Source organism: Musca vetustissima, unplaced genomic scaffold, assembly GCF_032173495.1.
Source record: "Musca vetustissima isolate MV318-11 ecotype Yass unplaced genomic scaffold, APGP_CSIRO_Mvet_v1 utg30005, whole genome shotgun sequence".
Lineage (NCBI taxonomy): Eukaryota > Metazoa > Arthropoda > Insecta > Diptera > Muscidae > Musca > Musca vetustissima.
In genome coordinates, this window is record NW_026878301.1 from 24307 (window position 1) to 96395 (window position 72089).

Sequence of the window (72089 nt, forward strand, 5' to 3'; positions counted from 1 at the left end):
GAGAGGGACCATAATGGACCCAAGTTCGACTTTTAGGGAGTTTTTCATAAAAATAGGGTGGCTGTGTCTCCAAAACGGTTTGAGATAACCCTATCATAACCCCACTCATTGGAAAGGTATTTTTATAACCTTTAAAATTATACCCATTTTTGTATTAATCGGATCCGTAGAACCGGGTATACCCGGGTACGCGGACCCGAACTTTCGGGTCAAATAACCGGGTAACCGGGTACGTCCCCCAAGAAAAAAAAACATTCCCATAATTAGGGTCAAAATACCTACCTCTGGAAAAAATTTCAAAAAAATCGGGTCGTTTTTACTAAACTAGAGTTGTTCCGAATTTTTTCTATGCAACATTCGAGGGTAGCACCATCCCCTAGGACAGGCTATATTAGATCGATCATCTACTTAGATGGAATAACCAAGAAATGATAACGAAACTCTGGTTTCAATCCCAGAGGAGGGCGGAATTCCTTTACAGTGGTTTTCGAATATTTACAAAAAGATACATACATTCCCCTTCAGATGAAATGCATCCGAATGTCTGGGGCATTCTATTAACCAACCTCGACATCAAGACGTAAGGATAACACAAAAAAATGCCAGAGAATGAGGTCTCCCATAGGAAATTGATAACACTAATAAGTAAGAACACCAACCACTTCACAATATTAAGAAAGGCTTTGTTTCTATGCAACGGTAGATGGCAGTACCATCACCTAGAACAAGCTATAGTAGACCAATTATCTACTTAGCTGGAATAAAAAATAATCAGAACCAAACTAACACAATGGCAAGTAGGATATAATTGTGGTTTTCATGAGCCCAACAGGGAAAAGTAATATGTTTGGGACAGTACCCCACAGTCCTATTACTCAAAAATTTCAATTCGGATGTTTTGTAAAAGAAATGAGAGCATTTTTTATTGAGTATATCGTCAGCAAAAGGAAAATGACAACACCAAGTAAGCAAGAACCCTCAAACTCTGCAGAAAACTAAAACGTCGTTTCTAGACAACGATAGATGGCAGTATCATCATCGGCTATAGCAGACCAATCATCTGCTTAGCTGGAATTAAAACAATGTCTAATAGAATATGATTGTTAAGCCCATGATTCTAACCGGGATGAGTAAAAAGTTTAGGACAGTATACGCAAAAAGTATTTCAATGCGCCACGATCAGAAAACTCAAAATTTTATATTCAGAAGTTTTGTAAAAGAAATTAGAACAATTATTTTTGGGTCAATCGCCACCAAGAGGAAACACCCAGTAAGCGAAGACACTCAATCTCTGAAGAAACCGAAGTTGTTTCTAGGTAGCGATAGATGGCAGCACCATCTTTCTTGGACAGACTATAGTAGACTAATAATCTACTTAGCTGGAATAGAAAAAGACTGTGATAACGAAACTAACACAATGACTAATAGAATATGATTGCGATGTCTATGATCCCAACGGGGAGGAGTAATAAGTTTGGGACAGTATCCACAAAATAATTTTCGATTCCGGCATATCCGAATACTCTAAATTTCCAGCCAGAGGAAAATGGCAACACCAATTAAGCAAAGACACTAGGCCTCTATAGAAAACAAAGACGTTGTTTCTAGGCAACGATAGATGGTATAGCCATTCTTCTTGGAGAGGCTATAACAGGACAATCATCTGCTTAGCTGGAATTAAAGCAATGAGATATTCGTTAGGATTAATCATGAAAGATGGCGATGCTTTGAATGCCCTATTCTCTCCAGAGAAGAACAAAATTCATTGATAAATTGCTACCATATAAAACTAAATACCAATAAAATCCTTAAAAATCCTTAAAATTCCGAAGATTGACTGTATTGATATAAGGGGGCTGCTATACGAAAACGTGTAGCGATATTAATCATTTGAAGGGAGAGATTTAAACACAATTAGAATTAGGTGCCTAAACTACCGATATTTGGGAAACACTGTTATATGAGGGCTACCCTGGAGGTATGGTTAGTTTTAATATAGTTTGCTAGTAGGTCGTTTATACTCTGAGGAAATTAAATACAAAATGACAGACGCTCAGGATGAAATGCTGCAATGGGAAATTCAACGTACCGAAAAGTAAGCCAGACCATTGTGTTTGGGATATTATATTAAAGAATTTGGCCTATATTGAAAATATCCTTGAAAAAATTTGGTATTCATCAGGAATCTGGAATGTCAAATCATAGCCATTTCGGAATGAAATGAGGTGTGTCCTTCTTCATATGAATGATATGCCGAAACATGGACCTACTACATGCAAAAATATTTTTTATACCGCGAGAACCCGGAATGACAAATTACAACCACTTCGGTGGGAAAATTCGGCAAAAACTTCAAAAAGATTGAAAAAAATATATATGAGTAGTGTTGGCGGGTTATTTGGGATACCATTTGTATTTTGTTTTTGCAAAATAGTCAGGCTTAATCCCAGTTTGTTGTTTTTATAAAAAACAACTATTTATTAGTGGGGAATGTATGGCATTGTCCGCCGAGGGGTAAGGCAGGGAAGACTATAGTTTCGGATCTCGCCACTGATCCTCATCAGTTCCCTTAGTTTGTTTTTGGGATATTCTCCCCAGAAGCTATTAATAGCTTCTTTACAAAAAACCTTTCAAACCCAAATGTCTCTTGTGGCAATTCGAAGTTCTTACGTTACCAGCGATACGACCCCAATGAGAAGTTCGTTTCGTTGGCGCCTGAATTCGTGGTCAACAAGGCATTTACAGACAACTACAATACATTTCCCACTGCTATGTGTCGTCACTTTGTGACGAATGCACATAACGTTGTTGTTGGTATTGCTAGTTAAAGCAATAAACCAAACAGTATGACCGTGCCTCGTCTACAACTTCAGTATTTTGTTTTTGCAAAATAGTCAGGCTTAATCCCAGTTTGTTGTTTGTGCATTCGTCACAAAGTGACGACACATAGCAGCGGGAGATGTAATGTAGTTGTCTGTAAATGCCTTGTTGACCACGAAGTCAGGCGCCAACGAAACGAACTTCTCATTGGGGTCGTATCGCTGGTAACGTAAGAACTTCAAATTGTCACAAGAGACATTTGGGTTTGAAAGGTTTTTTGTAAAGAAGCTATTAATAGCTTCTGGGGAGAATATCCCAACAAAAAACTAAGGGAACTGATGAGGATCAGTGGCGAGATCCGAAACTATAGTCTTCCCTGCCTTACCCCGGCGGACAATGCCATACATTCCCCACTAATAAATAGTTGTTTTTTATAAAAACAACAAACTGGGATTAAGCCTGACTATTTTGCAAAAACAAAAAATATATATGTATTGATAAAGTTCTGCAATAATATGTCTCAGAATCCGGAATGCCAAATTACAGTCCCTTGGGTTAGAATATGCGTCTACAATAACGTGTTTCAGTATCCAAGAATTCGGAATGCCAAATCACAGCTACTTTGTTGGGAAAATGTAGCTAAAACCTTCTAAATACCGAAAATGGGCGGGATCTTTGTACGGGACTATGGGACTGTACATTCATATGGGGACTATTTCAATAAATTAAATATTCTTAGCCAACATACAAAATACCGAAAATGAGGCGGGACGTCAATTTGTCAAAACATTGACCAATATTGACAATTTCCGACATAGTTTTATATCAGCCTGCCAAAGCCAGAAATGCCAAATTACAACCTTATTAAATGTTATACGATTAAAAATGTGACCCTTTGATATTCTCTTTTTTGTCCCGATTATGCCACCTAAACTTCGTATAAGTAGGTCTGGAAAATTTCAAAATAAATTGAGTTACAACAAGTGAAAAACCGTTAAGCTCGGCCGGACCGAACTTTGGATACCCTCCACCATAGATATACTGACAGGTACTTGAAATGAAGCTAATTCATTACGCTATGCCAAATTTCGTGCAAATCGATAGATATATAGGGACTTTGGTATTCCATTTACATAAAATCGAACGAAAATATATATGGGAGCTGTATCTAAATCTGGATCGATTTTCAGGAAACTTAACACACGTCATTCTAGAGCTAATTCATTACGCTATGCCAAATTTCGTGCAAATCGAAAGATATATAGGGTGAAAAGTGAAAAAGCGTTAAGTTCGGCCGGGCCGAGCTTTGGATACCCTCCACCATAGATGTACTGACAGGTATTAGAAATGAAAATAGAGGGAACATACCAAAAAGTGGACCTATACCGACATGTCTAAAAACGGATTATGTAAACCATAATACAGATTTCAGAAATTTTTAATTGATAATTCAAATTCGAAGATGGGGAATATCGGTCCACTCCTTCTGAAACCTCCACATAGGGGCTAGGCCTAAATGCGGATATAGTTCATTATCGAACCTTACGTTCTAATTTTGTATCTCGCTATCCTCCGCAGGTGAAATGATTACAATAGAGTCTTAAAGGTCGTTTACATTAAACCGGATTTGGTTAACCCAGTGGGTTTAAATTTTCAATTCCTTTGAATATATGCCAAATAAATCCTCATAAAGTAGGTTAACCCGGTAGAAAGTTCTAATGTAAATGCCGTATTAGAACCAATATAAAACGCGGAACAAATCGGATAACTATTTTAATATAAAAAAGGGTTATATGGGTAGAGCGATTTGTTACCATATACGACTATAAAATACCAAATTGCAGCAATTTCAGTTGAAAAACGTGCTCAAGAACCCTAAAATACAGAATATTGGGGGTACCCTTATATGGGGGCTACCCGAAAAATTGACCTATGTTCATAATTTTTTGTGGAGAAATTTGGTACCTATTAAGAACTCAAAATACTAAATTAGAGCCAATTTGGTGGAAAAATACGATCAAAACCTCCCAAATAGTGAAAATTACGAGGTGCCGTTATATGGGGGCTACCAAAAAAAGTGGACCTATACTTATAATTTTTTGTGGAGACATTTAGTATCCAATAAGAACCCAACGTACCAAATTTCAGAGAATTCGGTTGAAAAACAAGGTCAAGAACCCCAAAATACCGAAAATTTGGGGGTACCCTTATATGGGAGCTATGCCTAAACGTGGACCGATATATCCCATCTTCGAACTTGACTTGCCTGCAGACAAAAGACAACGCTATGCAACATTTCAGCACCCTGTCTCAATTCCTTCAGAAGATAGCGTGATCACAACAGACGGACGGACATGGCTAGATCGTCTTAGAATTTTACCCTGATCAAGAATATATATACTTTATAGGGTCGGAAATGAATATTTCGATGTGTTACAAACGGAATGACAAAATTAAATTACCCTCCATACTATGGTGGAGGGTATTTTTGGTATTTTTTAGTATCAACCTTGCTTTCCAAAATACTCCAGACACAATTGTCCAACGGATTGGCATACGTAGATTTTTGTGGTCATTGTGTGCTGGAAATGAAGCGAGGAACCTCACTTTGTAACCATTCTTGAGTGGCGCGTGCTGAGAGCGATGGCGCTGAGTTCTGTTGGTATGTCCAAGGTCTGCGGTCAAAATGTTCAATATTTATTCTGATGCCATAGTCGATAAATATGAGCGGAGAGCGACCATCGGTTGTTATGGTGGCCCACACCATCACCATGACCGGCGCTTGAGTTCTAGTGGCCAACCGAAGTAGTTGCAGTTTTTTTCATCTCACCCTGTATATATATTGATAAAGTTCAGCAATAACCTATCTGAGAATCGGGAATGCCAAATTACAGTCACTTGGGTTGGAACATGAGTCAATGACCAATACTGAAAAATTTCATCAATGTTTTTAAGCCTAGAATGCCAAATTAGGGTTTATTCAATTTTATATGATTAAAAATGTGACCCATCGAAGTTTCATTTTATGTCCCGATAAATTTTAAAATAAATTGAGTTACAAAAACTATATCAAACTAAACATACACTCCATGCCATTTTAGAGGATGTCTCTATGTTTAAAATCTCATCTTATATTTCAATTTTTGTTGTTTTTTTCTCTCTTTGTTTTTCTAATGAAGTTGAAAATTGTGCAAACAAAAAAATCTGTCTTTTTTACTTTGCAAACTTTATCGGTCGTTTGGTGTCACCTATCCACCCACACACAAACAACAGTTATTGTTTACATTCCAAATTATTTAAATTACAAATCGTTTTTCGAATAACATCGCTCGCCAAATACAAAACAACAGATTTGGAAACAAACAAAACAATTGATTTAAATCGCAACAAACTGTTAATTTGTTGAACATTTATTTCCACCACACTACCACCTCTGTTTGTTGTTTTTCTGGTGTTGAAATTTAAAATGGATAAATAATTATCAGCTGCACAAAAAGAAACGCAAATTAAAGCATATTTTTAGGCGTTCAATTAATATGAATTTAAAAATGTTTTCTGACGCATTTGCATTTAGAGAAATTGAACACAATGAAAACGTTGGTGATTTTTATATCTTCTACAATAGTATGAAAGGTATAATAAGTTCGTTTTCCATTCGTAACTCATCGAAATAATCATTACGGACCCTATATATTCTGGATCTCTGTCGATGTAGACATGTCCGTCTATGACAGTTGAAAACACTCTAGCCTCTATACGATTTTGAGATAGATGGCCAAAATTTTCATAGAATTACTTTTTGTATGCAAGCAAGTCATGTTCTAAATTATGGTAAATCGGTCCATCTTTAGGCATACCCCCCCATATTACAGTACCCTCGTTGGTATTATGTTGGTATGTTGGCCACGTTTTTTTTGCCGAATTGCTTTGATATTTTTGATTCTCAGTGGGTACAAAATCTCTCTACCATAAATTCAGCAGCAGCCGGTTTCTTATGCCGGATTGACTCGGAAAACATTATGATAAAAGGACTGCCTACCCAGGAAATACAGTCTTGTGTATTCTTTCCACGTAGGATCGACATTACCCGAAATGCTTGCTTAAGACGCATCCATCTTAGGCTAATATCGGTCAATAATTGCTTAAGCAATTAGGTGATCCTACAGGGCGATGCCGCTATTGAAGACAGGCAAGGATACGTTCAGACCAATTTCGCTTCAGCCCCCCGTAGAAAACATGCTTGAGTTACTACTCCTGCATCTGAAGTAGTAGGGAAGTATGCCGTGCTATAGAACAGTTTGGGTAGCTTTTGACTTATTGAAAGGCTTCGATACTGTCAATCACGCAAAGCTTTTCCTGGACATAGAGAATACCATCTCCCGGCCTAGCTTGAAATGTTAGATAATCAATTATATGTGTGGTTGTCATTCAGATGTGGAATTCAGAAACAAGAAGTCTTAAAACCCGTAGTGTGAAAAAGGGAAGATCCATTTTCCTTCCATCCCATTTTCGACAAGATGAGAGGTAGGATGAAGGTCTTCAAGTCGCTTGCCGAGAGCTCTTAGGGTGCTGATAAAGAAACCTTGTTAGGCGATCCTGAGGATGAATTCAAACCTGTCAGAAGGCCGTCCTGAGAACTGCGACAGGAACAATTTACATGATGATATGAAGGTCGTATCCCTATATCGACACAACAGGATGATGCCGATGCAGTACAAGGTCCTCAAGTCACTTGCAGCTTTGTTTACCTCCTACAAAGCAATAGGTCGTTCGATGGTAAGATAAGCGGCGCCGGTGTGCTCATGTAAGCAATACGCAGTGGACGAATTTTCAAGCCTGTCAAAATGCCACTTAAATGGTCTACTGGTACCATAAAAGTGGCATTTTGACATCATTATCACCATCATCCATGCCATCACCTCATGGATAGGATTCCCCCACCCCCATTCCCTAGATCAACAGGCTGGATCTACTTTCTACTTTCACTCGAAAGTAGTGACCCTGGACGAATAACACGTGATTGCAGTATTTGACCATTAAGACGAAACGGTGACATAATCCCTCCATGCGGTGTCCCCAGCCCTATGTTGTCTCTGATAGTTAGGTCGTGTAGTATACCATTTATTCCTTAACATATGGCTGAATCAGTCTAGGACTTGTCAACTCAAAAGCTTTCTAAGGACGGGATAAGCGTTTCATTGCCGACATTGGTGAGAGCTCTCTCAAAGTCAATGCATATATATTTTAGCGTACCTATTTCGTGGTGTCGACTGTCCATTGTTCCATTGTTTTGTATGCTGAAGACTTCGAACATGCGTTCTGTCGTGAAATCGCAGCCCCAACCTCTTGTCTTTTTTAATCAAGGAATGCCTATTTTCCTCAGCAGCTTGGGTTTCATTGTCTGATTTTGTCAGTTGTCCAGATCGATAGGGTCCATTTCATGCAGCAGGTATTCAAAGAACCTTCCAATGATCGCACGTATCACCTCCTTATGGGTCTATTTTCTTATTTTGCCGGACGCACCATTTTCATCGATCACTACATAGCAGACCTCCTTTCTGTAGCGCCTCATGGCAACTTTTACGCCGGCTCCCTACCAATTGTTGTAGCCCCTTCCTATGCTATTCGCAATTGTTTCTCCGTTTCATCTTGGTCAGTTTCCGCCATTATGCTTCGGATGGCTGATTTTTCCTTGTCGTGAGCTTAGTACTGTCGTTTGTCGTATTCTCGTGTACAGACTCGGAATTTGAGTCCCCGCCCGCCTCGGAAGGCTAGGCCAAGATTACTCTTCCCCTGTGGTTTGAAACTGGCATTCATTTTTGTTTGTTGGCTGCTTGCTTGTAACAATACCCTCGACTACAGATGCTGAGATACCCACATCAGTAACAGTAACATAAGCTGAATGTTCGCGTTACGCGTTTTTTATACCCTTCACCACACTGTGGTACAGGGTATTATGTCTTTGTGCATATGTTTGTAACAGGCAAAAGGAAACGAGATAGACACATGGTTCCTTTTGAGAATATGCATAGAATCACTTTCTGAGTCGACGACCGTCCGTCTGTCCGTCCATATATTTTTGTGAACAAAGTACAGGTCGCATCTATGGTCCGATTTGGATGAAATTTGGCATAGGTCACTTATTTGGCCCAAGGACAAAACCTATTGAAATTGGAAAAAATTGGTTCAGATTTAGATGTAGCTCCCATATATATTTTCGTCCGATTTTAGGTAAATAGTGCACCAAAGTCCCTATTTATCTTTCGATTTGCACGAAATTTGGCACAGCGTAATGAATTAGGTATAGAATGATGTGTGCTAAGTTTCCTGAGAATCGGTACAGATTTATTTATAGATCCCGTATATATTTGCGTCCGATTTTAGGTAAATAGTGCACCAAAGTCCCTATACATCTTTCAATTTGCACGAAATTTGGCACAGCGTAATGAATTAGGTCTAGAATGACGTGTGTTAAGTTTCCCGGAAATCGACTCAGGTTTCGATATAGCTCCTATATATATTTTCGTCCGATATAATGTAAATTCTTCACCAAAGTCCCTATATATTTTTCGATTTGTTCGAAATTTTGCACAGCGTACTGAATTAGGTCTAGAATGATGTGTGTTAAGTTTCCTGAAAATCGGTTCACATTTAGATATAGCTGCCATATATATTTTCGTCCGATTTAATGTACATGGTGCACCAAAGTCCCTTAATATCTTCGGTTTTCACGAAATTTGGGACAGCGTAATGAAATAGGTCTAGAATGATGTGTGTTAAGTTTCCTGAAATCGTTGAAATCGGTTCAGATTTAGATATAGCTTCTATAGAGAAGCGGGTTTCATTCCGACGCTGTTTGCTCAATAGATCTTATAATAGGAAATAAAACACAGTATCTTCTTAGTTTACATTTAATTGTCTTACAAAAAATCAAGCTCCACATTTTTTTCACATTTTTGCATATTCTATTCTATACATAATTGTTCTCATCATGAATTATTTAATTAATTCATTGCCATGTTCTGCTTATGTTCATCTTATGCGAGATCTTAAATTACATTTTCTTTTAAAGTTATTTTACAATAAAATACAAAAATTATTATTTTTTAACTAATAGAATTATTTGGCTTGTCCTAATTAAATTTGAACTATGCGACCGAAAATATAACCATGTTATTTGATTTCATTTTCTGTGCTATTGGCGGTTGGTGAGAAGTGTTGCCATGTTGAAATTTCATTGAAGAGACGATTGCCGGGACATTCCGTGTCTCGTACCTGGCGATGACCCATTAATTTAAAATCGGGATCTATAAAGCCCTTGGCAACACCAAAATCAATTAAATCCTTGGCAGCCTTTAACATCTGGGGTGGTGGTAGTTCACCTGAAAAATGAAATAAAACAAAATCGTAAATTTCGGAATTTCCCTTTTTAGAGAGAGAGGGAGAGAGATAGTGTGTGTCATTAACTTACTTCTCCAATCTCCAATGAGACAAATGCCCACACTTTTATCATTGTATTTGGGTGCATGGGCACCAATCACATTAAATCCACGGCCAATATAAATCATACCATCACCACCGATGGCAAAACTATAGCCAATGTCATTCCAACCATGGGTCAGCTGATGATAATCCTGCATAGAACGCATCGCTTTGCGACAATCTTCATTGGTGTAGCACGCTGCCGGTTGATACGAATGATGAATGATGACAAATGGTGCTGGACCCTTGAAATGTTCCACCAGTGTTGGGCTGCGTGCACCCCATTCGTCACGTGTTACCATTCCCGATTTCATTTGTTGGCTAAAACCTGCAAAGACGGAGAGTGATATAAATTATTTTTGTTGCTGTTATTTGTGTTATTTATGTCAAAACAAGTCATGATTTAATGTGACAGCATAAAAATACAGCGTCGGTACTTTACTTTGCGGATTTGCGGAATGATGGACATTATCTTTGGTGGTGAGGGATTTTTTTCGTATTTAAATTGAATAGATATGAAGGGATTTTTTTATATATGTATGCAATATTTGTATATTAGGGTGGGTAGGACAAATTATTTTTTCTGTTTTATTTTTAATTCGAAAATACTCTCATTCAAGAATGATCGTCGAAAATATCAAGTGAAAATCTCAAAAACTCTTGATGATATAGCCGATTTATTGTGTCAATATCAAACGAAGTGCTGCTCAAACTTTAAACCCGTTTTTCTCCGAACAATGTTTTTGTTTCATATTTTGCGAAGTCAATAATCCCAGATCATACCAGAGCCAGACATGTACTTATTCAAGCCGTTGCCCACCTTAATGCAACATTAGATTGCCTAGTTATTTTTTCCAAAGTGATTGACATAAAAATTGATGTATTCTGAGACAGCTTGCCATTATCTCCTAAGTATACACGCTAATGAAGAACCCGGAGAAGCAGAAGCAGTCAAGGTGGTAGAAGAAGTGAAAAAAGAAGTAAGAAGGTATCTGGATGAATTGTCCCAAGAATCCATTGACAAACAACTGCTAAACCTGAGAAGAGAAAAATCTTACCATCAACTGGTACGAAGAGCAAGCCGTATCTTACCAGTTGACGTATTCAAAGAACCCTGTCTCGATCAAGATCACTGTCAAGTGTCAAGAAGTCTTTTGTAAAACCCGGAAATCGTAACAAGAATGTCCAGATGGTACAAAGAGTAATATGACAACAGTCAAAAGGTAGCCAAGAACCACTACGAAGATGAATGATTAGTGATAATATTAGAGTTGAGTCGTTTTGATCCGAACACAGCTGGCTCGAGACAGAACATTTGTTCCATAAGCCGAACATAAAAATTTCCAGACACGGCGATCTGGTGCGCAGTTTTTCCAAATTAAAAGACCATGCTTTGATATGTCATCCTCCACTTGATCCTTCCATCGAATTCGTAGGCTCCGAGAGGTCCTTTCTGAATTTAATCGGAGACCTTGTGCCAGTTAAAGTTATCCTGTAGGAATGCCGAACGCAGACATGGCTTTAAATACCTCTAAGCGGATTGGGCTGTCGAATGCGGATTTATAGTCGACGAATATGTGCAATGTGTCGATGAATTTTTTGTGGGTCGTTTCCAGGATTTGGCGCAGAGTAAATATCTGGTATATGATGAATTTGTCAGGTCTGAAGCCGCATTGGTTAGGTCCAATAATGTCATTGACATTGGCTTCAGTCGCGCACACAGTACGCTGGATAGCACTTTATATGCGATGGGATGGAGGCTAATTCCTCTATAGTTGGCACATATCGTCTTGTCTTCTTTTTTGTGTTCGGCACACAGGATGCTGAGGTTCCAGCCATTGGACATGAATTCCTTTAGCCAAATTGTACTAATCGGCTGGTGCATGCTCCTGACCACCGGTCATGAATAGTTCGGCATCGGCACCTGTTGCTTTATTATTCTTCAGCCAATTGATTGGGCATGCATTCCTCTAGCCAGATTGTACTTATCAGCTGGTGTATGCTCCTGACTGCATCTGAAGATCGGTTTTGAAGACTCCAGCATCAGCATATCCAGCTTAATGATTCTTCAGCCGATTGATTGCTTTTCTGACCTCATCTCCAATTGGATCTGAGATATCTTCTTCACCGCCACTATTTGATACCAGAAGCTTTGCAAAATGCTCTTTCCATATCCTCAATACGCTAACTGTATCTGACACAAGGTTTCCATCTTCATCTCGATTTCCCTCCGCTCACATTTTTCTTGTTCTTTCTTCTTTGTGGTCCGAACTAGTTCTATGGAACTATTCCGCAAAAGGAACAATCGGTACTATGCCCGGTTCCTTTGTGCATCTAGTTCCGATTGCTCCAATGGTTCATTTGGTACAATGACCAAAGGATTCATCGACAGAGGGCGCCAAAAGCTTGCTTATAAATCAAGAAGCAGTTATAGACTCTTACGTAAAGCCCGGGGATCCTAAGAGGAATGGCCAGATTGTACGAAAGAGGAAGATTGACGACATCAGTAGAGTTTGGAACATTTTGGAACGAACTAGTTCAAACGAACTATTCTGCAAAAGGAACGACCGGTACTAGCTTAGGGTCTGTTTACATCTCGTTGCAGTTAATTGAACGAACGGAAATATGGAACGAAATGAAGTGTAGTGAACCGAAATGGATCGAAACACTTCAAGTGCAAGCTGAATGAAGAGATCCACAATGATGTCAAAGACGCAGTTAATAATAAAAATGTTGATCTCGCAAAATGGTCTCCCGAACAGGAAACTGTTTGTGAAGAAATGGGAAGTCTTCTAAAGATTAATAATTATGATGGAACTATCCTTGTGATAGAATTAGACCAGTCTTCGATTGTCTGGTAAGTCATTCTGTGTAAACAACGTGTTCTTTTTCAATCGGGACTATCTAGAGGTTCAAGATCGAAGTCTTTAACAAGATGGTAGCAAACATTGTTTTCTCATGGGACCACCTTAAAGTCTACAGTTAAGAAATGTTGTTAATAAAAGGAGTTCCCTTTGTTCCCACGAAAATTAGCGAGAGATAAACTTTCAGCAATAAAAAAATTTACCCAGGGTCGGGACAAGGTTCTGTATTTGATTTTTACCAAACGAAAAACAACTGACCTAATTTCTATCAAAATCTGTGATAAACTGTTTTAGATTTTGTGCAGGAAAACTACTCTATCTTTGGTTATCAGTATCAACTTTCAAATGTATTCATTCATTTTACTATTGGGATTTCCATCGATTACTCACAAAACACCATGCTTAGCAGTGTAACAGTGTGTGTTTAAATTTATTTATCACTTAATGTTGAGTTCACATTTCTATTCCATTTATAGCCCTAGAAATGTTTGGCAAACAAAAACATGTAACTTCACCTAAATAAAATGAGATTTATTTCCTAAGCGCCAAGTTAATAAATCAATGGCTAAATTTAAATACTTCGTTAATCACCGCAATTATTTATCCATAAATAGTCAACACTTTCATAGTTGACATGACAAATGTTGTGTTCAAATTTATTGAAAAATATTTATCACTTAATGATGATCCCACACTTATTTTCTATTTATAGCCCTATAAATGTTTGGCTAACTAAAAATCAATTTAATATGTCAGAGGCTAAAAATAAACGGTGCGTTTGTGACCGACCGGTTAATATCCAACGATTATTTATCCATAAATAGTCAGAAGTTCCAATGTAAACATGTCAAACAAAAAAAAAAAAAAAAAAAAACTAGTTTAACATCTGTGTCAGATTTCAAATGTTATGACTCATATAGGCAATTCCGTCTCCTATATGGGAATTTCATAGATAAGTCAGTCAAAATGAACTATTTATCAGAACTCCTACACACCTTCCCCTATAAGGTCTCTTAATATCGCAAAACATAGTTTCGCACATTTTATTACCGTCTGCCTGACAACATCTTCAGTTGCAAAATGTATTAACTCATATTACTGTTGGGAATTCCATCAATTAGCAGATATTCTCCCACATATCTGCCCATTTCTAGATCAATAAATGTTCCGATACATTTTTATTTTTATTTCGTTCAATATTTTAAAAAATAAGCATTTCCATAAAAACTTTATATGACAAATATTCGTTTATAAAAGCTATTGGCCAAACTACTAACTCACTGGGAATTTCCACACACACACACCTTCCCTTGTAAGGCCTATAATTTTTTTTGGCATATTGCCAATGAATGTAGTTTGATTTTTGTTATCAAAAATTTCAAAAATGTTAATTTAAGTGACAAATTAGTCACATCAAAGTCTAAAAATAAATATCACGTTAATCATCGTCCGATGACTGTTTATACATAAAATGTTATGCGCAATGTTATAAATGGGGCAATAGTATGCAAATCGACTTCAAACAAATATCAATAGGTCATCCGTTGGGCTATGTCTGTACTTCTAGAAAACGCAACTACGTAATTCTATGCTCAATTTTGTAAGCTGTTGCATTTAATTCGGATGGCCAGTACTGATAGATTGTAGTAAACCAAATGCAAATTTTAGGAATTTTTCAATGGAGATTTTTCCTAAAATCGCAATTACCCAAAATGTGGACCGATTCTGATGACGCCTGGTAGGATGGAACATGTGCACAGAATCCCTAAAATACTGCAATTTAGAGGGTAAAGTGATATGAGGTAATCACCAACGTATCCAGGATTATATTTCGGGGTTCAACATGAAAATGGTCACTGAGGGTAACAAGTTTGTAAGCGTACTTCCCTGGAGGTTATACCTAATACGACCATTTGGAGTTATCATTATATGAGGTGCTATGCATAATTGCGGATCGATATAGCTCAATTTTGAATCCAAGATTTTCGTGTTGTATCTCAATAATTTCCTTATCACTACATTTTAAATCGGTAGGTGTTTTATATATAGGGTATGGGATATAAATGCCGGCCGATATAGTTTATTCTCGTTCCTGACGTTCTAGTTTTTTTTTTATCTCGAAGATAGAATGATTAGAACAGATTGATAAATAGACCAAATCGTCTTTAAATGCCATACTTTGTAAGGTATAAACTGACAATTTCGACTACAGAATGCCCTCCATACTATGGTCGAATGCGGCTATACAGAGGCAAACCAAAAACGCGGAACAATTCAGTTAACTATTTTAATATAAACAAGTGAAAAAGCATTAAGTTTGGCCGGGCCGAACTTTGGATACCCTCCACCGTAGATATACCTATGCCGACATTTCTACAAACCGATTTATGTAAACCATTATGTACACCAAATACAAATTTCAGCAATTTTTAATGAATAATTATACCCTCAGCATTATGGCTAATGAGGGTGTAAACACTTTAACACGGTGAAAATGTGCCTCATCGAAATATTGGTTCTAGGCCCCATGTTTCTTTGGACCAAATCCGTTGGAAAAAATTTAAATTTTATCCAAACTTTGCCCATCTTATTATTTCTTCCAAACTTTGTTCAAATTCGAAGATGGGGAATATCGGTCCACTTCTTCTGGTACCTCCACACAGGGGCTAGGTCTAAATGCGGCTATAGTTCATTAACCTTACGTTATAATTTTTTATCTCGCTATCCTCCGCAGGAGAAATTATTACAACAGAGTCTTAGATCCAAACTCAAAACGCGAACAAATCACATATCTATTTTAATATAAAAAATGGGGTTATATGTGGACTACCCTAAAAAGGGGTGCGAATATTAACAATTTTTGGTAGAGAGATTTGTTACCATATACGACTGCAAAATACCAAATTCATTTAAAAACGCGCTCAAGAACCCCAAAATACCGGAATTAGATGGTACCCTTATATGGGGGCTATCCGAAAATATGGACCTATATTAATAACTTTTTGTGGAGACATTTAGTACCCAATAGGAACCCAATGTACCAAATTTCAGCGAATTCGGTTGAAAAAACGCGCTCAAGAACCCCAAAATACTGAAAATTGAGGGGTACCGTTATATGGGGGGTGCCAGAAAAAATTGACCTATATATATAAATTTTAGCAGGTTAATTTGGTACCCAATAAGAACTCAAAGTATCAAATTTCAGCGAATTCTGTTGAAAAACACGCTCAAGAACCCCAAAATACCGAAATTTGGGGGGTACCGTTACATGGGGGCTGTCCGAAAAAATGGACCCATATTTATAATTTTTAGTGGGGATATTTGCTACCCAATAAGAACTCAAAGTACCAAATTTCGGCGAATTCGGTTGAAAAACACGCTCAAGAACCTCAAAATACCGAAAATTGGGGGGTATCCTTATATGGGAGCTATGCCTAACGTGGACCGATATAGCCCATCTTCGAACTTGACCTGCCTGCAGATAAAAGACGACTCTATGCAAAATTTTGGGGCTCTATCTCAATTCGTTTAGACGCTAGAGTGATTACAACAGACAGACGGACATGCTTAGATCGTCATAGAATTTTACGCTGATCAAGAATATATATACTTTATAGGGTCGGAAATGATTATTTCGATGCGTTACAAACGGAAAAACAAAACTAATATACCCTCCATACTATGGTGGAGGGTATAAAAAGGGGTTATATGGGGTTACCCCAAAAAGAGGGTGAATATACGACTACAAAATACAAAATTGCAGCAAATTAGGTTGAAAAACTCACTCAAGAACCCCAAAATACCGAAAATTGGGGGTACCCTTATATGGGGCTATCCAAAAAAATGGACGTATATTCATAATTTTTTGCGGAAAGATTTGATACATATTAAGAACTCAAAATTCTAAATTACAGCCAATTCGGTGAAAAATACGATGAAAATCCTCATAACACTGAAAATTAGGAAGTACCGTTTAGTGTAACCAATAAGAATCCAATGTTGAAAATTTCATCGAATTCGGTTGAAAAACGAGCTCAAGAACCCCAAAATACCGCAAATTGAGGGGTACCCTTATATGGGAGCTATGCCTAAACGTGGACTGATATAGCCCATTTTCGAACTTGACCTGCCTGCAGACAATAGACAAACCAGTGCAAAATTTCAGCACCCTATCTCAATTCCTTTTGAAGATAGCGTTATTACAACATATGGACACACGGACGGACAGGGCTAGATCGTCTTAGAATTTTACCCTGATCAAGAATATATATACCTTATAGGGTCGGAAATGTATATTTCGATGAGTTACAAACGGAAAAACAAAATTAATATATTCTCCATACTATGGTATAGGGACCAGGGTCCCCCTCTGCCTACGTCATTGATGGGGACTACCCCCAAAAGCAGGTAAATAGTAATAATTTTCGTCAGGGAGATTTGTTACCAAATACGACTACAAAATATCAAAATTTAGCGTATTCGGCTGATAAACACGCTTAAAACCCTCAAAGTACCGAAATTTGGGGGTACCTTCAACATGGACCTATGTCTAAACGTGGACCGATATATCCTATATTGGATGAGTTACAATATACAAATGTCTACAGCTGCAAAATGTTTCTACAAAAATATGGTCTTTTTTACTAAACCCTCAAAGGGATTAATCACGTTTATATAGTTATAAATCTGGAAACACTGATTGAATATTTAAGATAAATCTGTTGGAGATGCATGAATATATTGTCGATTCTCTGTATTAAAATTTGGATATATAGGCTCATGTTTTGGCATAGTTTGATACGTTCTAAATCGGCTTCCCGAGCTTAGTCAATCACATCTGCTGATCGACACCACGGACATCTCTTCGCAAGTTCCCTCAGCGAAGAGAGCAGATGTCACGGAGCGGTGGTTGTTGTTGTTTTGCTCTCCTTGCTTGACATGTGCTCCGATTCAAATATGTAGTAAACGACAATCGATCCTCAACGATTATAGCGATCCTCTGTGACTGCAAAAACCGCAGCTTGTAGTGAACAATTTTTGACGCATTATGAGTGGCTGTAGGGTTCTTAGATAACAATAAGAAAGTCCAGCACCATATCTTGTATTTTAATTGTTGTAGACTAATTTTTCAAACGAACAATCAGAAGATTAAATCCACTTTTTTTTGCCAGAGCCCCCAATAAAATAGTCTCGTCCTGTTTAAGGTATTTTGATTATTTTCTAACTGGGCTTTGTTGGGTTTAAAATTCATGATTTCACTGTGCGACACGATGTTGGGGTGGGAAAATTCTTATTGGCGATTAAAAGACCTTGGTGAGCATATGAAAGCTCCAGAAGGAAAATTCACCATAGTTAAAGTTTGGAGATATACTTAGACTTGATTATATTTCAGCAGCAAAATTGAATGAGGAATTGTTTTCAATTACAATTTTTCATTCTCGCAATATTCTACAAATATGTTGCTCTTAAGATTTTTGGTAGTTCACTGCGTGAAATTCAATGCAAAGCACAGATACCTGCGGTGAGTTATCATTTCCGCTTCATCTGGAAAAAATCGCTCGAACTGACTTTACAACTAATATTAAAAGTTCGTATACAGGTATTCGATACTATACTATATTGATGTTATAATTTTTATTTTATTATTATTATTTTTTTTTTATTTTATTGTTTTCATCTCTTTTCGATGAAACTCAATTCAACCTGTTTTAGGAGGATATTGTCGCATATCCTCTTATTTCATATGTCTCGACATGTGCTAAATAAATGCAATAAATTCTATTAACATATGTAGAGTATCACATTTCCGTCTATCTACATATGTTTATTGATCACAAAACATTTTACGCTTGTCACAACAAATCGTAACCGGATGCTATTCCATTATTAATTCAAATTTTATTTTTGTTTTTGTTTTAATTAATCAAAACAGTTATTTTTAAATCTTAAAACAACATGACAGATTAAATGAGTGAATTGAAATTTATATTGTTTATTTATAGGCGAAACTATATTGTGTGGGACGGAACTACAAAGGGGCGTTTATTGATTTCACTAAATTAAGCTATAAATTTTATTGTGTCTGACTGGCGGCGTCTATTCATTTACGATATAACTAATATACGGAATTCCCAATAGTCAAATGACTGGAATCAATTTTAAAGTTGACATTCATTGGCGATTGACCGACCGCTTATTAATGTGACATTAATATTTTATTGTATAAATTAGCGGAGTTTTTTGCCCTTTGGATATTATGAATGAAATTTTTTTAGTTTTTTTTTTTTTGGATTTTTTTTAGACCACATCCATTTGATATAAATGGAAATGTTCTTCAAATACTTTTTGTGGATTTTGATAAATTTTTGTATTTTTACTAAAAAGAGGATAACGGTATCTCCCAAATTTCGAAATTTTTTTAAGCCTGGGCAAGTTTTTGAAGTGGGCTGAAATTTTGGATCTTCATTCGGTAGAAAATCTCTATACAAAAAATTATCAATTTTAATCATTATTCGATATATTAGGGCTTTTTGGGTACGTATTAACCGAAGAGGCTCCAATCTGATATTTTAGTTTCTCATTGGTTTTTCTTCCTTCAAAAAAATTACAATGACATTGGCCACCCTATAAAATTTCCTATCGTTTTAAGGTCTTTTGAATGCCCACCTCATGATGGAAGGTTCGGCCCTACCGAATTTAATGAAATTTTCGCTTGTGGGTATTTTAAAGATTTTGGTCGCAATTTCCCGGTTGTAGGACGGTGAAAATATATTAGGAGAGTCATTTGTCAAAGCCCTGTTCATTTTCGGTATGTTCTAGTTGGTTGTAACTCGACATTCCGGGTTCTTATAGGGTTAAAATATATTTGACAGAAATTGTGCGTTGAAGGTGAATATCGCTGTGGAATGAACCTTGAGTTGTACCAGCTATTCTCGGCATTGTTAGACGTATTGAGCTGCAGCGACTACATTGGATGAAGATGCCCCAGCCCAGAAGGCATAAAAAAGCAAACCAGCTGATAGTTCACGCAGAAGGGGAGGCTACGAATACGATGGAAACATCAAGTCGAAGACAACATTGCCGAAAATGGTCTTTCAAATTGGAAAAACTGCGCAAAAGACGGACGCGCCTGGAAATATTTTCTAAGCTCGGCTTATGGAACGAAAGTTCTGTCACAAGCCAGAGAAGTAAGTAAGACAGAAATTGTTAGTGTTCTATTCATAGAAGACCTTCGATGTGGTATTCTATTGATAGAAAACCCCATTGATGGGGTCTGCTGTAGATCTTCCATAGATCGAATCCGTTGATGAAGTCTATGTCCAAAACTTCTATGTATATGAGTATCCATTGGAGCTATAAGACCCCTCAGTATTTCTTAACATATTTTTCCCCTCCAAATTCCATTTTTCGACAATAGTATGAATGTTCCTGTAACTCATCAAAATAATCATTTCCGATCCTTGATCAACGTAAAATTCTATGACGATTTAAACATGTCCGCCGGCCTGTGTTGTAATCATTCTAGCCTCTAAACGAATTGGGATAGATTGCCAAAATTTTGCATAGAGTTGTGTTTTGTGTGCAGGCAGTTCAAGTTCGAAGATGGGCTATATCGGTCCACGTTTAGGCATAACCCCCCCATATAAGGGCACCCACAATTTTCGGTATTTTGGGATTCCTTTCAGCCGAATTCGTTGAAATTTGGCAAATTGGGTTTTCTTAAGGATACCAAACATCTCCACTAAAAATTATAAAAATATAGGTCCACTTTTTGTGGTTGCCTCCATATAACGGTACCCCCATTTTTCGATATTTCGGGGTTCTTGAGCGCGCATCTCAACCGAATTCGCTGAAATTTGGTAGATTTTGTTCTTATTAGGTACTAAATCTTTGCACTAAAAAACGTAATTATAGGTCAACTTTTTCTGGAAGCCCCCATATAAGGGTACCCCCGAATTTTTTGGTATATTGGGGTTCCTGAGTGCGCTAACCAACCGAATTCGCTGAAATTAGGCACATAGGGTTCTTATTGGGTACCAAATTTCTCCACAAAAAATTATAAATGTAGGTCCACTATTTTGATAGATGTTTGATATTTTGGGGTTCCTGAGAGCACTTTTCAACCGAATTCGTTGAAAATTGGTACATTGAGTTCTTATTAGGTATAAAATCTTTGCACTAAAATTTATAAATATAGGTCCACTTTTTGTGGTAGCCCCTTATAACGGTATTTCGGGGTTCTTGAGCGCGCTTTTCAATCGAAATCCCTGAAATTTGGTGCATTGGGTTCTTATTGGGTATCAAATTTCTCCACTAAAAATTATAAATACAGGTACACTTTTTCTGGTAGCCCCCATATAGCGGTACCACCCATTTTTCAGTATTTTGGGGTTTTTGTGCGAGTTTTTTAACCGAATTCGCTGAAATTTGGTACATTGAGTTCTTATTAGGTATAAAATCTTTGCACTAAAATTTATAAATATAGGTTCTCTTTTTCTGGTAGCCTCCATATAAGGTTATCCCCGAATTTTTGGTATTTTGGGGTTCCTGAGTGCGCCTTTCAACCGAATTCGCTAAAATTTGGTACATTGAGTTCTTATTAGGTACAAAATCTTTGCACTAAAATTTATAAATATAGGTCCACTTTTTCGGATATACCCCATATAATGGTACCCCCGAATTTTCGATATTTAAGGGTTCCTGATCGCGTTTTTCAACCGAATTCTTTGAAATTTGGTACATTGAGTTCTTATTAGGTACCAAATCTTTGCACTAAAAATTTTAATTATAGGTCAACATTTTCTGGAAGCCCCCATATAAGGGTACCCTTATTTTTTTTGGTATTTTGGGGTTCCTGAGTGCGAATTCGCTGAAATTTGGTACATATGGTTCTTATTGGGTACCAAATTTCTCCACAAAAAATTATAAATATAGGTCCACTTTTTCTGGTACCTCCCATATAGCGATGTCACCATTTTTCGGTATTTCCGGGTTCTTTAGCGCGCTTTTCAACCGAATTCGCCGAAATTTGGTATATTTTGTTCCTATCGATAAGAAATTGGGGTTTCTGAGCACGTTTTTCAACCGAATTCGCTAAAAGTTGGTATATTTTATTCTTATTGGGTACCGAATTTCTGCTCTAAAAATTATAAATATAGGTCCACTATTTGCGGTAGCCCCCATAGAAGGGTACACCCGAATTTTTGGTATTTCAATGTAATTTAGAAATTTCGGTTCTTATTGGATACCAAATCTTTGCACTAAATGGGTCCACTTTTTCTGGTATATATATATAGGTCCACTATTTGTGGTAGCCCCCATAGAAGGGTACACCCGAATTTTTGCCATTTCAATGTAATTTAGAAATTTCGGTTCTTATTGGATCTTTGGATTTTTGCACTAAAAATTATAAATATGGTACCCCAAAAATTTCGGCATTTTGAGGGTTTTGTGTGCGTTTTGCCTCTTAATTCGCTGTTTTGTAGTCGTAACAAAATTATCAAAATATATATAGGCCTATTCCCCATATAATGATACCTACCAATTTTCGGTGTTTTTAATATTTATCGTGAAGGAAGGTATTTTGATACAAAACGAAAAGGCTAGGTTCGAAATTGAGTTATATCGGTCCTTAATTATGCATGAAAACTCCAAATGTTCGGTAATTCCCTTTAGCTATGGCCCACATGTCACATTGCACTCTAAATTATTTTGAGGATTTTTATACATATGTTTCACCCCGCCAAGTGGTATCAATATCGGACAACGATATAGGGTTTTGAGATTTGGAAAAAAACAATATTCCCATATAAATATCCCAGACATTTTTGTTTACATCGAAAGTTTTTACCGCACTTCCCAAGGTCATTCGCTATAGTATAGTTCTACGTGGGATGGGGGTATCCAAAGTTCAGCAGGTCGAACTTAACGCATTTTTCATTTGTTATATTTTTTCATATTGTTATATTAAAAAAAAAATCCAAAATTCTCTCTGACGTTCATATAAATGAATATTCATACGAAATATTTAATTTCTTTTTTTTAATTTCATTAATAAAATATTTAGATATTCCAAATTTCACGATTTGTATATATTTTAAAAATTCCGACATTCGCCAAAGTCCATAGAGATGAATATTCATTGAAACTATTTAAATTTTGTCTGTTTTTTTAATTTCATTATTAAAATATGTGTGTAAATGGCGCCATAACGCAACAACAACTTCATGGCACATATCGAATGATAATTTTTAACACTAGTATTTTTTCCATCTGTCATTTACGTCACAATCGCACACATACACGCACACACACACAAAAGTTTTGAATATTTTATTTTGTTTTCTGTTTCTTTGTGAACTTTGACCTATTAAAAAAATATTTTATTTTTCATTTCATTTCAAACATTATGTTAAATATTTATGTCAATAAAGTTTTTTTTTCAAGTTTCATTCAATGTTTGGACATGTGTTTGTATGTTGGTATGAGGGTGTTCAGAAAAAGCTATAAAAAATAAAATTGTTGTTATTGTCTTTTTATGTTTTTTAATAAATACAAATGTAATTGTTGTTTCTGTTTTTTATTCGTTTCTTTTTTCAGATTTATAATTGTCCATTTTTCCGCTTACAGCAGCATATCATACGCCATATAGTTTGGGTGAAAAAAGTTTCTGTTTTCTTTTCGAGGGGCAAAAATTTGAAACCTAGTAACAATATTTAATTACAAAGTGAGTATGTCATATCTGCTTTTTTTTTTTTGAAAATACTTTTAATAACATGTTATGTATTGTGGTAATAAGGACTTTATGGATGGGTTCTATGGAATATAGGGGAGAGGTCTTTAATAATAAAAAAACACTTTATGGAGTAATTTGTAAATAGAAGTCCTCCTGTTTTTCGATAGATAATAGATCTCCGAGGGGGTTTTCTATACAAATGTGATGAATGTAGCAGACCTTTGATAGGTTCCTTTAAAGATATAAACATTTTGTGATATAAAAACTCGACGATGTCTTAGATACGTTGAAGACTTTTATGGATGGAAGCCCTTCGAGATATTTCCTACATGCTTTTGGACGATATATATATATATATATTAGGGCAGGCTAAATTTTTTGTCGATTAAAGCCAGCCCCTAGGATGATTCTATCGAATTTTGAAAAGTGGTAGAGTCGAAAATCGAGATAGAGATATCGTTCGATCTCCAAAGTTGCTTAGAATTGTCCATAGAATCCAAAGAATCCTAGGGGCTAGCTCCATAAACATTTGCGCGTTTTAATATATATATATATATATATATTAAAACTTTTGTAGATAAAAGGCTTACAATGCGCTATTTTATACAAAGACGATATTCGTTGAAGTATTACATAAAGAGAATACCTTTGATAAGGTATTAAAATCGTCTGCCTCCTATATTCAGATGATTCTCCAAAGACCTTGTATAAATTGGAGATCTTTGATGATGCCTCTTATAAACATGAGGCTGAACGTTTAAATATGGAGATCTCTTCCGTAGATCGAACAGATTTGAAAATATATTCTACATATAGATCACCTTTATTAAGGCCTTAAAAAACGTTCACGGGTTCTTCTAAAGATAGAAAACATTTGGTGGTTTCCCATATATATATAAGATCGATGTTTACAAATAGAAAACATCGATGAGGTCTTATATACATGGACAACTTTTAGTGAATCTTTTTATGGGTAGATATCCTTCGATAAGGAGGAGAATAACTTCCTTGCTGAGGTATTTTAAAGATTGTTGACTTTTGACCAGGCCTCTGTTTGGATATGTACCTTTGATGACGTTTTCTTAAGATAGAATACCTTTGACGAGGTCTTCTATAGACATTTGATGATATCTTCTGTAAATGAAACGCTTCTGATGAGACTTAAATACATAGAAGAACTTTGAAAAAAATATTCTATTTAGAAGTTATGGTCAACACAATGTGGCCTATGGTCAATCTTGTGAGCAAACTGAATATCAATGTTTTCCGCCAGCTTATTTTGGCTAAGTGGCTGCAGTCTTCTCTAAAAGTTTTACTTTTTTCATAGAAAATTCTTTTTTCTGGATCCACAATACATGACCGATAGGCAGAGATTGAACTTTGAAAGGTGAGCCCGATTTGAAAATATTAGGTTGGGGAAAAAGAAACCAATTTTTTTATATGAACTACAGGACTTGCTTCGGAATGTCCGATTTTGTCCGATTTGGGCCAAATATGCACCGTTTTGTTGTATGATTTGTTGCCATTTTAAATGTAACTTCATAATATCTCTCATAGAAGTCCTGCTCTCTATTTGCAAAAAACTCTAGTAGTCGATTTCCATAATCCTCCGTAGATATCAATTTTTTATCTTTAAAGAAATTTTGCAATGCAAGAAAAATATGATAATCGCTTGGTGCCAAATCCGGATTGTATGACCGAACTAAGCTCCCGACGTTTCTGGCGAGTCACTGTAGATGTGTGTGGCCTAGCGTTGTCCTAATGGAACACGACACCTCTTTTTTTGGTAAATTCTGGCCGTTTCTGGTCAATTGTAAATGGTTTAAAATAGTTTTATGATCGATTTTTAGCTCCCGGCGATGTTACATGCCGGTCAACTTCGATAATTTCTACGATTTTCGTCGACCGGCCTACCTGAGCTAGGTGCATCTTTAACATCAAAAATTCCTGAACAGAATCTACGAAACCAAAATTGCACATAATTGGCTGTTACAGTAGCGGAACCATAAACTCTATTCAAAATTTTAGCCGCTTGGCTTGCATTTTGGCCTTTGTCTAAGAGAAACTGTAAAATGTACCGAAATTTCCCTTTGTTCACTTACATTTTTAACGCCTTTAACACACAACTGAATGCACCACACAAAAAACAGCAAAATATGTTTTTTTTTACTGCGAAATGTCACCTTTCCAACGAGCATAAATCTTAAATTGTTTGATCGATACTTTACGAGAAATCTATCAGTACAGCCATCTGCCGATTTATTTTTCCCTACCTAATATAACGTGGATCTGAATTCAAATTGTCTGTGATGATGTTTTTTTACCCACTTCAAATCCGCAATGCCAAATTACAATCAGTTCCATTGAAAAATGCGGCTGAAAGGCAGGACAGAGAACCTATATAGACGGGTTGAATGGCTTGGACCTATTTTGGAAATTGTCTGCAATGATCCACTTCTATTGTAAAATCCTTCTGCAAAGCAGGCCAGTGAGTCTATTATACGAGCTGAAGGCAGGCCAGTGAGTCTATATAGATGAGCTGAAAGGCAAGCCAGTGAGTCGATATATACAAGTTTGAAGGCCAATGTGTTAATATAGACGAATTGGAGGGTCAATGAGTCTATATGGACGATCTGTAGTGACTATAGGCTGGCATTCGATTCAACTTTAAAATGTATCAAAAACTTCAAAAGACAAATTTTTGTTTTTTTTTGATAGTTGGGTTTTTTTTCAGGCTATATATAAAGGTGGGTCGATATTGATAATATTTGAAATATGCCGAAATAGCAAACTCCAAAATATTGGGTTTAAGTGAAAGGGAAGATTTGTCACTCAATTCAGAACTCAAAAGATGCAATTAGTCCGGTTGGAAAACGAGTCCAAAATCGTCATAATACCAAAAATCGGAAGTATTTTTTATATTGAAGCTATACATAAAACTACGTCAGGACGTTTCCTACTCGCCCAATTTTTGCTTTTTTTTTTGATAGTTTGGTGTTTTTTCAGGCTATATAAAGGTGGGTCGATATTGATAATCGTTGATAGTAGAATCCAAAATATCTAACTCCGAAATATTGGGTCTAAGTTCAAAATCCAATAGTTCAAATAACTCCGCTTGGAAAACGAGTCCAAAATCTTCATAATATCAAAAATCGGAAGTATTTATTTTTATATTGGAGTTATAAATAAAACTACGTCAGGATGTTTCCTACTCACTCATCTTGCAAAAACTAAAAAAAAAATGCAAACAATAGTAAACATGCTCAATATCCAAGTGGTACCTTTGTATAGTAACCATACCTATTGTTGACATTTATAGCCCATCTTCGAACTTGACCTGCATCTGTGAAATATGTTATCTTTTGGCCGACTTGGCTAAATAGACTTAAAACTTTGAACTGAACAAAATGTCAAAAAATGTATCGAATCACAAATGGTTGCTTCGATGACTTATTGGTAACACACAAACTTTAAAGAAAATATTATGGCCCAGGGGGTAGACAATTTCAACTGCAACAGGTTATTACTAAAAGATACAACCACTTAGTTACCCATAACGGTAATTTGTACTCAAATAACATATCTGGATTTATTTACGTTCCCACGAACACACACACGAATATTGGTTCCTCAGCAACTGACTATCACAAAACCAGTCGAGGGGATTTTCTTCACTTATCGGCCGAATAACAATAACAACAATTGTTGGTTGGCAAAAGTTCCTTGTATGGATTTGCGGTTGCAGTGCAAAGTGGCTTAGCAACTAATCGATATCAAAATAGTGTTGACAATACTAAATGAAATGAAAAAATCCCCGAGGGAAACATATATGGCAGAGAAATCCTCCTTCCAAAAATTATCAATATCGGTTTACATTTTTGTATACACCCCTTATAATGGTACTCCGATTTTTCTATCTAAGTATCTGTATTTCGTTTGCCCTAAACTCTTATAAATGTCCTTCTCATGGCGGGGGTATATAAAGTTCGACCCGGCGAAGTTATCAAGTTTTTACATATAAGGAGCCATTGTAATATTCTTTTGGAAATAACTTCCCACATGTATAATTTCCTTACACACCCTCTGAATTATATAAAATTTCTAGCCCCGCCTTGGGGCCTTAATGAAATACCTTATTATAGGATAATTAATTTTCCATCTTTATTACTTGGGTCTTTCGCCACAGCCTATGTACCATAACGACAACACTGAATCATATTAATCCAAAATATTTCCCCCCTTCTCCACCACTCCCCCTCTTTTCAACATTTCCATAAATCATCTGAAATCAATGCAAATGTCTATTTCATGAATGAGTGATAACCAGCCATTGAGTAAGTGAGAGTGCGTGTGCGGTATATAAACCGATATTTATATGAATGTAGTGTTTATTGTCATGGTACAACAACAGTCATTATAACAATAACAACAACTAGATAACTCATAAACAAACTAAACCGCACCGTACATTCATTAATAATGCGAAAATAAATTAAGATAAGAGCGGCAAAGAAGAAACAGACCCCATACGTCTTCTTCGTTCGTTCGGCTTGTTGCGTGTGAGGTGTCCTCAAAAGCAATGAGGGATAGATTGGTGGCAATGTTACACATTTCCTTGTTTGTTTTTGGTAAACAGACACCGGCTTTTTATACAAACAGAGTCGATGAGCTGAATGGCCAGGTGACAATATGGAAGGAGGGTGGATCTAATAGTCGTCTTATTTTTTATTTGAAAAGAGGGTCACATAGAGAAGTTGATGGCTGAGGAAGTTATTATAGTGAAGCTGAAGGTCCTAGGAATCGGTGTAAAAATTTTGAATGATCATAGAGTTTATGTATGAAGCTGAATAGCCAGGAAGTCTAAATTGACGTGCTGAAGGATCAGGACGTCAATATAGATGAGCAGACGCGTCAGGTCGTTTATAGAGACAAAGTGAATGTATCAACATAGACGAGCTGAAGGATCAGATATTTTATATGAACGAACTGAAGGGTCAAGAGTTTATATATAAGTGTTGAATGACAAGATATAGGCGAGCTTAAGGATCAGATAGTCTATATAGACGGGTTAAAGGAGTATATAGAAGGGCAGATGGGTAAATATATTAATATATGTAGTAAATGAATTTATAGAGGCAAGAGAATTTGTATAGATAAGCTGAGGGGCAATCAGTTAATATAGACGATCTGAAAGGTCAGAGAGTCTATATAGACGAGCCGAAGTGTTAAACAGTATGCATGGACGAGCCTAAGAGTCTATAAGGGCCAGGGCGTCTATATAGATGAGTTGAAGAGAAACCCAGTGAGCCTAAACAAATGAGGCTTATAGACGATCTGCAAAAAACTTCGGGAAAATCACATGTCAATATAATACTACTGCATAGGTTTGTATCTTCTAACGACAATGTTATTCCATCATTAGGAAGAACAGATATCTTAAGGAGGCTTCCTTCTCGACGTATATAAAGGTTACGAGAAGGGTCAAAGAGTCTGTGTATAAGCGAGGTGAAGGGTGTCGAAGTATATATGGAAAAAATAAAGGGTATCAAATTATTAATCTGTCTGGAGTCAGAGTGAAAGTTTTCTTGAAGACAAGACGACCTTAGGAAGACTATACTATATATTTTTAAATGCTTCTATGTAACAAATATCAAACTTTTTTTGAAGAACTCAGAATGGCTTATTCATTTATAGAGGATCTTCACAGGGACTTTTATCCATGAAAATCTCAAAATGAAAATTGTTTTTTTTATTGCAAAAGAACATCTTTCTATAGAAGACGCTTTTAAGGGGAATTTATTTAGAAGGGATTCTTCCGTAAAATATCCATAGAAGGGCTTCTTATCTATAGAATACGCCTTTATGAGGCGCCTTCCTGCAGAATACCTCTCAGAGGGGTTCCTATCTATAAAATGCCCCTTAGATTAGCCTCAATTTATGCTAGACACCTCAGGGGGCTTATAACTATCCTTCAGATGGGAGGCCCATTAAGGAATCAACAACCAATAGAATACCCTAAGAGGAGCTTCTTTCTATAAAAGTCTCATTTGAAGTGGCTTGTTAGAACAGACATTTTTAGACTTTAACGGAGCTCCGATCTTCGGAAGGGACTTTATTTATAAGAAAACTTCAGAGCAGATCCCTTAGTGAATCATCCATCTATACCGCTCAGGGGGTGAGAGACTTTTAATAAAGGGTATTTTATATAGAAGGGAACAAAGAGGGTCACTTCGTATAAGAACTTGGAAACGTCTATTATCTCTTGAATATTATATATATTGATGATCTGGAGAAAATCTCCCACTTTTTAACACTTTTTAAGAATTCTGCAAAATTTTGGATACTCTGCAATGATCTTCTTGCTATATATGACGCCTGAATGTCCTCCTATATAGCAAGTCTATCTTAGTTCTGAAGGGTACATATAAAGGGATCTCGAGAAGATTTAATATATGAGCATAATTTTAAATAACCTTCATACATGCAGATGTTCCGAAGACCCTAGAATGACCTTCTTCCAATAAATTGCCTTTGAATGGCCTCCTACATGTATCAAATCTCTATTACTTTCGAAGGGTTCACATATAGAAGTCGTATGGAAGGCATCCTATCAATGAAATCTTATAAAGTAACTTATATTCAATGTCTTCGAAAATGTGTAGAATAATTCGAAGCTCCACAATATCAAATATATACACTATTGGTGACCCTTGGTTTTCCTGTATACAAAATCATCTTTGTTAAGTTCGATGATCCTTATGACCACAGTAGTCCTTTCTAAATACCAAGAAAGTACCTAATAGCTAAGGAAAATCTCTAATGGGTCCTCCATTTGCTAAAGACATTTCTTTCCTATGTTCCCTGTATTTAGGTAAGAATACAGATGGCCTTCGAGATGCCTTGCAACTGCAAGAGTTCTGCATTTTATATAATTTATCTATTCGACATGAGACTTCTATTAAGTGGTTTTTGCAATGTGTAGAAGACTTCTCTGAAAGGCTTATAAGGGCCTAAAGTCTAAAGTCTTCCGATGGGCTTAATAGCTGTGGAAAACATAATTTTATTAAAGACATTACTATCTTAGGTCCGTAGTTCCTTCTATCTATAGAAGAAACCAAAGATATGTCAACCAAAGATATGTCAGCATCTCCAGCTTCTTTTTGTGGCCCACTTTTTGGTTAGCCCCCATATATCACCACCTGCCGAATTTCTAGATTTTGGGAAGTTGTATGTAAAATCTTTCTTAAAAAATTTACCACCAAACCACCAAAAGTTCCGATCGTTTTTATTTTATACATAATTCCCCCATAGCATAAATTGCATAGCTTTTTTCAACACCTACTGTATACCATGTTGGTATTAATTGCGTATTCAAAGTAACATCAACAGAGAAAAAAAACAACTCAAATCAAAATATATAAAAAAAGCGTGATTGATAACAAGCCAGCCAACCATAGCATTTACGTGCATAAATAATTTTAGTTTTAATTGCATTTCCATAAAAGAACAAAACATATAGGTGTTCATTTTATAGATGGGACATTCGATAATATTAATAGCGGGCAACAACAAAAAAACACTAACACACATACACACGCAAACAAAAAAACGCGATTATTATATATGATGGTCGATTAAAATTCAAATAAAATAAACAAGACAATTGAGAATAAAATAAATATGTTATAAATATTATATGGAGTAGATTAAATTCAAATATTTAATAGACTAGGCAAGGTTAAGTTTTTATGTGCGGGTAGTTTTAGGGGAATTTGAATAAAGGGGCCTTTTTTAAAAAGGGAAATGAAAATCAACACATAAAAGGCCTTGTGGAAGTTTTCTACGAATAAATAAAATGTCAAAGTATATTATATACCAGAAATTTCCTGGGGTAGTCCTTATATAGAAGGCCCTGTTTTGTAGGGAATTTCTTTTTGAGGTTTTCATATATGGACGTAATTACTAAAGGTATTCCATTAGAGACCAATTGAAGTAATGTATTAGAGTCGAACTTTCATAAGGTAATGTAAATTTTTATTAATTCCATAATTCGAAGTCCCCATAAGTCGAAATTTTCTCGTGATATGAGTGGCTCGAGTTTTGGAAGTTCCGTAGTATTATTTTTTTTGACCTGCTATATCTTCCGCTGTTTCTCAGATCTTCTTTAAATTTAGTTTTCAAAATTGTCCTTATCATTTTTATCAAATAATTCAAGTAGTAAATGTAAGGGCCGATTAATGTTATCAAAATCAAATACTTAGTGATTTGACGAAAAAAAATCCCCGTCTCTTCAATGAAAATGCCGAAGTTCATCGACCCATTAAATGTTGTTTTTATTTATTTATTGTCATGCTTCAAAGATCAGCTGTTAAGTTATAAAGAGATTAGATTGCACTTTTTGTGTGCGAGAACTTCAAATGAGGGGATTTTTTTTCAAAATTGTTTTCGAAATTTATTTGACCGGTTTTGAAGTACAATGCAAGTGTGTTATAATGCCAAATGACTTATAATATTTTGAAAGCACAGGTCTTTATGAGGACCGATTGGTCTATATTAAGATCACATGACTTTATAAAATCCTATTGGTAGAAACATTTGGTCTCTATATAGACCAATTTCAAAAATTCGCCAAAATACAGAAAATATGGGGGGTACCATTATTATAAATTTTAAACACTGAAGATCTGGTATATAGAATGTTATTATTTGTGGTCTTTTCATATAAATAGAAATTCGTGCGGAGGTCTACAACATTTCAAAAACTGTCGTATGTAAGATCTGCCATGACGGCTTTAAAGCAATATAATACCTATCGAAGCTTTTTTCCGGATATTCTGTTGTCTTCCACAGACAGAAGGAACCTAAGGGAGAAACATCTATAACAAATGGCGATTTTCCACAGCTATTAGGCTCTTTGGAGGTATCCTCCACAAAAAGAGGGAACATCGGACCTAACGGATATTTTTTTATACACTGGATAGGATAACATAATATTGTGGAGCTTCTAATACAAATCTTCTAGAGGAGGTCTTCTTCTTCTATATATGGACACATCGGACCGAATGGAGATTTACTATATATAGGAGACCATACAGGTGTCATTTATTGGAAGGAGGTTATTCTAGTCTCCAAAATTATTTGAGGTCATTTAGGGACCATTTATTGGAAGGAGGTCATATTTGGGTCTCCAACATTTTGCCGAACTACCACAAGTCTGAAATATTTTATTGTAAAAGGCCTTCTCGAGATCCCCCGAAAAATTTACATTCCTGACGACTTCTATATATTCATACATCGGACCGAATGGAGATATTCTATATATAGGAGACCATACCGGTATCATTTATTGAAAGGACGTTAATCTAGAGTCTATAAAGTTATTGGAGAACATTTAGGGGCCATTGGAAGGAGATCGTCTTGGATCTCCAAAATTTTTCGAGAACCTACCACAAGTTTTAAGTCTTTTATAGTAAAAGGTTCTCGAGATCGACAATACATAGAATATTCTTCAAAGACCATACCAAACTACCACAAGTCTTAAGTCTATTACAGTAAAAGGTTCTCGAGATCGACAATACATAGAATATTCTTCAAAGACCATACGTAAAGGAATCCCTTTATGAGAAATTCAAGGTATTATTCTATATATTCATACATCGGACCGAATGGAGATTTTCTATATATAGGAGACCATACAGGTATCATTTATTGAAATGACGTTATTCTAGAGTCTATAAAATTATTCTAGAACATTTAGGGGTCATTGAAAGGAGATCGTCTTGTGTCTCCAAAATTTTTCGGGAAACTGCCACAAGTCTTAAGTCTTTCATAATAAAATGTTTTCGAGATCCCCAATATATAGAATATTCCTCAAAGATCATACGTAAAGAGAATACCTACTTGAGAAATTCAAGGTATTCAGGGACCATCATATATTACCTATAGTTCATCTAAGAGTTCTAATCGAGAGATTAAGATTGCTAGTAGACATTTCTGAGTTCTTATATTGATAGAGGGTAACTTATTCTGATATCATAATGTTATAGATTTTGTACAGCTTCCAAAAAATCTTCTATAGGAGGCCTTCCCGACGACATCTATATATGGACACATCGGACCTAATAGAGATTTGCTATATATAGGAGACCATACAGGTGCCATTTATTCGGCTACAAAATTATTGGAGGCCATTCAGGGACCATTTATTAGAAGGAGACTATATTTGGGTCTCTAAAATTTTGCCATTTACTGGAAGGAGGTAAAACTTGGGTCTCCCAAATTTTTCGGGGAACTACCACAAGTCTTAAGTCTTTTACAGTAAAAGTTTTTCGAGATCCCTAATATATAGAATATTCTTCAAAGGTCATATGTAAAGGGAATACATATTTGAGAAATTCAAGGTATGCAGGGTTCATCATATATCACCTATAGTTCATCTAAGAGTTATAATCGAGAGATTAAGATTGTTAGTAGACATTTCTGAGTTCCTATATTGATATAGGGTAACTTATACTGATTTTCGTAGATTGTTCTCCCATAGATTGCATATCTTCTGTGTGGCTTCTAATCTGTATGTTAAGAAGTATTCTATAGAAAAAAACTCTTCTGAAGGGTCTTCTATAGAAATAATTCCGTCTGATCTAGATAGAAGCCCATCTGAGGTGTTTATTATAAAATGTTCCTATTTTTATACCCTCCACCTAAGGACGGAGTGTATTTATACCCTACACAACTATGTTGTCAGGGTATTATAGCTTTGTGCAGCCCCAAAAGTTTGTAACGCCGCGAAATATTGGTCCTACACCCAACTTTATATACCGATCGTCATATCTCGACTAGCTGAGTCGATCTAGATATATGTGTCCGTCCGTCCATCCGTCTGTCCATTATAATTTGTAAACACGATACAGACCACAGTTATGGACCAATCTTCACGAAATTTCGCATGTAGGATGGGTTCTGGCCAATGAAGACCCCTATTGTTTTTGATAAAGATCGGTTAATATTTAGGGGATGAAATGGACCAAAAACTTTATTTTTGTCCAATTTTCTGGTCGCTCCAGAGGCCACAATTATAGCCCGAACTTTGCAAATTTTCACATGGAGAAGGGGGTCGGGCCACAAAATAAGTATGCCTGTTTTTATAAAGATCGGTCAATATTTAGCGCGTCAAATGTAACCTAAGGCGTATATATTTACTCCTGAAGGACATAGACCCGAGAAGTTGATAGTATATCCAAGAGGTACTCGGATGGGGGAGTTACACTTAAATATTTACAGGTGCTTACGTATTCATATATTATTTAGTAACCTATTACCACACTTTAGGGCGAATATATAGCCTGATCGCTTTGAAATGTTCCATGAGGTTCCAGTTATGGTCAAGGACAACGCCTAAAATGTTAGGTGATGATCAGAAAATTATTTTTCGGATGAAGTGGACCGAAAACTTAATTATTTGTACTTTTCGAGTCGAAAACCGAACATCAAAACACAACCTACGGTGAAGGGAACTTGGACAAGTAATTATAGGGTCTGTACTGATTATTAGTAACATTTTCTGACCTCTAGCCAGTCAAAAGTGTGCAAGTATCGCGAAATATTGCCCAATCTCAGAATATAGAAACACAGAAAGTAAGATTTTCATGGAAGTTGTGTAGGGTATCATATGGTCGGCCCCATCCGACTATACTGATCCGTTCACTGGTTATATTTGTCATTCCGTTTGCAACACTTCGAAACATTCACCGGAGACTCCTCATAGTATACATATTTTTACGTATATCAGTCCGTCTGCTTGGCTGTCTATCTGTTGACATCACGATAGATATCGCAATCTTTAAGATAGAGCTATGAAATTTTGCACAGAAATGGTTAGTACTCCTAGGATGTTCGGTATTGCATATGGGATATATCGGTTCACGTTTTACGAACCAAGTTTGAGTGTAGTATCTCTGTACTAAAAATGACTTCACTACCCTAAATGATCCATATTGATCCCCGGTATAGCCTCTTAAAACGCTAGCACCGCTAGTAGGCAATCATCTTATCTTAACATGAATTTTCTCCTAGGAGCCCCATTAATTTGACATATTTTGAATGTCATACCCATTATAGAGAGTATAACAAATTCGGCCGGATAGAACTTCCCATCGTTTTAACTTGTTATAGATAAAATTCCTCCTGAAGGCGTAGTACTTAGATTGAAGCCCCTCTAATGGTATTCTATGGAAGAAGTTGATCTTGCTTCCGATTTTTACAGATATATACCTCTTAAAACTGTATTCTATAGGTAAAAATTTCTCCTCAATAGAAAAAGATTTTCATTCTAAAATTTTCATGAGTCCCTTTTGAGAACTTTTTGTCAAATATAAAGGCATTTCAGACGCATTACAAGAGTCTAGGTCTTTTTCATATTCTTCACTTTTGTCCAAATATATTCCGAGACCCTTCACCACGCCTATATACAGAATCGTTGGTATTTATTGTCGCATTTTTTGTATGGACTTCTATAAATAGAACCTCCTAAATATATGTGACCTTTCTAATTGATCTTCTGGAAGTCTTCTTCAAGTCGCCTATTAAGTCTGCACTTTGACTCCAGAAGCATGACCATAAGCTATGGAGGCCTTCAAGATATAGGCATTCAAGCTATAAAGAGACCCTCAGGTTTTCATAAAGACCAATTGGTCTGAATAGAGACTACAGGCCACTGGATCTATATATACACAGATTTTTACATCGACCAATATAGACCAATTAGCCTTTGTAATAACCAATTGTTCTGTTACAAAGACCTGTGGTATCTATGTAGACCTAGTGGTTTTTTTCCACCTTAGATATATTTATTCTGACTTTCACACTACTTCAGTAAATCCCCCCCTTCTACCTTAGAATATACTACGAACAGTCACAACAACTACAACTTCGTAGTATTGTGTGAACCAAGTAATTCCCTATTTTATCTCCCTAACCAATATTCAATTTCAAAAATCACCGTTCAATGTTTTGTTGTATTTTTTATAGACTTTATCATTTGGCAATTGTCAGAAGAGTTCCAGAATTGTTGCTGTGGTGGTGTTTCGTTTTTTGTTATGACTTCAATTCGTGACGTCGCCGTGAGGAAACTGAAATAATTAATTTATACTGTAACTGCAATTGGTAAAACGGCAAAAATCAAAACAAAAACACAACAAAAAATTAATAGTTTTAGTCATGGAATGCACAGTCGTGGTAATGGCATATAGCATGTCATCGTCCAATGGAATATTACCAATGCAATTCAGTTGGTGAATTGTGTGAAAGGTTATTCCCCTCTTGGGTACAGAACAATACAAAATTTTATTAAAGTTAAATTACTATTTGAATTGATAACTGTTTCAAAAGAGGGAAATTTAATATTTTTTTGAAGAAAAAAAAAATAGGCCTTAAATTTACGTAATACCCTTAAAGTGGCTTCTGCTTATAGAAGGTCATCTGTCCATCTATAGAGGATTCCAAAGGGACATTATTTTTAAAAGAATTATTTTCGTCCATCTGTAGATCGATAAGCGTATATTTTAAAGATGTATTCAACTATCTGTAGACCTTAAAGCTCCAATTTTTAACATTTTTTCAGCCACTTATTGACGCACAAGATTTATTGATTCTCCCCAATTATTTATTTTTTAAAGACTTTTCAACCATCTGTAGCAGTTCTTTAGAAAGGGACTACATATATAGACGACCCCTGACAAGGCATAAATCTGTAGAAGTTATCTTAAAATCTCAATCCTATCTGTAGAAAATCCCCTTAAATTAAGGGAGTTTTTTTTTATAGACGGCCTTAGATGTCTTTATGGACCTGGCGATGTGAAACCTTTCTTATACAAAATAAGTTCAGGAAGTCTATATGGAAGAGCTGAAAGGAGTATTTATAGACTAATTGATGGGTGTCTTTATAGGCGAGCTTAAAGGAGCGAACGAGTTCCTTCAGCCCTTTTAAGGATCATATATCTACTGGAACGCCACTTAAATTGACATATATTTGTAATAGGTACCTTAAAACTAAAACTATTTTCATATAGATCCATGTTTTGACATATCTCTAATATTTTTAAGGTCATGGATCATTTCGTTTTCTTGAACATCTCAACCGTATATTATCACCGAAGAGGCTTCAATTTGACATTCAGGGTTCTCGAGGGGTGAAAGAGCATTTTTGCAGAAGTTCTTTTGTGAATTTTTGTTTGGCTTAAGGTCAATTGAAAAAATCGTTAGTTTCGTTTATTCTTTTTGTTTATTTTTATTTTCCAATATTTCGACTGTTTCAGCAGTCATCTGTAGGTTAGTAGGTTATATATGGGCATTATGGTAAAATTGTGTCATATTACATTTTAGTTTAGGCAATTGCCGTCAGATGGAACCATGTGTTTATAAGCGTAGACACGAACTATCAGTGGTGGTGAAAACGCGTGATGGATAAGTATGTAAAATCTCCTAAAAATTAGTAGGATAGTTCATACAATTGCCAACAGATGGCACCTCTGTTCGTAGCGTAGATCTGAACCATCAGTGCTGGATTGTAGGTGCAAACATGTGTGAATGTAATATGACACAATTTTCACCGAATGCCCTAATTACACTAATCATGTCTTCTATATGTTAAATACCAACCAGATGCATAAATTCGCAGATGCCTTTCTTGAATGAATACCATTTCAGATCTACATCTGACCTTCTGAAGGTATTCATAATAGTTTTTATATATCAGAGGTCTACAAAAGCAATACTTTGCAATGGAAACCCTAAGTAGAATTTGTATTGTCTGGCGGTCTTAACCATATATTATCACCGAAGAGGATTCAATTTGGCATTCAGGGTTCTCGAGGGGTAAAAAAATACAGACCCATTATTTTCAATATTATTAAAAAAATTTCAAACTTCACCCACAACTTGGGAATCCCTGACTACAAATTCCCATTGGCAATCGAATTTCAAAAAACAACAACAATCGTATTATGATTTTAACGGTATCTTATCATCGTCGGTATCAGTATCGTGTTAATCAATAAATGTTAACTATATTAAAATACAAATCAAATTTCTTTCATGCCCACAACATTTTTATTTTTTGCTTTCTTTGGTTAAATAAGTGTGGATGTGTCTGTATATGAGTGTGTATGTGTAATTGCTAATTACACGAAACGCATCACCCATATTTTTGCATGGGCGGCCACCTAAGGTGTGGGTTGAGAAATATAATATTTATTATTTTATTTATTTATTTTGAGGGTGTTATAAATGATAAAGAAATTTTGTGCATAATAAAACAACAGCAACAAAAATGTTGCAAATTAAAGGTTTTTATTGTTATTATAAAATATTTATTGAAGGTAAATGTTATTGGCATTTTTGTTGTTTTATTGTGTCATCGATATTTGTGGGAGATATTTAAAATTATTCTTTTGGGTGGGAATTAGTTTGGTTTAAGAGTATTTTTTTTTTTTGGGAAATAGGAACTGATATATATATATATATATATGTATATTTATGCTTTCGCCAGTTGAGTTTTCGGATTCTCCCAATATTGTCCTCTATAGATTGTAGGTGTATAAACCCTTCGGAATATTCTCTGTGGATGTGATACCTCGATAGGTGACCCTTTAGGAGACCTTGTAGGTGTATAAACCCTTCTATAAGACTTCTATAAATAGAAAAACAACGTAAAGGTCATTACAAACCCTTCTACAGGTTAGTAGGATACATATGGGCATTTTATTAAATTTGTGTCATATTACATTTAATACAATTGCCATCAGATGGAACCTCGTGTTTATAGCGTAGACACGAATTATCAGTGGTAGGGCAAACACATGTTGAAAAGTTCCCTATTTATCCTACTCTGATCTTCTCTATGTAAAATATCAACCAGAGGTATGGATTCCTTCTAACTAGGTCATTCGGTTAAAGTGGTATCAAATTAAGTTTTAGTTTAGGCAATTGCCATCAGATGTCACCTCTAGTTAGTAGCGTTGATACGAACCATCAGTGGATTGTAGGTGCAAACATGTGTGCGAATTTTATGTGACACAATATTAACCGAATGCCTCTAATTACCCTACTCAGGTCTTCTATATGTAAAATACCAAGATGATGTATATCTAGAAATTAATACCATTTCAGATCTGAAAACTGAAGGTATTCATAATAGTTTATATATATATATATATACATAGACGGTCTACTATTTGTAATGGAAAACAGTGAGAAGAAATTCTATTAACCAAGATATTTAATAAAATCTGCTATACAGAAGAGATTTTGTAGTTAGAGAACTAGCTATAGACCTCTAGTTAGTCGGCTATTATTATATTTATACATGGACAATCGATAAATAATATGCTAGAGATGTAGAAATAGTTGCTACGCGGAAAGAAGACCTTTAAGAGATCACTTATTCGTAAACATGTTTTAAGACATCTCCATCAGCGACGAAGCCAGAGGGCCCCCGAAATGAAATTTTTTCACAGTAAATTTATCTTTGCAACAGCGATTTTTTTCATTTTGTACTAGCGGGCCCCCCTGAAATTAAATCCTGTATACATTCCTGATCTTCCTATATAAAAGACCATCAACATTTTGTGTAAACAGAAAGTTCATAGAAACTGGGCATTATTGAAAGACCTAAGGACTATCGCACTACAGAATACCTATATAAAATATTCTGCAGCGTCCAGGAAATATTGCTAACCTATGAAAGACAAGCTGACCAAGACTCTGGTACTCACGAACTCTTCAGTTCGTATGTGATAAACTCGCCTAATATTTGGCTTACAATTTCCTAGGCTATCATATAATTACATTGACTCTAGAGATCTTTTTATAGGTTAGTTATCCTTCTGTGCGCCTTTCTTAATCTTCCTGACGCTACAGATTATCTGTTTATCCTCGTCAGTTCGTCAATTAAATAATCCCTAACCCGTCAGTAGGAAATATCCTTTCTGTCTATGAAAGTATTCCCTTCAGTTTGCCTATAAAAACTTCCTTCTGCTCCCGACTATATAGCTCGTCTGCTCCCGACTATATAGCTCGTCAATAGAAGCTCCTTGATAAGATTTCATGAACTTATGCTGATATTTGAATATTCCCTGATCTTCAGATCGTTTCTGAAGACAATATGTGATTCAGTCCTCCTATAAAACTTCCCGGACCTACAGCTCGTATATAAAATATCACTGTGCTTCAAGTAGTCTATAAAAGCTCCCTAAGCTTCAGTTCGTATTTCACCTCATCTATGAAGACTCCAGGTGCTGCATCAGGTCTACAAAGGTTATTTGAGCTTCAGCTCGTCTATAAGGAATCGCTGATACTCAGTTCGTCTAAGAAAGACTATCTAGGCATAACCTCGTCTATATAGAATTCATGTGGTTCTTTGAAAGTCTCCCACAGCTTAAGCACCTCTAAACTTACTTCTTGAGCTCCAGTTCGTTGAGCTCCAGTTCTCTGAAGACTCCTTGAATACTCTATAAAGACTCCTTGTGCTTCAGTTCTTATATGAAAGGCATCCCATGTATCAGGTCGTCTGTGAAAAACTTTCTGCCGTCCAGCACTTCTATCAAGATAGCCTGAGCTTCAGTTCCTTTATGAAAAACTCCATATTTTTGCTCGTCGGTAAAGACTGACTGAGCTTCAGCACTTCCATAAAAACACCCTGAGACTCAGCTCGTCTGTAAAAACCTCCTGGCACATCGTTTGTCAACGAATACTACAGTTAGTCAATAATGATTCCCTTAACCTCCTATATGAAAGGCTACTTGATTTAGATTTTGTCTATAAAGGGTACCTGAAATTCAGCTCGTCTATAAGGACTCCCTGAGAATATTGTCGTTTATGAAAGGCTCCTTGAGCTTGAGGTCTATAAACCCTACCTGAGCTTCTACGAAGACTTCCTGACCTACAGCTTGTCTAAAAAGACCCCCTGAGCTTTACTGCATCTCTTTATAGATGCGTTAAAACTCTCTTAACATCGTATATGGAAGACTACTTGAGTTTGAGCATGTCTTTGAAGGCTACATGAACTTCAGCTCGTATATACCGATTCCATGATCTTCAGTTCAGTTTTAGCATGTCTTTGAAGGCTACCTAAACTTCAGCTCGTATATACCGATTCCATGATCTTCAGCTCGCCTTTAAAGACTCCATCAGCCCTGTGCTCCTCTATACAGATTGCCGGACACTCAGTTCGTCCATGAAAGTCCCCTGAGCTTCAGCTAGCTTATGAAAAGATCTCTGAACTACTGTTCGCCCATAAAGGCTCCCTGGGGTTTAGCTAGTTTACAGTGTTGAGGTTCAATTCCTCTATGAAGGACTTCCTGCGGTTCAGCTCGTTTACGGTAATCTTGAGAAAACTTCCTGAGCTTCAAAATGGCTATAATACTCCCTGAGGTACAGTTGGCCTATAAGACTACCTGAACCTCAGCTCAGCTATCCTAAGCTTCAGCTCGTCTATGAAGGCTCCCTGAGCTTAAGCTCGTCTATAACCATGCACTAATCTTCAACTTTATAAAGATTAACGACTATTTTTAATAGAATAAACATTTATAGAAGATCTCTAAAGAAGTATAGAGGAAGTGTTCATTTTATGTTTGTGGACAAACGTTTGTATGAATGAACACAAGTCAACATACGGTTTATTTATTGTTTGTCGGGTACGCTAGCTATTTCCTTTACATGCCCTCATCACCGAGTATTTACAACTGTGTGCTGTAGCTGTGATGCACAGCATAACTCGTTCCCCTGGTATTGTTTACATTTTTTCTGTTTTCTGACACGTGCCATTGATTTGGTTTATCTTTATGGAAAATTTTTACAAATAATGTCGGTAATGATAAGTGTTTGTGTGTGAGTGTGCTAGCGCCTAATGTCAGGTGGTGGAATGCCGATGTGGAATTCTTTCCAAAGGCAAAACAATTATTAATTTGTCACAATTTTTTAATTTACTTTAATGATGTGTTAATAGAGATTGTTTACACAAAATAAAAAAATGCTTTGGTGACGTGATCATAGGATAAATGAAAAATTAAGTAGTTCCATAATTTATGAATGAAGTGGAAATAATGTGATGTCTTTTCAGGGCCTAAATGTATTGAAACACAACATACATGTATAGCTTTGTTCCAGTATGTGCACGAATCAATTAGTTTTTAATATTTAATTTCATTACTACAGATGTATATAATTTCTCTATTTTAGAAAGATTACACATTTCAAATAAATTGCAAAGGGAACACACACAAATTTAGTTCCCTTCCAGGGCAACATTGCAGCGAATTCAAAATAAAGTAAACACCGTAGAAAATCGATGCATAATCTAATGCTGTTATTTAAAAGAATGCTTCTTTTATTTAGTTTATTACTTGCAAATATTCTTTGCCTAGTAATGGAAAAAAAGTATTCAGTGTCAAAAATATAAATTCGTGTATTTACAATGGTGCGGCAGAATTGTGTTTGTTCCGCCAATAAACGTAAGAACACAAACCCATAAACTCCAATCCATGCTGTGTCAACAGTGAGTTAATACAATTATTTTTGTGCTGGATAGCAAAAAAAACCTGCAATATCATGTGTGCGAGGAAGTACTGACATCGGTTCAGATTTCAATATATCTATCATATATATTTTCGACAGATTTTATGTAAATAGTCCCTACATTTGTTCGACTAAAAAGTAATTTTTCCAGTTTTTAAGAGGCTTTTTTTATGCACAAGCAGGGATGGTCCGTCAGAAAAAGTGACGTAAATGACATACATTTCCGACATATAATACATACGTCTGAAACGTCGGACACCCATGAAAACCCATTAGGTTTTTGACAAGTTTTTCCATTATTAGTTTCAATATGGAAACTACACATGCTTTAATTAAACCCATATCAAAATTCAAAAAAAAAAAAAAATCTCAAAAAAGTTTAGAATTTTTTGTCAGGACTATGAGGGAATAATCAGATATACGTAAAAATATATATTCATGAAAATAACTGTATCATTTATTACATTTTACTTCTCAAATCTATTCCTCTAGGAATACAAAACTACAGAACTTTTTGTTAGTGAATGCGGGTAAAACCTTCGAAATACCGAAAATGGGGAACCATTATATGAGAGTCATGTCAGTAGGAACCTATATCAAAAATTATTGGAAAACAATTTGTCGTTCTCCAGGAATCCAAAATACCAAATTAGAAACACTTTGGGAAAAATATACAGTATTATATGGGAGTTATATTTATCGTTTTCTGCATAGATCGATGTTAGCCTGTAAAGAACGGATACCGAAAATGACGCACAACATTTTATGGTGGTTATGTAGAAATCGGGAAACCTTATATAAAAAATGCTCTGTGCACTGCTTTGGGTAATAATCATAGCACCATAAAATACCTAAAAATGGGGCTGCAAATTAAAATATCGGTTAAAAACATTTTGAAAAATATCTTATCACGGAATAATAATGCGTAAGTATTATTAAGGACGATTTGACACTCAATGAAAACCAAAAATGTACAATTACAGCCAATTCGGTTAAAAACGTGTCGGAAATTCTCCAAACACCTAAGATGAACGCAATACCAAAATGTTGATCGATATTTATATGTTTTGGTGCGGAGATTTCCTCCATATGAGAATCCAAGATGACAACCAAAATGTGCCGGAGATTTGCAGAATACCAGATAATGGATCGATTTCCAATTTATAGCCAAATTATAGCCATAACTACCACTTAACGATCAGTTTCTGAGGATCAATATTTCGAGCCTGAGTAATATTAGTTTGGGAAAAAAGAGATCCCTTCGGCCGATCGTCGAAAATGTCGATAAAATCGGAGAAATGGTCGAAGTTGACCGGCATGTTAGCAGTCGTAACATCGCCCAGGAGCTAAAAATCGACCCTAAAACTGTTTTAAACCATTTACACAAAGCTGCATTCAAAACGAGGCGAGATGGGTGCCACACCAATTAACAGGAAAAAATAGGATGGATCGAATTTCCATCTGCGAAGCCTTAGCCAAACGGAATGAGATAGACCAATTTCTTAAACGGATGGTGGCTGAAGATGAGAAATGGATGACATACGATAACTCTGAACGAAAACAATCGTGGTTAAAAGAGCGATGAAACACCTCAACCGGTGGCCAAACCAAGACTAACGGCCAGGAAGGATCTGCTATGCATTTGGTGGGATCTCAACACTCTATCTGTATCTGTTACCAGATTTTCTTCATCATCTCTACAGGAGTATGTGCCTGCACCAAAGGCCGATCAATTTCGAAGATGGACTATATAGGTCCACGTTTAGTGCTCAAAGAGCGATGAAACACCTCAAACGGTGGCCAAACCAAGACTAACGGCCAGGAAGGATTTGCTATGCATTTGGTGGGACTGGAAGAGGACTATTTATTATGAGTTGCTTCCATATGGCCAAACGCTAAATTCATATCTCTACTCTCAATAACTGGACCGTTTGGCAATTGTCCAGAAACGGCCAGAATTGACCAACAGGAGAGATGTCGAGTTCCACCATGACACGCTCAGCCACAGACATTTACAGTGACTCGCCAGAAACTTCAGGAGCTTGTTTGGGAAGTTTTAATGCATCCGCCATACAGTCCGGACTTGGTATCAAGCGATTATCATATTTTTCTTGCATTGCACAATGATAATGATAAAATTGGATAAAATTTAATGATAAAAAATTGGAATCTAGGGAGGGATTTAACTATCCCTCCCTAGATTCCAATTTTTCGATTACTAGAGCTTTTTTGCAAATAGAGAGCCGGACTTCTATAAGAGAGGCATTATGAAGTTACTTTTAAAGAGGCAAACAATCATATAACAAAACGATGCTTATTTGGCCCAGATCGGACATTTCGAAGCGTGTTAAATAAAGTCCTATAGTTCATATTAAAATAATGGATTTCATTTTTCCCCAAACTTTCAATACAAAAATATTCTATTCTACAAGTTCTATCTTGAAAATATACCAGTGAAAGGAGCAGCATAGTAAGACGGGACCGACCATATGATACTCTACATACTATCAAGGTACACTAATTTTCTGCAGATCTATATTCCGAGGCTGAGCAATATTTCTTAACCGATTAACAGTTCCACTTTCATATACTGGCATGTTTTCCGAATCTTGTTTTCCCGGGGTAAACATTTATGCAAAATTTGTCTTTTACACAGAAAGGTTCTGAATATTGACCGATCCACTATCACAATAACTTTTCCAATTAGTTGGCCAAAATGCGTTGTAATGTTTGGATTATAATCAAGACAAAAATCAAGCTTTGGTTAATTTCATGCCAAAATATCATCCGATGAGCACCAAAAACTATGGCTGTTGTCCTCGACCATAATCGGAACAGCATGTAAAATTTCAAAGCGATCAGCGCGATATCTAGTGGGCGTAAATGTGGTAATGGTGATACTAAAAATTATCTCCGGTCTACATTCTACAGGAGTAACTATATACGCTCTAGAATGAAAATTTTGCAAGTTTCACACAAAATTCTCAGTCCATTTGACCCGTCAAATATTGACCGATTATCATGAAAATAAACATATTTGTTCTTTGGATAGATCCCATTATGCTCGTAAAATTTTGTGATTTTGGGGTCGTAATTGCTCCTGAGCATCAAGTGATTAGTACAATTTGGCTAGACTGATTTGACTGATAAGTACAATTTTGCTTAGAGGAATGTATATCCAATGATTGGAACCTCAGCATCCTATGTCGGGTTATCTTTCTAACATCCTGTTGGAAAAGGTCATGCGAAATGCAAATGTGAATAGAAGTGATACACTGTATACCAAACATAATATGTTACTCGCCTACGCTGACGACATCGACATAATGGGTCGAACATTGCGAGCGGTAATAGCCACCTTTGAACGAATTGAGGAGGAGTCTGCCAAAATGGGACTAACAGTAAATGGTGAGAAGATCAAGTTGATGGTTTCAACGCGGAAGATGTCCAGTAGACTCGGATCAACCTCGGTACCGCTATAAACAAAACTAATAACATCCGCTTTTAAATCCGGAGAAGAATAGTGTTAGCCAAAACTATGGTCTGGGTAAGCCATTTAAGAACAAAACCACCTCTCACCAGATCAAACTCACACTCTACGAGACGCTGATATTACCCGTGCTGTTGTATGGATCTGAGGCATGGGTACTTGCGCAAGCAGATGAGGCAGTTCTTGGACAGTTTGAGAGAAAAATTTTACGAAAGATCTACTGGCCGATCTACATCGACTCTGAATGTCGCCGTTGAATGAACCATGAGTTGTACCATATATTCTCGGACGTAGACATAGTCAGACGTATCGTGCTTTAGCGCCCGCGTAGGATAGGTCATGTTGTGAGAAGGGATGAGGATGTCCCAGGCCAGAAGGCGTGTAAAAGCGAGCCAACTGATGATTCATGCAGAATGGGAAGGCCACGAATTCGATCGAAAGATCAAGTGGAAGACAATATTTCGAAACATGGCCTTTCAAATTGGAAGAGTCCGTTTATGGAACAAATGTTCTGTCACAAGTCACCTAAGTATGTAAGTATGTCGGGTCATAATTGTGGATTCTAGAGCAACCAAAAAATAAAAAAAAAAAAAAATAACACCAGTAAGGAAAGCAGTAAAGTCGGACTGGGCCGACTATATGATACCCTTCACCACTTTGGGTACATTGTACACGTGTATCCCCTCCAAGGAACATACGCAAGTCTTTCTGCACCATATGATTTATTTAAATTCATTCGGCCAGATTTAAAGACGACTTCGTACCATGGGACAAATTTATGATAAACGACTTATAGCAAAATTAATAGACGCTATTCGCTATTTCATTCAGACATACATTCGAAATACATATGGAAGCTATGACAGCACCTACATCAATTTCAACAAAACGCAATAACGTTATTCAAGTCTCAACTTGATACGTTGTGCAAAAAATCGTGTTAATCGGACAAACATTAGAAGGTTGGTGCACCATTTATGTAAAATCGGACGAATATATATGTGTATGTGGGAGCTGTATCGAAACCAAAACCGATATTTCCGAAACTTAGCGCACATCATTCTAGACTTAATTGAGTACGCTGTGCCAAATTTCATGCAAATCGAAGGATATATAGGAACTTTGGTGCACCATTAAATAGAATCGGACGAAACTATATATGGGAGCTATATCTAAATCTGAACCAATTATCTCGAAACTTGGCACACATCATTCTGGACCTAATTCAGTACTCTATGCCAAATTTCGTGCAAATAGAATGATATATAGGGACTTTGGTGCACCATTTACCTTAAATCGGACGAAACTATATATGGGAGCTATATCTAAATCTGAACCGATTTTCACGAAACTTAGCACACATCATTCTGGACCTAATTCAGTACTCTATGCCAAATTTCGTGCATATCGAATGATATATAGGGACTTTGGTGCACCATTTACCTTAAATCGGACGAAACCATATATGGGAGCTATATCTAAATCTTAACCAATTATCTCGAAACTTGGCACACATCATTCTGGACCTAATTCAGTACTCTATGCCAAATTTCGTGCAAATCGAATGATATATAGGGACTTTGGTGCACCATTTACCTTAAATCGGATGAACCTATATATAGGACCTATATCTAAATCTGAACCGATTTTCTTGAAACTGGGCACACATCATTCTGCACCTAATTCAGTAATATATGCCAAATTTCATGCTAATCGAACGATATAGAGGGACTTTGGCATACCATTTACCTTAAATCGGACGAAAATATATATGGGAGATATATCTAAATCTGAACCGATTTTCACGAAACTTTGCACACATCATTCTGGACCTAATTCAGTACTCTATGCCAAATTTCGTGCATATCGAATGATATACAGGGACTTTGGTGCACCATTTACCTTAAATCGGACGAAATTATATATGGGAGCTATATCTAAATCTTAACCAATTATCTCGAAACTCGGCACACATCATTCTGGGCCTAATTCAGTATTCTATGCCAAATTACGTGCAAATCGAATGATATATAGGGACTTTGGTGCACCATTTACCTTAAATCGGATGAACCTATATATAGGACCTATATCTGAATCTGAACCGATTTTCTTGAAACTGGGCACACATCATTCTGCACCTAATTCAGTACTCTATGCCAAATTTCATGCTAATCGAAATATATAGAGGGACTTTGGTGCCGCATTTACCTTAAATCGGACGAAAATATATATGGGAGCTATATCTAAATCTGAACCGATTTTTCCCAATTTCAATAGGGTTCGTCCTTGGGCCGAATAAGTGACCTATGCCTAATTTCATCCAATTCGTATCATAAATGCGACCTGTACTTTGTTTACAATTTAACATGGACAGACAGACGGACGGACATGCATAAATCGACTTAGAAAGTGATTCTATGCATATTCTCAAAAGGAACCATGTGTCTATCTCGTTTCCTTTTGCCTGTTACAAACATATGCACAAAGACATAATACCCTGTACCACAGTGTGGTGAAGGGTATAAAAAATAGAGTTGTTGGTCCATTTCATCCCCTAAATATTAATCGATCATTACCTTCATAGACCAGAACTCGTCAAACATGCCAAATTTCGTGGCGATTAGTCCATAACTGTGACCTGTGACGTGCTTACATATTATAATGGTGTGATCGACGAACACACATGTCAAGATGAACTCAGCTAGTCGAGATATGATCAGTATACTTAATTGATACTCTAGGATCAATATTTCGTGGCATTGCAAACTCTTGGAGCTACACAAAGCTATAACACCCTTACAACATAGTTGCGTAGGGAAAAAAGTAAAAAATTTAAAATATTATTTTTGACATTTTTTGAGTCTCAGTATGCAGATATGTACTTTAACACAGTTTAATATTCATGTTATCATTGGAGAAGAGGAATACGACAGGAATATATATATATAAGTCGTCAAAAGCTTCATTCATTCAGAGCCACATGCAATTCTTCGAAATCTTCAGTGCGAAACAACTAACTACTGAACCAATGTTCTGACCATGAGTAAGTATTGATCGAACAAATTTTAAGCAACCTGTTATTCAGGCATCAGAATAAACGCAAGAAGAGCTAGAATGGAATGAGAGTTCCATCGTGCATTCCCATTGAAAACGAGACACATTTGCCAGAGTGCAACAAACTTTAAAAAGGCCCTCGATAAAGGCCCATTGTCGGATTAGTTTCGCATCTGCCCACTATTGACATTTAATCAGTCAATTAATCAACGAATGACGTAGCTATGTAAAACATGGTTCAATTACTACAAAAATGCAATGTGTTACTTGTTGTTGTTGTATATTTTTTATATTTGCTACTGTTGTTGTTGTCAATGGTATTTATTTTTTACAAAACAAGTGCGGCTGTCAACAGTTGTTGATGTCGGTCTACTTCATTCACAAAAAAAAACAAGACAAGAAATAACATCAGGGGTTGGGGAAATGAAAAGGGGGGAATTGTTGCCTTTTCTAGTCAGGAATTTGAAATTGATAAGGAGGGGGAGGGGGGGGGGTGGTTTTGAAGTCTCACAAAAGAACAATGAATACAAAAAAAGAAAAATATGAAGACTTACCCATCATCGATAACAGAACTAAGCCCAGAGCTGTCATGTTAAGTAATTTGTTGTATTTTTTTTTTTGCAGGAGGGGTTGTTGTTGTTATTGTTTTGATTTTTTTGTTAATGTGCAAATTTGTCTATTTTTGGATAAACATAAAATATTTTTCTAAACAATATTTCAATAAAAATATTTTTTTTTCTAATTTTTTCTGCTGGTTGGCCAGAAGGTGTTTGAGTGTTGGCTTGAAGTCGTTAACTTGTTGAACGAGAGTCAAGGTTAGGAACTTTTTTTCTGGTGGTGTTTAATTTTAATTTGCATAAACAAATTGTGATATTAGGAACTTTTGTTGTTGTTGTTTTTGTGGCAAGATTAGTTTTGGCATTTATTTGGCAAGTTTTTCCGTTACATTCTTTTGTGGCTATTCAAATATTTCATTATTGTTATTTGATTTATTTTTTCAATTCACACACTCATAATTATTATTTAAATAAATAAGTTTAAAACAATTGCAAAAAAAAAACAACACAATGTATTTAATATTGATTGATAAATGCAAAAAACAGTATCGGATTAAAAATAAATAAAATAAAACAAATCGGATTTAAATTCAAGTCTAGTTAGCAGCGTTATTGGCTGACTGACTGGCTATAAGGCACAAACTGGATAGAAAACCGCACCGCACAAAAGTGTTTATTAAATCGCTATGAATGCTTCTTCTTCTTCTACTACGTTTTTGCGCTGAACACAGTGTGACGCCGCATCAACTGACTGGCGACTGACGAAGAAACTGTTTCTGCTTGCGAATTCGGAAGTTTAATGTTTGGTACGCGTCGGAAATTCAAATATTTATAAATGTTTTCGAAATGTGTGCGAGGCTCCGTGTGTGTGTGTGAGTGCGATGGTTTTGGTGGGCCGGGAGGGAGGTGAGTTTGAGAAAAGAAATGGCAGGGAATTGGCGCGAAAAAAAAAACTAAAAACAAGACAGCCAGAAAACAATAACAATTATTATCGCTCGCGCTAAATACAAGCAATTGATGATTTGTTTTTACTGAAAATAAATAACACTAGTCTACAGTGAAGCAGTATTAATTTTCAGGAAACTTCACTCACATCATTCGAGACCTAATTCATTACGTTGTGACAAATTTCGTGCAAATCGAAAGATATATAGGGACGTGTACCTTAAATCGGACGAAAATATATATAGGAGCTATATCTAAATCGGAACCGATTTTCAAGAAACTTAACACACATCATTCTAGATTCAATTCAGTACGCTATGCCAAATTTCGTGCAAATCGAAAGACTTCGGACAAAAATATATATGGAAGCTATATCGAAATCTGAACCGATTTTCTCGAAACTCAGCACACATTATTCTAGACTTAATTCTGTACGTTATGCCAAATTTCGTGCAAATCGAAAGATATATAGGGACTTTGTTGGTACACTATTTACCTTAAATCAGACAAAAATATATATGGGAACTATATCGAAATCTGAACCGATTTTCTCGAAACTCAGCACACATTATTCTAGACTTAATTCCGTACGTTATGCCAAATATCGTGCAAATCGAAAGATATATAGGGACTTTGGTACACCATTTACCATAAATCGGATGAAAATATATATGGGAGCTATATCGAAATCTGAACCGATTTTCTCGAAACTCAGCACACATTATTCTAGACTTAATTCAGTATGTTATGCCAAATTTCGTGCAAATCGAAATATATATGGGCAATATTGCCAATTTTTTAACATAGCTGAAGCGGAGGTTCACACCTTTATAACTCGGGAACTACTTAAGTATATGAAAAAAGTGAATAGTTTTGGGTTAATTGATCTGTCGTTGCAAACTGTTCATGATATTGACCTTCAAACTTTATTTTGGTGGAAGCTGTGTCTACTTTAATGTAAAAAAATGTGTAAAAACAGGTTGAGGCGAACCAGTTTTTTTATGTTCTCTATCGATTTGTGACTAAGCCACTCATTGCACGGCCTTCGTGTCAAAATAAAACTAGAAGCCAACAAAATGGGGACTACGCCCCTTATGTATCATTTTTCAAAATTTTAACTGCATCTACCTTTAAATGATGCTGACATTTTGAAGCTCGATTTTGAGTGTTTTTTGAATTTTAGTTCTAGCATTAATACGCGAACAGGAATTTCTAAAAATCGATTATACGATTATTGTAGTCGCGAATCTGCGTAATTTGATATGTATTTTGTGTATGTAGCATGCACAGCTTCAGAGTAATACTCATCCGAAGGTGCGAATTTTGTGCGATCAAATTTCTAAAAAACCTATTTTTCGGGCCAAATTTTTAGATCTGTCAACTGAATGATATGGGTACCCGCGATCAATAAGGTTTTTTCCGTTTCGGATGATATAAAATCTTCTTCGTGAAAATCCATCTACTAGAACGGCGGGAACTGGCCTTCCAAAAACACGAAATTTGGCAAAAAATGTTTTTGAAAATATCGCGGATTTATTTGCGTTTTCTGTGTATCATTTCCGCTTCAATAAATGACCTCATACGGATTTTGATCTTTTTCGAAAAGAGAACTTTAAAAACTTCAGCCGAAAGAGAGATGTACGCAATTTATCTCAAAAATAGATTGTGATGGCACATCCATGGTTCTTAATGGACCACATTGAAATGGTATAGATCGATGTATTTTTTTAGGGTGCACACCGAAATCGGATGCGCGTTAATGACATATGGAGTTTTCGGAAATTATTCGCGTTTTACGATTTTTTGGGTACTTCAATGTAACGTGTGGCACATCTTAGCCGTCAAATGAAATTTCGCAAAATATATATGGGATGGAAAATAAACTTCAGTACTTCCTGGAAACCGCATGCGCATCAAATGATTTCGAGAATTACGCGATTTACACGCAATTTAAAATGTATATTTCATAATATTATTTTATTTTAAGATATATTCCTATTTTTAGAACCTTAAGATTTATCGGAAGGGTCTTGATATAATCCGCAAGGCGTATACTTATACACAAAAAAAGATTATAATTATATATGTCAATTTTTCGGCGAAATCCGGGTAAAATAGCAGAATAACCCCAACATTTTTTTTTTTCTGAAATTTCTTGTATACAATTAAAAAAATAAATATGATGACATTATTTTTTCGAACCAAAAACAAATATTTTTCCTCAATATCTTGTTTTGTTGTCGCTGTGATTTAGAAACCGCTACTGATTCATCATGGTGTTTAGATTATGTAGATATTTTTAAATTAATTTTTAGGTGTGTGTATGTCATTAATATAATGAAAATATTGATGTCATCTGCTATATTTTTTTATTTTTCTCATATTTCGCGAATATGTGCAACTTTATCGCGATTATTATAATATTTTCATATTCTTATTTTACGGAGGAAGACATATATGAACGTTTTTGGTCAATATAATAAACGGCGTAATTTTAAGATTTTTTTCTTATGCCCAAAATTAAAACCTCGATAACTTTTGCGCGCATCAACCAAAAATTTGATCGCGAACGGTTTCGGAGTCAGAACATTTTTCTCTATATGTGTACCAAAAATCATTGATGTACCACAAAAACAAAAACGCTGATTTTTTGAAAATGGAATATTAAAAAATTGGCAATATTGCCCATATAGGGTCTTTGGTGCACCATTTGCTATAAATCGGACAAAAATATATATGGGAGCTATATCGAAATCTGAACCGATTTTCTCCAAACTCAGCACACATTATTCTAGACTTAATTCAGTACGTTATGCCAAATTTCGTGCAAATCGAAAGATATATAGGGTCTTTGGTGCACCATTAACTATAAATCGGACAAAATATATATGGGAGCTATATCGAAATCTGAACCGATTTTCTCCAAACTCAGCACACATTATTCTAGACTTAATTCAGTACGTTATGCCAAATTTCGTGCAAATCGAAAGATATATAGGGTCTTTAGTGCACCAATTACCTTAAATCGGACAAAAATATATATGGAAGCTATATCGAAATCTGAACCGATTTTCTCGAAACTCAGCACACATTATTCTAGACTTAATTCTGTACGTTATGCCAAATTTCGTGCAAATCGAAAGATATATAGGGACTTTGGTACACCATTTACCTTAAATCGGACGAAAATATATATGGGAGCCATAGCTAAATCTGAACCGATTTTCACGAAACTTAACACACATCATTCTAGATTTAATTCAGTACGCTATGCCAAATTTCGTGCAAATCGAAAGATATATAGGGTCTTTGGTGCACCAATTACCTTAAATCAGACAAAAATATATATGGGAGCCATAGCTAAATCTGAACCGCTTTTCACGAAACTCAGCACACATCATTCTAGATTTAATTCAGTACGCTATGCCAAATTTCGTGCAAATCGAAAGATATATATGGACTTTGGTACACCATTTACCTTAAATCGGACGAAAATATATATGGGAGCCATAGCTAAATCTGAACCGATTTTCACGAAACTTAACACACATCATTCTAGATTTAATTCCGTACGCTATGCCAAATTTCGTGCAAATCGAAAGATATATAGGGACTTTGTTGGTACACTATTTACCTTAAATCAGACAAAAATATATATGGGAACTATATCGTTATGCCAAATATCGTGCAAATCGAAAGATATATAGGGACTTTGGTACACCATTTACCATAAATCGGATGAAAATATATATGGGAGCTATATCGAAATCTGAACCGATTTTCTCGAAACTCAGCACACATTATTCTAGACTTAATTCAGTATGTTATGCCAAATTTCGTGCAAATCGAAATATATATAGGGTCTTTGGTGCACCATTTGCTATAAATCGGACAAAAATATATATGGGAGCTATATCGAAATCTGAACCGATTTTCTCCAAACTCAGCACACATTATTCTAGACTTAATTCAGTACGTTATGCCAAATTTCGTGCAAATCGAAAGATATATAGGGTCTTTGGTGCACCATTAACTATAAATCGGACAAAATATATATGGGAGCTATATCGAAATCTGAACCGATTTTCTCCAAACTCAGCACACATTATTCTAGACTTAATTCAGTACGTTATGCCAAATTTCGTGCAAATCGAAAGATATATAGGGTCTTTAGTGCACCAATTACCTTAAATCGGATGAAAATATATATGGGAGCTATATCGAAATCTGGACCGATTTTCTCGAAACTCAGCACACATCATTCGAGATGTAATTCAGTACGTTATGCCAAATTTCGTGCAAATCGAAAGACATATAAGGACTTTAGTGCACCATTTACATTACATCGGGCGAAAATATATATATGGGAGCTATATCTAAATCTGAACCGATTTTCTCGAAACTCAGCACACATTATTCTGGACTTAATTCAGTACGTAATGCCAAATTTCGTGCAAATCGAAAAACATATAGGGACTTTGGTGCACCATTTACTATAAATCGGACAAAAATATATATGGGAGCTATATCGAAATCTGAACCGATTTTCTCGAAACTCAGCACACATTATTCTAGACTTAATTCAGTACGTTATGCCAAATTTCGTGCAAATCGAAAGACATATAGGGACTTTGATGCACCATTTACTATAAATCGGACAAAAATATATATGGGAGCTATATCGAAATCTGAACTGATTTTCTCGAAACTCAGCACACATTATTCTGGACTTAATTCAGTACGATATGCCAAATTTCATGCAAATCGAAAGACATATAGGGACTTTGGTGCACCATTTACATTACATCGGACGAAAATATATATATATATATATATATATATGGGGGCTATATCTAAATTTGAACCGATTTTTTTTACCCAATGAGAGCCCAAAATACCAAATTACAGTCAATATTTTTGAAATACATATCCAAAAATCCTCAACATACCGAAAATTGGAGAGTATTGTGGACCCAAATTTATTATTTTTCGTAGGGAGATTTGGTACCTAATAAGAACACAAAAAGTCAAATTACTTCTTATTTTGTTGAAAGACGCGTTCAAATCCCAAAAATACCAAAGTTTTGGAGGCAATGCCTAAACGTGGACCGATATAGTTTATCTTCGAACTTGACCTACCTGCAGACAAAAGGTGACTATATCCAAAATTTCAACATCCTATATCAGTTCCATACAAAGATAGCGTGATTACAATAAACGGACGGGCAGACGGGCATGGCTAGATCGTCTTAGAATTTTACCCTGTTCAAGAATTTATGTGCGCTATGGGGTCGGACATTATTATTCGATGAGTTACAGGCGGAAACACAAACATAATATAACCTTCATACTATGGTGGGGTGGAATCTTTATAAAAAAAAAAAACATCAAAAAACAGGAAATAGGTGTGACTAATGTATAGGGGCTATGTCAAGACATAGAAATATGGTGGCTATGCAATATATGAACCTATCAAAAACCCGAAAGTGGGACGTTTTCCTTTATCAAATTACAGTTATTTCGGTTGGAAAATATGTCCAGCACCATAGCACCTAAAATTGAGAGGAATTTATGGATCATCTATCATACAGCCCTGACTTGGCACCCAATGACATATTTTTATTCCCGCACATCATAAGTTGAAACTGGAAAGAGTTTAGGGACGGGGATTCTTTATAGGCACGCTGAAGAATTATAGAGTCTAGGAGAAAGTTCGAGGAGGTCTTCTGTTTACAGAATACATTGAGCAGTTCTTCTGTATTTAGGAAACCTCTAGAATGTCACCTGTATATTTAAAATCTTGAGGAGTAGTTTTTTGGTTATAGATCTCTCAAGGAGGTTTTGTAAACAAGTTGAAACTCAGGGAGTTTTTTAAAACCAGGTGAAGTCGGTAAGGAAGAGCTGAAGCTCGGGGAATCTTTATAGAAGAGTTAAAGCTCAGAGAGTCTTTATAAACGATCTGAAGGTCAGGGAGACTTTATGGAAGATATATAGCTTAGGTATTCTTCATAGACCAGACAGTCTTTTTAGACGAACTGAAGTTCAGGGGGTCTTTATAGACGAAATTAGGTGAGCTAAGTTTTTCTTTGTAGACGATCCGAAGTTCACGGAGTCTTTGTAGACAATCTGAAGTTCAGGGAGTTTTGTAGTTCAGGGAGTCTTTATAGACTAGCATGAGCTCTCGGACTCTTTACAGACGAGCATGAGCTCAGAGAGTCTTTATAGCATGAGTTCAGGTACTCTACAGACAAGCAGGAGCTCAGGGTGTCTTTAAATACGAATAAGACGAGATCAAGAACCGGGGAGTCTTTATAGACCAGCATAGGGACAGAGAGTTTTTAAAGATGGACTGAAGGACCAGGGACCCTTTATAGACTAGCTCAGGAATCAGGGAGTCTTTATGGACGAGATTGATCTTAGGCAGTCTGTAAAGACGAGCTCTTTATATACGAGATTAAGGGTCAGAGAGTCTTTATGGACGATCTGAAGCAGGGGAATCTTTAGAGACGAGTATGGGATCAGGTAGTGTTATAATCGAGCAGGGAGTCTTTAAAGACGAGCTCAAGAACCAGGGAGTCTGTATAGAACAGATAAAGGGCCAGAGAGTTCTCATAGATGGACTGAAGGGTCAGGGTAGCTTAAGGGTCGGAGAGTTTTTATGGACGATCAGAAACTCAGGACTCTTTGTAGACGACAGGGACAATCTTTATAGACTAACCGAAGTTTAGGGGGTCTTTATAGACGAAATTAAGCTCAGGGAGTATTTATATACGAGCTGGATTATAAGTATAATCTATAGACTATCTGAAGGAGTTCAGGCAGTCTTTATAGACGAAATTAAGGGCAAGGGAGTCTTTAAAGACGAGCTCAAGAACCAGGGAGTCTTTATAGACCAGATTAAGGTCCTGAGAGTTCTTATAGAGGGACTGAAGGGCCAGGGTATCTTTATGGGCTAGCTTAAGGGTCGGAGAGTTTTTATGGACGATCAGAAACTCAGGGACTCTTTGTAGACGACAGGGACAGTCTTTATAGACTAACCGAAGTTCAGGGGATTTTTATAGACGAAATTAAGCTCAGGGAGAATTTATATACGAGCTGGATTATAAGTAGAATATAGACATTCTGAAGCTCAGGGAGTCTTTATAGGCGAGCTGGAGCTCCTCATGACTAACTGAACTTCAGAGTGTCTTTATAAACAAGGTGAAGCTCTAGGAGTCTATATAAATGAATTGAAGAACAGAATGTCATTGTTGACAAGATGAAGCCCAGGGAACCTTTTGGACGAGTTGAAGGGCCAGGGGGTCTTTGTGGACAATGTGAAGTTCTGGGGCTATTTGCAGAAAAGGTGAAGCACAGCACAGAGCTGAAGGACCTTAATATACGAACTAAAGCGCAAGAAGTCTTTCTGGAAAAGGTAGTTTTTTTAGACTAGCTGAATGTCAGCGAATATTTGCAGACGGGCTGGAGCTCAGCTATTCTTTATAAACGAGTTAAAACAGAGAAGTGCTAAATCACAATCTTTATAGACGAAACTGAGGGGGTCTTTACTGATAAGATAACTTTGGTGAGTCCTATTTAAAAGCTCTCAATATCTTTTAATATAAGACCCCATGACCCCGCTCCCGCATAAATAATGAAATAGGGTCATTCAAATAATATAATTCTGGAAATCACAATTGATACAATGCTAGCACATGTGAACTTCCATATAAGGTTAATAACCCTAATTCAATGCCGTCTGTAGAAAATTCCCATTGTGTCGTCCATGAAAACTCTTGCTGCCGTCGACCACCACCAAATACCAACATGAAGGTCGTAAAAAGTTGTTATCTTTTGTAAGCACGTGTAATTAATCGTCGATATTTTGTTTGAACATATTGTTCACGAAAAAAAAAGTGTGTGAATGGCGGTATAATTGTTGTTGTTCAAACACTTTTTTATTGTTATCCAAAATCATGCAAAAAGCAGACACACTCACTATCACACATTAAACGCCACTTTTATCGCATCAAAAAAAAAAAAAACAGACCAGAACAGAACAGACCACATTGACACTTGATGATTAGAGAATTCCACCGCCCCCACCATCGGCTCTATAGGTGTTAATAGATCAATTAAATTCATTTGGCTATAACATGGTGGTTTACTTACCGTCGTCACTCACCTGTGCGGTCGACAATGTCCGTTGTGTGTATTAACGCCACTGAACTGTCTGCTGGTCTATACACACAATTAACAATAATCAAAATCAATGTTTTTTTTGGAGTATTTAAATTATACACAACTAAAAATCAAGTAACATAAAAAAGATAATAAAAAACCGCCCTGCTGTTTATTTGTCCCCACGCAATGTTTAGTGATTGTGTTTAAAAAAAACACAGAACCAAATGAAATCGGATCATATCAGACATACATGTATATAGTAGTACACATATGTATGTATGTACAATTTAATTAATTGAGCTGTTTGTATTACTCTATATGTAAATTGTAGGGTTGCCAATGAAATTAGTTTTTGAGACGAGCTGAACTTTATAGACGGACTGAATCTCAGGGAGTCTTTATATACGAGCTGTAGCTCTGGGAGCCCTTATAGACAAGCTGTGGCTCTGGGAGACACAATATAGACGAGCATGAGTTCAGAAACTCCTTACAGACTAGCAGGAGCTCAGTGACTCCTTACAAATTAGCAGGACCTCAGGAACGCTTTATTGACGATCTGAAGCACTCTTTATAGACCAGCATGACCCCAGGGAGTTTTTTAAAGACCAGGAGTTCAGGGGTCTTTAAGGACGAGCTCAAGGACCACGGAATCTTTATAGACCAGATTAAGGGTCGGAGAGGTTTTATGGACGATCTGAAGCACAGGGAGTCTTTATAGACTAGCTTAGGGATAAGGGAGTCTTTATGGACGACCATGAGCTCAGGGAGTCTTTGTATACGAGCTAAGGTGGGAAGGGAGTCTTTAAAAACGGGAGTCTTTATGGACGATCTAAAGCATAGGAAGTCTTTATGGATAAGTATGTGCTCAGGTAGTCTTATAATCGAGCAGGATTTCAGGGAGTATTTATATGAAGGCAAGGTAGTCTTTAAAAAAGAAGATCAAGAACCTGGGAGTCTTTATAGACCAGCTTAAGGGCCAGAGAGTTCTTAGAGACGGACTTGCTTAAGGGTCGGAGAGTTTTTATGGACAACCTGAAGCTCAATAGTCTTTATGGTTGATCTGAAACTCAGGGACTCTTTGTAGGCGATCTGAAGCTCAGAGGGTCTTTATGGACGATCGATAGACGAGCATGGGATCAGGTAGAAGATCAAGAACCAGGGAGTCTTTATGGGCCAGCTTAAGGACCAGAGAGTTCTTATAGACGGACTAGCTTAAGGGTCGGAGAGTTTTTATGGCCAACCTGAAGCTCTAGAGTTGGTTGATCTTAAACTCAGGGACTCCTTGTAGGCGATCTGGAGCTCAGAGGGTCTTTATGGACGATCGATAGACGAGCATGCGATCAGGTAGTCTTATAATCGAGCAGGAGTCCAGGCAGTCTTTTTAGACGAGTTGAAGGGCAAGGAAGTCTTTAATTACGATCTCAAGAACCTGGGAGTCTTTATAGACCAGCATAAGGGCCAGAGAGTTCTTATAGACGGACTAGTTTAATGGTCGGAGAGTTTTTATGGACGACCTGGGAGACGATCAGGAAGACTTTATGGACGAGCATGAGCTCAAGCAGTCTTTATAGGCGAACTACGGTGGGAAGAGAGTCCTTATAGGCGAACTACGGTGGGAAGGGAGGTTTTAAAGACGATATCAAGTAGCAGGGAGTCTATATAGACGAGTATGGGCTGAGATAGTCTTATAATCGTGCAGAAGTTCAGGCAGTTTTTATAGACGAGCATGGGCTCAGGTAGTGTTATAATCGTGCATGAGTTCAGGCAGTCTTTATAGACGAGCTGAGGGGCAAGGGAGTCTTTAAAGACTAGCTCAAGAACCAGGGAGTCTTTATAGACCAGCTTAAGTGTCATAGAGATCTTATAGACGGACTGAAGGACAAGGGAATCTTTATGGACTAGCTTAAGATTCGGAGAGTCTTTATGGGCGATCTGAAGCTCAGGAATTCTTTGTAGACGATTTGCAGCTCAGGGAATTTTTATAGACCATGAGCTCAGTAAGTCTCTATATACGAGGGAGTCTTTGAAGACGAGCTCAAGAAACGGGGAGTCTTTATAGACCAGCTTAAGGGTCAGGGAGTATTTATAGTCCTTATAGACGAGCAGGAGTTCAGGGAGCCTTTATGGGCGAGATCAAGAACCAGTGAGTCCTGAGAGTTCTTATAGAGGGACTGAAGGGCCAGGGTATCTTTATGGGCTAGCTTAAGGGTCGGAGAGTTTTTATGGACGATCAGAAACTCAGGGACTCTTTGTAGACGACAGGGACAGTCTTTATAGACTAACCGAAGTTCAGGGGATTTTTATAGACGAAATTAAGCTCAGGGAGAATTTATATACGAGCTGGATTATAAGTAGAATATAGACATTCTGAAGCTCAGGGAGTCTTTATAGGCGAGCTGGAGCTCCTCATGACTAACTGAACTTCAGAGTGTCTTTATAAACAAGGTGAAGCTCTAGGAGTCTATATAAATGAATTGAAGAACAGAATGTCATTGTTGACAAGATGAAGCCCAGGGAACCTTTTGGACGAGTTGAAGGGCCAGGGGGTCTTTGTGGACAATGTGAAGTTCTGGGGCTATTTGCAGAAAAGGTGAAGCACAGCACAGAGCTGAAGGACCTTAATATACGAACTAAAGCGCAAGAAGTCTTTCTGGAAAAGGTAGTTTTTTTAGACTAGCTGAATGTCAGCGAATATTTGCAGACGGGCTGGAGCTCAGCTATTCTTTATAAACGAGTTAAAACAGAGAAGTGCTAAATCACAATCTTTATAGACGAAACTGAGGGGGTCTTTACTGATAAGATAACTTTGGTGAGTCCTATTTAAAAGCTCTCAATATCTTTTAATATAAGACCCCATGACCCCGCTCCCGCATAAATAATGAAATAGGGTCATTCAAATAATATAATTCTGGAAATCACAATTGATACAATGCTAGCACATGTGAACTTCCATATAAGGTTAATAACCCTAATTCAATGCCGTCTGTAGAAAATTCCCATTGTGTCGTCCATGAAAACTCTTGCTGCCGTCGACCACCACCAAATACCAACATGAAGGTCGTAAAAAGTTGTTATCTTTTGTAAGCACGTGTAATTAATCGTCGATATTTTGTTTGAACATATTGTTCACGAAAAAAAAAGTGTGTGAATGGCGGTATAATTGTTGTTGTTCAAACACTTTTTTATTGTTATCCAAAATCATGCAAAAAGCAGACACACTCACTATCACACATTAAACGCCACTTTTATCGCATCAAAAAAAAAAAACAGACCAGAACAGAACAGACCACATTGACACTTGATGATTAGAGAATTCCACCGCCCCCACCATCGGCTCTATAGGTGTTAATAGATCAATTAAATTCATTTGGCTATAACATGGTGGTTTACTTACCGTCGTCACTCACCTGTGCGGTCGACAATGTCCGTTGTGTGTATTAACGCCACTGAACTGTCTGCTGGTCTATACACACAATTAACAATAATCAAAATCAATGTTTTTTTTGGAGTATTTAAATTATACACAACTAAAAATCAAGTAACATAAAAAAGATAATAAAAAACCGCCCTGCTGTTTATTTGTCCCCACGCAATGTTTAGTGATTGTGTTTAAAAAAAACACAGAACCAAATGAAATCGGATCATATCAGACATACATGTATATAGTAGTACACATATGTATGTATGTACAATTTAATTAATTGAGCTGTTTGTATTACTCTATATGTAAATTGTAGGGTTGCCAATGAAATTAGTTTTTGAGACGAGCTGAACTTTATAGACGGACTGAATCTCAGGGAGTCTTTATATACGAGCTGTAGCTCTGGGAGCCCTTATAGACAAGCTGTGGCTCTGGGAGACACAATATAGACGAGCATGAGTTCAGAAACTCCTTACAGACTAGCAGGAGCTCAGTGACTCCTTACAAATTAGCAGGACCTCAGGAACGCTTTATTGACGATCTGAAGCACTCTTTATAGACCAGCATGACCCCAGGGAGTTTTTTAAAGACCAGGAGTTCAGGGGTCTTTAAGGACGAGCTCAAGGACCACGGAATCTTTATAGACCAGATTAAGGGTCGGAGAGGTTTTATGGACGATCTGAAGCACAGGGAGTCTTTATAGACTAGCTTAGGGATAAGGGAGTCTTTATGGACGACCATGAGCTCAGGGAGTCTTTGTATACGAGCTAAGGTGGGAAGGGAGTCTTTAAAAACGGGAGTCTTTATGGACGATCTAAAGCATAGGAAGTCTTTATGGATAAGTATGTGCTCAGGTAGTCTTATAATCGAGCAGGATTTCAGGGAGTATTTATATGAAGGCAAGGTAGTCTTTAAAAAAGAAGATCAAGAACCTGGGAGTCTTTATAGACCAGCTTAAGGGCCAGAGAGTTCTTAGAGACGGACTTGCTTAAGGGTCGGAGAGTTTTTATGGACAACCTGAAGCTCAATAGTCTTTATGGTTGATCTGAAACTCAGGGACTCTTTGTAGGCGATCTGAAGCTCAGAGGGTCTTTATGGACGATCGATAGACGAGCATGGGATCAGGTAGAAGATCAAGAACCAGGGAGTCTTTATGGGCCAGCTTAAGGACCAGAGAGTTCTTATAGACGGACTAGCTTAAGGGTCGGAGAGTTTTTATGGCCAACCTGAAGCTCTAGAGTTGGTTGATCTTAAACTCAGGGACTCCTTGTAGGCGATCTGGAGCTCAGAGGGTCTTTATGGACGATCGATAGACGAGCATGCGATCAGGTAGTCTTATAATCGAGCAGGAGTCCAGGCAGTCTTTTTAGACGAGTTGAAGGGCAAGGAAGTCTTTAATTACGATCTCAAGAACCTGGGAGTCTTTATAGACCAGCATAAGGGCCAGAGAGTTCTTATAGACGGACTAGTTTAATGGTCGGAGAGTTTTTATGGACGACCTGGGAGACGATCAGGAAGACTTTATGGACGAGCATGAGCTCAAGCAGTCTTTATAGGCGAACTACGGTGGGAAGAGAGTCCTTATAGGCGAACTACGGTGGGAAGGGAGGTTTTAAAGACGATATCAAGTAGCAGGGAGTCTATATAGACGAGTATGGGCTGAGATAGTCTTATAATCGTGCAGAAGTTCAGGCAGTTTTTATAGACGAGCATGGGCTCAGGTAGTGTTATAATCGTGCATGAGTTCAGGCAGTCTTTATAGACGAGCTGAGGGGCAAGGGAGTCTTTAAAGACTAGCTCAAGAACCAGGGAGTCTTTATAGACCAGCTTAAGTGTCATAGAGATCTTATAGACGGACTGAAGGACAAGGGAATCTTTATGGACTAGCTTAAGATTCGGAGAGTCTTTATGGGCGATCTGAAGCTCAGGAATTCTTTGTAGACGATTTGCAGCTCAGGGAATTTTTATAGACCATGAGCTCAGTAAGTCTCTATATACGAGGGAGTCTTTGAAGACGAGCTCAAGAAACGGGGAGTCTTTATAGACCAGCTTAAGGGTCAGGGAGTATTTATAGTCCTTATAGACGAGCAGGAGTTCAGGGAGCCTTTATGGGCGAGATCAAGAACCAGTGAGTTTTTATAGATCAGCTTAAGGGTAAGAGAGTATTTATATACGAACTGAAGTATTTATATACGAACTGAAGGACCATGGAATGTTTATAGACCGCCAGAGGGTTGAGTCTGTATAGGGCAACAGGACAGTTTTTTTGAAAAGAAATTTTTGTTTTTTAACGACCGTGGGCCGTTCATTTGCCTATGAAAGAATGTCATTTGTTCATTGAAGGTTTCCATGCTGAACACCAGTAGGCCCTCTGCCTATAAAAGAGCTAGAGGAGGTCCTAGACAGATTGCTGTTCATAGAACACCTTCAGTTGGTCTTAAATTTATAGAAGGCCTCATGTAGGTTATCTATCTACAGAAAACTTCTACAAAGAGCTCCTTCTGAGGAGAATTTCGAGGAGGACTTTTGTCTATAGAATGTCTTGAATAGTGTATCGATTGTAAGAAGACGTCGATCAGATGTTCTGTCTATAGAAAACTTACAGGAAATCTTTTGATTATATGAAAACTCGAGCAGATCCCCTGCTTTTAGAACAGGAGATCTGCAATTCATGTGTCATTTGTTTAAGGGTCAGGGTGTCTTTATTGACGAGCTTAAGTTCAGGGAGTCTTTATAGACGATCTGAAGCTTAGGGAGACAAGCTAAAGCTCAGAAAGCCTTTATAGAAGAGCTGAAGCTCAGGGAGTCTTTAAAATTAAGCTGAAGCTCATATAATGTGGAATTCAGGGAGTTTTTATAGGCGAGTTTATGCTCGAGGATGCCTTAAGAATTGAAGGGTGGGTGCGATATTCTATATAGACTTGTTGAATGCTTTGAGACTGTGGTCCGCCAGGGTGTTTATATCGACGAGCTAAAAGTCCCCGGCTTTTCTGATGAGCAAGCCATTGAGTCTGTATAGGGCAGCAGGACAGTGAGTCCCAGTGAGATCCCGCAGATCTTCTATTTATAAAATAACTTTTTGAGAAGAGATTTTTTTAACGACCGTGGGCCGTTCATGTGTCTATGAAAGAACGTCATTTTATCATTGAAGGAGTAGGCCCTCTGCCTATAAAAGAGCTGGTGGAGGTCCTACACAGATTGCTGATAGAAAACCTTCAGATGGTCTTAAATTTATAGAAGGCCACATGTATCTACAGAAAACGTCTACAAAGAGCTCCTTGACAATATTCTGAGGAGGATTTCGAGGAGGACTTTTGTCTATAGAATGTCTTGAATAGTGTATCGATTGTAAGAAGACGTTGATCAGATGTTCTGTCTATAGAAAACTTAAAGGAAATCTTTTGCTTATATGAAAACTAGAGCCGATCCCCTGATTTTAGAACAGGAGATCTGCAATTCATGTGCCATTTGTTTGTAGATCTCCCAGAGGTATTGTAACAGACCTTCTGTCTATAGAAGAGCTAGAAGAGGAGCTAGTATACTAATTATAGAATACATCGAACTGGTATTCAATTTGAGAGTCTCTAGTAGATATTCTGAAAACTGCAAGTAGGTCGTTTGTCTACAGAATGCATATTTATTTGTCATTAGAAGACCCCGATCAGATTCTCTGTCTATAGAAGACTTTAAGGACATTTTCGGCATATCTGAAATAACTTTGCGAAGGTCATCAATATACGGAAGACATCAAGCAGATTTTCTATCTACAGAAAACGTCTGCTCTCTCCAGTTATACTCTGTAAAGAGGGCCCCAAGAAGTTATTCTGTGTGTAAAATACCCAGAAATGGCCCTCTATCTATGGATAAGCCTCATGAAGGTCTTCCGAACAAAACAACTATGTTTGGTAAAGCTCGAGGATATCATTAATCTATAGCAGAATTTGAGGTGGCTTGAGGTGGAGTAAGATCCCATAGATAACCTCGAAAATGTATTTCGTCTATAAAAATCCTTCTATATATAGAAATCCTCGAGGATTCCATCAATCTGTGACTTCCAGGATACCTACAAATTAAAATGTCTTTTATATGACGCTGTATGGCCGAAATAACGTCATCAATATATGGAAGGAATTTAAGAGGTCTGGTATATTTATTCCTGTAGTGGGCCCAACATTCATAGAAGGTCTGCAGAATGTATATTTTCAATAGAATCCCTTTTGAAATGTTTCTTGGTACATATATTATTTCCCCAATAAAGAACACCAGCTGAGGATCTTCTATTAAAAATTCAATATAAATGTCAAATTGTAGACTTTTAATTATTTGCCATTTGGCAACTCTTAACCTCATTGATAAGTTGCTATGCAAAATAAAGCGTAAAGCTCTTAACCGCTTTATTCGACAATTTCCTGTAACTCTTAATTTTTTTCGTTCCGTTTCTCATTGAGTAAAAGAGAGCATTTCATGAATATAAAAAAAAAAAACTTAAGAGTATTTCATTGTTTGTGTTTTTGTTTTCTCGCTCCAAAATCTCCTCTATCACCAGCAATTGACTGGTTGTCGGAAAACATTACCGATGTCAGCGATCACAATGCGTCGCATTAAAATAGCCAGCCAGCCAGCCAGCCGACCAACCAATCCCCACGAAGAACAACAACATCTATGATTAGTCTTCTTGGTATGGGTCACAACTGAATACATGTTTTTTAGCTAAGTTAATTACTTTCTATATACGGGGAAGAACTGGAAGCTTTCTGACTGGTCGGTTGGTTAGTTAGTTGCCGACTGCTCGCTTATTACCGAACGATTAAATGTTCGCAGTACATCGAACAATGTGTGAATTAAAAAACAATTGAATTTGTCGCCGATCCAAATAACAACAATTATCGAAATGTGAATCCCGGCCTGACGAGGGGGATTTTTTGGTTTTATTTTCACATCGTTTTTTGTTCTTGATGTTGTTTTTTTTTTTTTGAGGTCTTAAGTCCATGACATTGATGATGAACCTGTGTGCGATGTAGCATCATAAACAGATATTTATGTTTGTTATTTGTTTTCTTTTTTTTGGCTGCGGTTAGGAAGTTTTTTGTTTATTTCTATTTTTTAGAAAATTTAGGAATATGTGCGTTTTTAGATAATCTGTGAAGTTGTGTTTGAATAAATAGCACAATTGAAAACGAAAAATAAACTGTATGTTAGAGGTTCTTCTAGCCGCTTTAAAGAAAGATTTTTATACCCTCCACCATAGTATGGAGGGTATATTAGTTTTGTTTTTCCGTTTGTAACGCATCGAAATAATCATTTCCGACCCTATAAAGTATATATATTCTTGATCAGCGTAAGATTCTATGACTATCTAAGCATGTCCGTCTGTCTGTTGTAATCACTCTAGCGTCTAAACGAATTGAGATAGATCGCCAAAATTTTGCATAGAGTCATCTGCAGGCAGGACAAGTTCGATGATGGGCTATATCGGTCCACCCCATATAAGGGTACCCCCAAATTTTCAGTATTTCGGGGTTCTTGAGCGCGTTTTTCAACCGAATTCGCTGAAATTTGGTACATTGGGTTCTTTTTGGATACCAAATTTCTCCACTAAAAATTATAAATATAGGTCCACTTTTTCTGGTAGCCCCTATAGGACGGTACCTCCCAATTTTCAGTTTTTAGGGGGTTTTGACTTTGAGTTCTTATAGGGTATCAAATCTCTCCACAATAAAATGTAGATATAGGTCCATTTTTTCGGGTAGCCCTCTTATAAGGGTACCACCAATTTTCCGTATTTTGGGGTTCTTGAGCCACGAATTCGCTGAAATTTCGTACTTTGAGTTCTTATTGCGTAGCAAAGCTCTCCACTAAAAATTATAAATATAGGTCCATTTTTTCGGGTAGACCCCATATAAGGGTACCCTCTAATTTTCGGTATTTTGGGATTCTTGAGCACGGTTTTCAACCGAATTCGCTGTAATTTGGTATTTTGTAGTCGTATATGGTAACAAATCTTCCTACCAAAAATTATTAATATTCACCCCCTTTTAGGGGTAGTCCCCTTATAACCCCCTTTTTATACCCTCCACCATAGTATGGAGGCTATATTAATTTTGTCATTCCGTTTGTAACTCACCGAAATATTCATTTCCGACCCTATAAAGCATATATATTCTTGATCAGGGTAAAATTCTAAGACGATCTAGCCACGTCCGTCCGTCTGTCCGCCCGTCCGTCTGTCCGCCCGTCCGTCTGTTGTAATCACGCTATCTTCCGAAGGAATTTAGATAGCGTGCTGAAATTTTGCATAGGGTTGTCTTTTGTCTGCAGGCAGGTCAAGTTCGAAGATGGGATATATCGGTCCACGTTTAGGCATAGCTCCCATATAAGGGTACCCCCAAATTTTCGGAGTTTTGGGGTTCTTGAGCGCGTTTTTCAACCGAATTCGCTTAAATTTGGTACATTGGGTTCTTATTGGGTACTAAATGTCGCACCAAAAAATTATAAATATAGGTCCACTTTTTCTTGTAGCCCCCATATAACGGTACCTCTTAATTTTCAGCATTTTGGGGGCTTTGGTCGTATTTTTCCACCAAATTGGAAGTAATTTAATACTTTGAGTTCTAAATAGGTTCCAAATCACTCCACAAAAAATTATGAATATAGGTCCATTTTTTCTGGTAGCCCTCCATATAAGGGTACCCCCAATTTTCGGTATTTTGGGGTTCTTTTTCAACCGAATTCGCTGAAATTTGGTATATTGGATTCTTATTGGGTACCAAATATCTCCACTAATAATTATAAATATAAGTCAATTTTTTTTCTGTTAGCCCCCATATAAAGGTACCCCCAAATTTCGGCATTTGGAGATTCTTGAGCGCGTTTTTCAACCGAAATCACTGAAATTTGGTATTTTGTAGCCGTATATGGAAACAAATCTCCCTACCAAAAATTATTAATAGTCAACCCCTTTTAGGCGTAGTCCCCATATAACCCAATTTTTATATTAATATAATTATCTGTTTTTTCCGCGTTTTGGGTTTGGTTCTAACACTCTGTTGTAATCATTTCACCTGCTAAGGATATCGAGATAAAAAACTAGAACGTACGGTTCGATTATGAACTATATATGAACTATAACCCGTATTTAGACCTAGCCCCTGTGTGGGAGGTACCAGAAGGAAGATGGCCAAAGTTTGGATGAAATCGAAATTTTCTGAAACAAATTTGATCCAAAGAAACATGGATCTAGAACCATTTTAACCGTGTCAAAGTGTATATGCCCTCATTATCCATAAAGCTGAGAGAATAATTGTCCATTAAAAATTTCTGAAATTTGTTTTATAGTTTACATTGTGGTTTATATAACCGGTTTGTGGAAATGTCGATATAGGTCCACTTTTTGGTATTTTCCCTATATTTTTATTTCAAGTACCTGTCAGTATATCTATGGTGGAGGGTATCCAAAGTTCGGCCCGGCCGAACTTAACGCTTTTTCACTTGTTTATATTAAATTAGCGGATTTTTTCCGTGTATTGGGGTTATCCCATATAGCTACATTCCACCATAGTAAGGGGATATTCGGTAGACGAAATTTTCAGTTCATAGCCCACATAGTATGTAATTCTAAAACGATTTAGTCGATTTAGCCATATGTTGTAATAATTTTTCTCTCGGAGGATATCGAAATAAAAACTAAAACGTGAGGTTTGAGAATGAACTGTATCGACCCGCATTTAGGACCAGGTCCTTCCTATTTAATATTTAGCGTGATGGACCGTATTGGGATTGAAAACTAAAATATTACCTTGGAACTTGAGTTACATCGGCCCTTAATCAGGCCTAACCCCTTATATAATGAAAACACCAAGAAGTTGCTAATTCCTACACAATGTTGTCAATATTGGTCCCGCTTTAGTATGCCTCATATATATTATTGCCCTCTAAATTGGAGTATTTTCAGGATTTTATACACATGTTTCACCGTACCATGCGTTAATAATATATGATTGAGATTTTAGGAAAACCCCCATTGAAATTGCTGAATTTTCTATTTGGTTTACAACAATCGATTGGAAGAATTGTCGTTATATGTATGTTCCTTATGTTTTCATTTCAAAAAATGTTCAGTATTTCTATGGTGGAGGCAGTGTTGCCAATTTAGCATTTTTAGTGCTAGATTTAGCACTTTTGAATCTCGTTTAGCAGCAAAAAAATTGATCTAGCACCTAGCACATTTTTTAGCATTTTTATTTATTTTATTTATTTATTTTTTCCTGGAATTAGTTACAATTTGGGTATTATTTCGATTTCACATTGACACATTAAAATGTCCCTATGTTTCACGCTATGATTTTAATGTTCAATGTAAAAAAAAGTGCCAGTACATTTGTAAATATGTATTAAAGTTCGGACGGTCAGAACTGTTTGTACCCAGCACCATGTGGAGTGTATTAAAATTTTCTAAAAAAATGTACGGGTACTTCATACGTTTACTATAGCATCGCCTGCTAGTAGGTTTTTTATTAGCTAAAATGAAAAACCAAATTAAGAGCGAAGTAAAGGAGAAATGAGTTCTTTATTCGTCGGGAATCCCGAATACCAAATTGTAGCCATTTCAGAGTACCGAAAATGGGTCGCATCCCACTTTATAATGGGGTTATGTCAAAAGATGGACCTACACTTCGTCGGGAAAAGGTTCAAATCCGTAAAGGACACAAATAGGATAGAATATTCAAACGGGGGATATGTCCAAATGTAGAAAATTGTCCGCATAAATATATCCTACCCTTCGAGAACACAGATAATGCGTCTAAAACCTTCCACATAAAGATGGTAGAGCAGTACTTCAATATGAGTACATGTGCCTTGACAATTTCTGCATATATGCCATTCTCCGAAATTCCACAAAAAATTAAAAGTTTCAAATTATGGTCAATTTGATGAAAAACTTGCTCGACGACTCCAAAATGCCTTTCTCTAAGGACTACCCCGAAACATA

General features: G+C 36.6%; 1 protein-coding gene across 1 annotated transcript; it reads right to left on the reverse strand.

Annotated features, from left to right (window-relative positions):
* Positions 1 to 9993: 9993 nt before the first annotated feature.
* LOC133323109 (peptidoglycan-recognition protein LB-like) lies at positions 9994 to 50626 on the reverse strand. Its single transcript, XM_061532064.1, has 3 exons — positions 50569 to 50626; positions 10292 to 10630; positions 9994 to 10202 (listed from the first exon to the last, which is right to left on the reverse strand). The coding sequence occupies exons 1-3, from the start codon at positions 50603 to 50605 to the stop codon at positions 9994 to 9996; spliced, it is 585 nt and encodes a 194-aa protein (XP_061388048.1). The 5' UTR covers positions 50606 to 50626.
* Between the last annotated feature and the right edge of the window lie 21463 nt (positions 50627 to 72089).

Excerpts from the sequence above, each read along its gene's own strand:
- LOC133323109 (XM_061532064.1), bottom strand. The coding sequence starts at position 50,605 with ATGACAGCTCTGGGCTTAGTTCTGTTATCGATGATGG. Across the intron at positions 10,631-50,568 it reads AGTTCTGTTATCGATGATGG|GTTTTAGCCAACAAATGAAA; the intron begins GTAAGTCTTCAT and ends CCGTCTTTGCAG. Across the intron at positions 10,203-10,291 it reads TCTCATTGGAGATTGGAGAA|GTGAACTACCACCACCCCAG; the intron begins GTAAGTTAATGA and ends TTCATTTTTCAG.